The sequence below is a fragment of the Micrasema longulum genome, unplaced genomic scaffold (assembly GCF_059751315.1).
Source record: "Micrasema longulum isolate JH-2025_06_02 unplaced genomic scaffold, ASM5975131v1 h1tg002766l, whole genome shotgun sequence".
Classification (NCBI taxonomy): Eukaryota; Metazoa; Arthropoda; class Insecta; order Trichoptera; family Brachycentridae; genus Micrasema; species Micrasema longulum.
Genome location: NW_028279892.1, coordinates 1,185 through 67,237, shown reverse-complemented (window position 1 = coordinate 67,237; position 66,053 = coordinate 1,185). Strand labels below are relative to the sequence as shown.

At 32.4% G+C, this 66,053-nt stretch overlaps 4 protein-coding genes and 1 long non-coding RNA gene across 27 annotated transcripts; 2 read left to right on the top strand and 3 right to left on the bottom strand.

Moving 5' to 3' along the window:
• Positions 1-7,610: 7,610 nt before the first annotated feature.
• Positions 7,611-11,862, top strand: LOC148271617 (glutathione-specific gamma-glutamylcyclotransferase 1-like; the record flags this gene model as incomplete). The annotated part of the gene is made up of 1 exon (XM_088241171.1): positions 7,611-11,862. A coding segment is annotated over one exon (480 nt), but the record flags the coding sequence as incomplete, so codon positions are not given.
• Positions 11,863-16,158: 4,296 nt separating this feature from the next.
• LOC148271616 (serine-arginine protein 55-like) lies at positions 16,159-29,474 on the top strand. 23 transcript variants are annotated; one of them, XR_015825058.1, is made up of 12 exons: positions 16,159-16,319; positions 16,560-16,686; positions 16,961-17,031; positions 19,547-19,633; positions 19,719-19,829; positions 21,700-21,769; positions 22,112-22,609; positions 23,737-23,810; positions 25,227-25,445; positions 26,404-26,508; positions 27,666-27,737; positions 28,644-29,474. XR_015825058.1 is itself a non-coding variant. In XM_088241152.1 (11 exons), exons 2-11 carry the CDS (start codon positions 16,561-16,563, stop codon positions 28,756-28,758), a joined length of 1,035 nt encoding a protein of 344 aa, XP_088097278.1. In that variant the 5' UTR covers positions 16,159-16,319; position 16,560; the 3' UTR covers positions 28,759-29,474. The 23 variants fall into 23 exon arrangements, 21 of the variants coding, with proteins under 21 accessions (XP_088097278.1, XP_088097277.1, XP_088097276.1 ...); XR_015825057.1 differs by having other exon boundaries at positions 21,673-21,769; XM_088241152.1 differs by lacking the exon at positions 22,112-22,609 and having other exon boundaries at positions 25,242-25,445.
• Positions 29,475-33,965: 4,491 nt separating this feature from the next.
• LOC148271615 (G patch domain-containing protein 11-like) lies at positions 33,966-44,875 on the bottom strand. Its single transcript, XM_088241148.1, has 5 exons — positions 44,692-44,875; positions 44,271-44,509; positions 39,210-39,457; positions 38,917-39,015; positions 33,966-35,057 (listed from the first exon to the last, which is right to left on the bottom strand). The coding sequence occupies exons 1-5, from the start codon at positions 44,739-44,741 to the stop codon at positions 34,923-34,925; spliced, it is 771 nt and encodes a 256-aa protein (XP_088097274.1). The 5' UTR covers positions 44,742-44,875; the 3' UTR covers positions 33,966-34,922.
• Positions 44,876-45,659: 784 nt separating this feature from the next.
• On the bottom strand, positions 45,660-47,478 carry LOC148271614 (uncharacterized). The gene is made up of 3 exons (XR_015825056.1): positions 47,320-47,478; positions 46,877-47,064; positions 45,660-45,797 (listed from the first exon to the last, which is right to left on the bottom strand). It is a non-coding gene; the product is annotated as an uncharacterized LOC148271614 (long non-coding RNA).
• Positions 47,479-48,473: 995 nt separating this feature from the next.
• LOC148271613 (uncharacterized) lies at positions 48,474-51,574 on the bottom strand. The gene is made up of 2 exons (XM_088241146.1): positions 50,818-51,574; positions 48,474-48,560 (listed from the first exon to the last, which is right to left on the bottom strand). Exons 1-2 carry the CDS (start codon positions 51,487-51,489, stop codon positions 48,474-48,476), a joined length of 759 nt encoding a protein of 252 aa, XP_088097272.1. The 5' UTR covers positions 51,490-51,574.
• Positions 51,575-66,053: the final 14,479 nt, after the last annotated feature.

Sequence of the window (66,053 nt, the reverse complement as noted above, 5' to 3'; positions counted from 1 at the left end):
TGTATCTAATCTAATGAAGTTCAGATGATCAGTCAAATATATTATTTCTAGAGCCAGTCTAGGAACTATTTGTAGTAAAAAACCAACAATCAAATAAGTATACAGGGTGTTCTTTAAACCCTGTCACATCCGAAACCATGATGATCAGTATGAGCAAGAAGATATATTGGCACATAAAATATTTTTTTAAAACAAATAAAATTAAAAAAAAAAAAAAAAAAAAGCAAATGGTTGCTTTCTTCTGCAGGGGTGAAACGAGAAGAGGGAAGAGGGGAGTCTGATACTGCGCCGCGCTCCCTTACTTATCCCCTGCAGAAGTAAGCAACCATTTGTTTTTTTTAAATTTTTTCTTTGTTCTAAATATTTTTTTGAATATTCTAATATGTCTTCTTGTCCATACCGATCATCGTGGTTTCGGATGTGACAGGGTTTAAAGAACACCCTGTAATTATGTCCACCTTGCTGGGAATTGAATCCAGGAGCTCAGGCGCGGTGGGCAAACGCACTTACCAGTACACCACGCAGACTAGTCTCCACTTTCTTTTTGATTTCTTTTGTTAGGATTTTTCCTGGCAGCCACCGTGTCGAGAAACTTGTCCCAGGGTAAAACCTACCTAAAATATTTAGATACAAATGAACTAGTTTTGTTGTCATGATATTGGGTTTCATTGTCTTCGTGTCCTAAAGAGTCACATTGTTCATATATAGTAGACAAAGAATTAGTTTTTACAAAGCGAAATATCATACTTTTTTTTGGTATGTCGGTAAATCTATTACCAATTAGATTGAAGATGGCTCGTGCAATTATTATTATTATTATTATTATTATGGCTAAGTTATATAGCGCCATTTTCGTAATAAAACACCTCAAGGGCGCTTTACATGGTGATTCTATTGTTAAATTAATTTAATTGAAGGTTTTAAATTTGTAATTTAATTAAAACAATTTATTTTGTTGTCACGTGCTACGGATTTATTCAAATGATTTAGAGAACAAGTGGGTTTTAAGTTTTTTCCGAAACATCACTTCACTTTCACAGCCTCGCACCTCTGCTGGGAGAGCATTCCATGCCATAGGGCCTGCGACCGCAAATGCGCGTTCACTAAATTTAGTGCGCTGTTTGCGTAGAGGTATAATAACTTTTCCTCTCGCCGTAGACGTAGCTGATCTAAGCGTGAGACGCCTGTCAGCTAGTTCATCTGGAATGCATAGTTCCCTTAGATATTCCGGAGCAGAGTTGTGCAGTGACTTATACATAAGCCAACGGAGTTTGTATTCGACCTTTGTGGAAAACGTAGCCAGTGTAGTTCCTAGCTCGTAGTTCGTAGCTAATGGTAGCCGAAACGTCGGAACGAATCCAACTTACACGGGATTGCCCCTAAAAATAGACATATTGATAGAAATTATAGTTTGTTTATAGTAAACTTTTTTTCTTTTTCTTAGCGAACATGCTCTTAAAAATATTTAATTGTGATATTCTAGTAGTTTCCCCCACGCTATTGCGCAACACTAACTTATTTTTATTTTTTTAAACTATAGCCAAAAAACTAATCCATGTTATTAGCGGTTGTGATTTGCAATCCACACTATACGTGCGTTGATACTTTATAAAAATTCAACTTTTCCCTCCAACCAATTATTTCAGGAAGCTGAACTCTTGAAGCTACGAGAAATCAATGTCAAGCCTGCAAAGTTAAAAATATGTTTTTATGCGCCAACATTCATTTCCTAAAAAAATTATTAGATCTAGTCAAATATTAAATATTAACATATTACAACAGAGATGAAGAACATTTAAGAGAAGGTAATATAGAAGTCTAGACATCTACAGGGCTTATGACCTGTCAATGGCTGGTTTAAGTGGCCACTTTACACACTGTGTAACATTTACCATTCTGCCCATATCTGAACATCTATATTCCTTCAACTCTTTCATCTGTTGATGTTTTTGAAGTTAAAGAGCTGAAACCTTTATTTATACCTTCTTTTAAATGTTATTTATCTCTGTTGTAATATGTTAATATAAACAGCTCCCCAGGGAGTTGAATCCAGTCCTTGTCCACAAAAATTTGGACAAACTCAAAATATTGTTAAATATTAAATAGTCTACTTGAAATCTCTCATTGTAAATCCAGACTCGGGCAAAGACACTCATTTTTCATAGCCCCAAAACTTTTCAATGCATTTCATAAGGACAATATGATGGATATTAATTATTTGAATTTGTTTCCATTTAAATTTGTGTTGAAATTATAGATAAAAAAAGCAGATTTAAATACCTTCTTTTTTTATTGAAATTATCTTTTAAAAAAATTGTGTTCTTTTTTAATTACTTTTTTTTATTTTTATATCTATCGTTTTTTCCTAGTAGCGCCCTTATTGAAATTTGAAATAAAATGTAAACCCACACAAAGTCTATGCCTTTTTTGTGTTTATGTAATTGTGTATTTGTAACTTACCTTTTGTAAAATGCAAAGAAAGAATTATTATTTAAAAAAATGAAAAAATGTGTGTTTTCGTACTTAATAAAAAAAGTTATCTTACGTGTATAATATTTCGTTTTATATGACTATTGTTCCATTTGCATATTATACCGTTTCATTTTAATCGAAGGGATAAGGCTTTCCCATCTTTAGAAATGTCTAGCACCGTATAGAATTACAAAACCAGTTATGAAGTGGAGTATAATGTACAAAAGGTAACGTGTTATGTGTGCATAGTTGCACGTAGTATTAATTGTAAAATATTAATGGAAAATTCAAAAATTTGCAAAATAACTATGTTTACTTAGGAATTCAATATTTTTATAACTTTTTGTCCTCAAGTATAATTAATTAAAATTTCTAAAAAACATATAACCGGTGTCTAAAAAAAGTGGTTGCTCGGATTGCAAAGGTAATTATTCCTATTTTGAATAGAGAAATCTCTCAATCTGTCTTCATTGGAAAAACATTGAACTGAGATGGACCTTATATGCATTTTCAAAATACGATGTAAGTGATATTCCATCTCTGTTGCAATCAATTTAATTTCACGTTCTCAACCATGTCACCAGAAGTCAAAATCTGCTACTTATCAAATCTTCTAAGAGCAACTTTTGTTTTTATGACCCAATGTCCAAAATGTGTAGGTTAGTCATTTTTTATATCTTTTTTCAAAGGAATAGCCCGCTAAGCCTCTGTTTCAGAAGCTTGTCAGCAGGTAGGAAAGAAAGGACATGGAAGGAAGTGAAAAATACACCACAACACCAAGACCAATTGAGAAAAAAATCTTTCTTAGATTTCTTTCTTGCAACTGGCGACAATCGAACCCGCGACGCCAGTTTCACAGTTAGCCCTCTAACCAACCGCGCCACGGCGCCTGTCGATACACAACTTGGAATCTTTTGGGATATATCTTCCGGCTTTTCGTAGATGTCTTCGTCACTATGGATGAAGATGTATTGGCATGGGTTAGCTCGAAGTCTTTTATATTGATCGTGTTTATGAATATATTGTATACCATTGTTTTATGGATGTTTATCATTGCTACATTGTTTTTGATCAGTTTCTTGTACATTTATTTTTTTATGTAACTGTTGTTAAATATATAATAAATTAAGCTTAGTGATTTTTTTATTTATTTATTGATTGACTACCAAAATAAACCAAAAAAGTTTTAAAATATGTTTATGTATCATATTGATTTATTTATTAACACCCAAAGGACTTTTACATATACATAAGTTATAACTATTTACAAATATAAAAATACAATTAAAAATGAAAAAAATATATGCATAAAAAACAAATGAAAATACGTGAAACTAAAATACTATTCAATTTTTTTTTAAATAATCGTCTTTTGAAATTTAATAGAGTTTTAGCAAATATATTATCTATTATGTATTATCAGCGGTGTGATTTTTTAAAGTTTTGTTATTTTGAAATTATTCCACACGTGACGTCACAAGTTCTCGTCGGAGAGTTCTGCTGATTGGTGAGTTGGCTTCCCGGAAACCGGAAATCTATCAAAACACTATTTATTCATTCATTCAAAATTACACTAGTTTAAATATTAATGAACTTATTAAGGCTTTTTAGGCTATGCCCGTGTCAAGCCATAAAAAATAACAATAAAAATATACAGCAAAATTAATAAGATTGAATCATCTATCATTAGTTTATTTGGAAGAACTCGTGACGTAGATCAAAATACTTCATTTTTATTAATTTGTTCATACATTTTAGAGAAACTTGGCCAATTGAATGCTCTAATTTTTACCGCGTGTGAGAAAATATATTTTATATCCAGTTTGCCATAGTACTGAATTTCCGCATTCTGTAAACAATAAAATAAATAAATAAGTACTTATTTTAAAAATATATTGTATCGTTATATGCCCATTTCGGGCGCTACCCCCATTTTCTTTAAAAATAAGATAATAGATACATGATTATTTTTTAGTATTCATCTTACAATGTAACAAATTGTACATTATCATATCCATGCATGTTTTTTTAATTATTCATCATCATCATCGTTCCCTTTCCGCACTTAATGGTGCATAGGACACTGCATTGGTACACCAATCGCAAAGTATCTTGATCATTTTTATTACGTGAAGGTGAGATGATCAGTCTTACGCTTCAGGTACCAGTCCAGGGACTATGAAATATTCTAGTCTGAAAACACCCTTTTAAATAAATATTTCATATCAACCATGTCGGGAATCGAACCCGAGACCTCTTGCATGGCAGGCTAATGCGCTGACCATTACACCACGAGGCCTTTCTAAATTCATACTATGTTATGACTAAATATTCTATTTCATTATTTAACTTTATGCAATATCAACAATATTTTTAGTTTGTCCAAATTTTGTAGACAAGGACTGAATTCGACTCCCTGGGGAGCTGTTTACATTAACATTACAACAGAGATGAAGAACATTTAAGATAAGGTAATATAGAAGTCTAGGCATCTACAAGGCGTATGACCTGTCAATGGCTGGTTTAAGTGGCCACATTACACACTGTGTAACATTCACCATTCTGCCTATATTTACACAAACATCAACAGATGAAAGAATTTAAGAAATATAGATGTTCAAATATGGGCAGAATGGTGAATGTTACACAGTGTGTAAAGTGGCCACTTAAACCAGCCATCGACAGGTCATAAGCCTTGTAGATGCCTAGACTTCTATATTACCTTCTCTTAAATGTTCTTCATCTCTGTTGTAATATGTTTATGCAATATAATTATTTCCGCTCATCACAGGTTTATACCTAAAGTGCTGAAATGCTCACAACTTAATAAAAACGCTTTTTTTGTATTTTGAGGTAAACAAATACGTTAGTAAAAATAAAATGTGAATCTTTTAATTCTCAATATTTAAATTTAATATTCAAGCAAATCTCTATGACAACAAAGTGTATAAATGATTTAATTTATGCTCTGTGAATTGTTCCAACTAGACACAGCACAAAGGTCCATGATCAATGTTATTGGTTTTTTTAAAGATATAAAAATAAAATTGCACAAGGTTGTTAACCCTTCCAGGTCTAAAGGGGTATCTAGGGTCCCTCTGGTTTGGTAGCAATTTTTTAAAAATTATTTGAGGGCATTGGAAGCAAAGATAGCAACCTCCAAAAAATATATTTGTTGGTTATGATGTCATTCTGTAGTTTATCAACTTTATTTTTATAAAAATCATGAGTTGAGTTGCAAATGTAGTTTAAAATCATACTTTTGATGGTTTGAAAATAAAGTTAAGCAAACATAGCAATATCCATCAGCCATTTGACAGGCTTGAGATTTAAATTTTCAAAATGGCCGCGTCATACAAATATTAAGAAAGTTTTTTGAATTTGTGTTTCTATTTAAGCTAATTTATTAGTATCTTTAAGTTAAAGTTCAGTGAAAACAACATTTCCAACATGAAAATTCTCTTTGGCATTAGTGTAGCAGTTTTGTTATTTTTCTCGAAAACACCAAAATGGGAGTTCGCTATCTTTGCTTCCAATGCTCTCATTTTATTTCTTATACACCATATTGATTTCATTCTTTGCATGTTATGCTTGCATGCATTTGCAATTTAATGTAAAGAATGTATCGAAATAATTAAAATATTTTTCTGCCGAATTCCTTCAATAATAATTCACATTTGTTTTTGCTCTTCCTCCGTGTGAACAGCAAGCATTACAATGCATTCGCTCTATAGTTTTATAATCTATGATAAGTTGGTCAGTTCGCACGTGTGCTTCTTGCTATTTGGTCGCTTATTTTTAGCAATAACCACAAAATCCGGATTTCGTGCGTTAGATTTTACATGCATTCCCCCTCCCAACTCTCTGCTGTACATCCCTGCTAACGAAATGCGTGAATTTAGATCAGTGTTATTCAACATGTAGCAGCGAGAGGGCCTTTCGCAACAGTATTTTATGAAAAAATGTATGAATTTCGCAGAAAACTTAAAATACTATTTCATAAACACTACCATAACAATACCAAATAATGGTCAAGACATATGTGATAAACAATTTATAAATTAAATATATTTGCAATGTTATTATTAGAACACACATAACAATATGTATGATATGTGTGCCCTACTTTAAGATTTAAATAAATAAAAAAAATTTAAAAAAAATAACAATATTTTTTTAAGTCATATTAGCATTTTTCACTGAGGTATTCCTGGTACCCCCCCTCAAACGGGATAGGTTTATAGTAAAAGTGTAAATATGTCATCAAATAAATGTTGTAATATCCAGCAATCGTATGAATACATTCAGCCTTAAAAAAGTCTTCATTTAAGTCGCTACATGTTTAAGTTAGTCTATAATTGTGTTTTTTTTGTGTAATTATAAATCAGACTTAAATTCCATGCTAAGATTTCTATTCATGCAAATCTTATTTTGTTTCTGCTTAAGTATTTGAATCAAAAAATCTGATTTTTATTTATTTATTATGGAAATCATACAGTCTTAACAAAATCAAGGTATAAGAAAACTATTTTTGAAAGTAAGACCAATTACAGATTTCCCAATAATTTATTATGAATATAGAAGGAGGGGAACAAAAATCTAAAAAAAATAAATATTACAACAATTTTATAAAAAGTGCCTGCATAAAAGGGAGAAGACATGGTATAGTTCCAACTCTACCTTCCTCCCCTCTCTCTCTGCTTCCGTGAACATTTATATTTATCACTAAAAAATTCTTAACCAACAATAATTCATAAGATACACTGCTAGTAGATGTATGTAAAAGTTAAAAGTTAAGCGGGAGATTTTTGGTTAAAATTTAACAAAAAACTGTTTTTCTCTATTCTATTTAATTTATTCGTTTAACCGTTTTTGTTGTCAGCATTATTTTATGGGCCGGGTGGTCTAAGGCCATGTAGGGGCCCTTGGACACTCAGAGGTTGAGGCTTTTAGGATGGAGCCCTTTTAGAATTCAGAGGCCCCTATCAGGCCGGGGGCACTGGACTCGTGCACCACGAGCCTTTATGGAAAACGTTTCCCTATTTACGGATTATTTAACGATTTCTCTTTTTCGTAAGGATGAAAAAGATTTCCATTCTTACGATATATAATTATAACTGTTTTGTCTTTATTTTCAGGGTGTGACGTGGGGAAGAGCCTTCGAAGTAATCGGAGATGCAGCACTTCCTTATCTTCAGAACCGAGAATGCCGACTGGGCGGGTACAATGTGAGGAAAGCGTACTTCTACCCTACTGGAACCCACCCCCCTATATCCACTGTAGTCTACATAGCGTTACCGGGGAACGCCCAATGGCTCGGAGATGCTACCGTCGAAATTATAGCTCATCAGGTCATAACCACTAGTGGTCCAGCCGGCCATAATGCAGAGTACGTCCTAAGATTAGCGAGATTCATGAGAGAACATATCCCGGGAGCATGGGATGACCATCTCTTCGCATTGGAAAGAGTCATTAGGAGACGCGCAGCTTCATTGAAGATGTGCCTCGTTCGACTAGGAGCAGATCCGGAACCCGAACCTGAAGCTGTCGTTACTCCTCCTAACTTCCAATTCACCACTAGACTTCCTGAAAAGAAATTACGCTGCTTAAACATGTAAAGAGTTAAATGCACCCTTCTTATAATGCTGAATACATTAATACAATTGCTGGACTCAGTATGTGAAGCCAGAAAATTTTGCACTGCTTTATTCAAATTGTTTAAGTTGTCATTTTTACTTTGCTGTAGTGAGTACACGTGTTTTAATATCAAAAACAGGTCTCTCATATTTTAAAAAACATAGCACTAGATGTCCAAACCTTAGAATTTTATCAAAACAGATAAAATCTGCAGAGAGAGGTGTTTTTTGTGAGAGGAATATGGATTTTTATATTATGAAATCGTCCGCCATTTCTGGAAACTATTTACAAAGACTAGTGTCTTTCTTCAGTATTGCATATTTACAATGGAAGCTTCTGAAGTTTCTATGTGGAACTGAATTTTCACTTAATATTGAAGTTTAGCCATAATAAATAATTATGATGTTTGTAAAATGAACACTGAATTCAGCCATTGACAGATTATTTGTACCATGAACGTCTAGATTTACATGCCTCTCTTTTAATATATATTTCTTTATTGTGTTTACTTTGTGGGCACTCAATAAGTTTACCAACATGCATGGAAGAAATTTATTGTGAAAAAGTAACTTGAGAATTTAGGTAACTTGTTTTTACGGATTTGCCCCTTGAAAGGCAAATATTACATCTACCACTGTTTATTTACTTGACGCTGAACTAGAATAAAAAGTTCTGTATTGATTCAATAGTGTTTTTCCACTTAAATCTACTCTAAATGAAAGACGTTTGATGCTTAGATCAAATAAATCTACATTCATAAAGAATGTCATTTTTTCAATGACGCAACCACCTCCACTTTCACAAAGCGCGCCCATTAAATTATTCATAATAACTTAAAAACTCATTTGTTTTTTAAACCATCGATGTAAATTAATAGCTACCATTTTTTGACAGTATACTGTCAAAAAATGGTGTATACATAGTTCTACTTAAATTCAATTCAATCCAAGCTCATGCAACATAATATGTAAGCCTTTATGTTACGAAAAAGGCTCATTATAAGTTATCCATTAAAAAATTCAAGTAAGGCTGAATCCAGTCAATGTATTAATGTAAATCAGGGACAAGTTTAACCCATGGCTACTCTGTGATGATCAAGATTGATATAAACATAGGCTTAGTTTGTTGAAATGTAAAGCGCTAAAATGGAAAAAAAAACTTGTGTGATATAAAAATAAATCATTAAAACATTAATAACATATTTTTTTACTATTTAACGCTTAATACGCTGCTAAAATGCATTTGCTGATAACTTATGTGATATTTTATTGCGTATTTAAATTTCAATTCATAGATATAATAAATTTTGAGTAAGAGTATGTATCATACCTACAACACTATTAGTTTGAAATGTGAAGTAAATACTTTTGTAAAGTATATTTCTTGCATTTAAATATTTAACATCATATACTTAATAGCTATTCATTAATATTCAACAATTGATTTTCCTTTTTTTCATTAGCTGTGTCGTGCTTCAAATAATGTGTAACCTTTTTTACAATAATATTAAATTTACTGTATAATTAAAACATGTTTACTAACGTACCCTCTTTGTTCGGATGCTGTTCAAAATGTTTTATATTTATTTATTGTATATTTATTTTTATATATATTTATTTATATTAAATATTCAACCAACCGAAATATGTAATGAGCATTCAATTAAAGTTAATATGATTCAGTAATATTTTTTTATTTTTAGTGGGATAATTATTATGTGAATCAAATATTTTAAGTGTCTAAACAGGGCAATATGTATTAGTAACAAAAACAAAATATTTTAATAGTGCATAGATCGCAAATTTCAATTTAATTGTTTATTTTAGTTTCTCAATTATCTCACTTCATTTTGTATATTTTTAAGAAACCTAGATCTATAGTGTAAATGCAACTATGTATGCACGTAAAAATGTCCTTCGATTGCTGTGTATCTAGATAATTTTTGTTACACGGAATACTTATTTTCTATAAAAAGAATTAGAAAGAGAAAAGAAGGCTGTGGGTCTGCCAAGTGTGCCCCCTGAGGGTCATGCCCCTGGCAGCCACTCGCCCGGCCAGCCACTAGCTACAATGCTACTTATCACATACATCTATCCCACTCTAACGCTATCAAAATCGTATTTTGCTCTCGTTTCCCCTTCATGTGAATGAACACTGTAACTCTTTTGCTAACCACTCTAGAACTGTATTGCAGTATTTGTTTTAACCATCTTTAAAACAAATATTTCAATCCCACTGCCAGAAATCAAACCTAGGACTTTAAGCATGGTAGGCATACCTTTAAAATTGAAAATTTCTCCAACTACTTCTAAAAATATAAACAATATTGAAAAGTGGACCCGCGGTATATTTTGTCGGTATGCTGATAAAACCTTGGAAATGCATTATTGACTATACTGAGGAAAACCAATTTGAATGTTTGACTAAACTAAAGTCTTTTCAACATATTTCAGGCAAGATGAAACTACCTCTTAGTTCCTTTAAATTGTTTCAATGGATAAGATTTTGAAAAAAAATATCTGGTAAATGATGGTGATGGCGGTCAAAGTAAGATAGTTATTGTAGAGATAGAATTTAATATAAAGAAATACATCTTGTAGCTAGGAAGGTCTTAATCTGAGTGCCGTTCGAGTGATCACATTCTGCCTCCTGCCGATGGCAACGTTCCACGTGGCTCCGTCCACTCTCATGTCATGACTGGCGCAGTAGCGACATCTCTTTAGCAGCGAGTGTCATTACTTCACTACAGGAATCGATGGTCACCAAAAAACATTAAAAAATAAAAAACTTTATTGGGTTTTTATACATAATAACTTTGAAACTAAACCTCGGAGGATTTAAAGGATTTTATCAGTTGACAAAGCTTAAAAAATTACATATGACTGCGTTTTTAACTTGTTTTCTCAAGTTTTGTTTTATAAGTATATCGACGATTTGCTAAGAAGCTCACATGACGGGAGTTCCAAGTTTAATTCAGGGAGAGATTATAATAATTAAATGTGACATTTTAATAGATATGTCCCACGCAATACCGTGTAAAAAAAGTATACTAAAATAAACAATAATAGTGGATCCGTTTCCTTAAATAAAAATCTGTTTAAATTATCAAAAATATATGTTTCAGTATTTTTCATTGTAGGTATCTGATTTTTTTTTTTCAATTCTTTTAAAAAATAATCTTTAAGATCATTTACTATCGCTATCAGACAATAGATATAGGTACCTGTTAATGCACAGTTGGTAAAACATAGCTGTCATCACTCGAGTCATCTAGAGCCTTTTGTATACCTCTCAATGCCTCATAAGTAGTAAGTATATACAAGGGGTTTAGAAAAGCCCAAAAATGAATACATAGTATTACTGTCGACTGCTGCACCATGTTATTTTGGAACCATGTGAAAAAAAACTAAAACGGGAGTCCCGTGTATTGTAATCAACAACTTTAATTGAGTCTCCCAGCCTATTTATACAATAAAGATTTACGTAAATCCTGCATAGATCTTTGATATGGACATTTTAAGATGCATAATTTGTAAGAATAATATAATAATCCCACACAATACATAATATTATAAAGAATTCAATTGTAATAAAAAAACATTATAATAATACAGAATATTGTATTTTAATTCTACCCAATAACTAGGTAGTAAAAAAATTTATATTATCTTCATTTCAAATTAGTTTTTGTTATTATTTAAATCAAAATATCTTTTATGTAAAATTAGTTTGTGAAGAAGTGTGTCCAATGGAATAAACCTAATGTATGTTTGTTCATGTATAGTAAAATTGTATGTTACATATTATAAAAATATTCTTATTGTGATGACAAATATTATTCAAATATGAATGTGTGAAACTGTTCACTGTGAGCTTAATTCTATTTTTATCATCTATATTATGTTAATATATATTTTTATCGTAATCTCTTGTATTAGTTTATTGTAAATTTCAATTTAAGTAAGTTGAATGCCAAACTTTGATAATAACATATGGTAATATTATTATTTTTGTTATGCTTGTAAAAAAGTATTTTTAATGAGAAAATAAAGACAGTTTGCTTCAAAACTATTTAAGTATGTATGTACTGAATGTTGATTTAAAAGCTTGAAACACTGTAAAATGAAACGTGTGTCTTTAAATGTCATATAAGTTTATGTTCCTTTAATTATGTTCACTCAGCTATATTATGAAAATCCTTCTCCCCTCCTCCACTCTATTTCCTCATCCCTTGCTCTTTTTTTCTCTTGACTAATATATTATATTATTTTTTCTCTTTACTGTGTAACATGTGCTCTCATTATATTTGTTAATAACTTTAACTGGTTGTATGTACTATTTTTACATTTTATATTCTTATATAACTGTTGTTTTTCCTAAATAAATCATAGCTTTTGACAAATTTTATACGAGAATTAAAATATTTTAGTTAAATTGTTAGCAATGATTAGAATTATTGTAAAAACATGAATAAAATTCATCATTGCATATTGTGGTTATCTCAATGTAAGCATTGCAGCTTTTAGGGTTTTTGGTATATAAGCCGCTAATGTGAATTTTCACCCAAAAACAAAAAAAATGCTGTTTGTAATTATTATTTAGGGATCCTTTAAATGAAATTTTAATCAATGAGGCTTCGAGTAACAATTAGTCTTATTTTTATAAATGTATAGGTTGAATTAGATCCATATAAACTTGCAATTACATACAAGAGCACTTAGTACTAAAATAATGTGCCAACCACAAGATAAGCAATCGGATTTGTTGTAGAGAATAAGGGAGAGTAAAAAACTCACATATACATATTCTCAGGGAAATGCTAATATCGGAAATCTGCCAGAACAGTAATTAAATATTGAGACTAGATATTAAACTATTCAATTTGTAGCATGGTTTAGTTTTTAATTCAATACATTTTTAATGCGAGTTCTAAACTAACTTTTAGATCTCAAATTTATATTTTTGAAGATTTGTGATTTTCCCACTGGCTTAATGATGATATATATGTGACGTAGATAATAATATAGTGATAAGAAGAAGGCAGTGAAAGAGATACAGATGTAAACGTTTATGGTGTATGGATTCCACATGATATGTGACTTCATGAAACACCGCCTTCCAAGAAGACCGTCTGAAAGATGGAAGTTTAGTAGTGAGTCGATTTTATAAAAATCTTTAGATTTAATTAAGACATATACACATTTGAAGGCACATATTATGTGTATGCAATGAAAGCATCCTGATTCATCTTAATATTTTGAATGCATGCATGATTCTTATCAAATGTTAGATACGTCAGCCCAGGTTATACATTATAGTCCAATTTAGATTATGGAGGTATTTTGTATTGTGGTCCAATTGTAGTGAATTTGCACACAGCCACCAATCACTGCAAAATGTATTAAACCTCAATTAGTACGGACGAAAAGATTTGTGTGAACAAAAATTTGCCCAGAAGACTAAGGAGAGTACCCGCGTGTCCGTTTTGAAATTATTTGACGCAACAAAGAAATAATACTAGTTTTGACACCCGCTAGAGTATATTTTCATTCATGTATATTTTTTTGTATCACAACAGGCCAGGAAGCCCAATTAAGTGGTGAATTACAGCACAAAACACACATGCTTGAGAAAAATCACATTTCATTTTGTGTACCCACTGGGAATCGAACCCGGAGCTTTCCATGCTTGAGTCAATTACATACTCATCTGCTTTGTTAAGTTTAATCACTTGATTATATAGTAATATCTTTTTGTTACTTATTGATGCCAATGAGGAACTTCAGCCCAACGGGAAATTGGATACAAAAAATGTTTTCCTACACGCGGTAAAAATTAGAGTTTTAAATTGTACAGGAAAGTTCTTGAAAACGTAGGAAAAAATATTTCAATAGAAACAAACTACTTTGAATGATGTCACTTGTTCTAATAACCAATAGTAAGAGAGTTGTGGAAGATTTCCAGTTTACTTATCGTCGACAGACCAATCGGCAGAACTGACCGAGAAGAAGCGGAAGAGAACTTGAGACCTCACTTGCTGAGAAATTTCAGAATTACAAAACCTTAAAAAATCACAGCACTAATAATATGATACACAACATTTAAAAAAAAAAAATTGGCTTAGTTTAATAGTCAATTAACAAATAAAAACATAGTAAAAAACGACTGATCTTCCTCATTCTGTTTTTTTCAATCTAATCTAGAATATTGTCAAAACAAATTAACTACATAAATATACACATATTGTATAAAATGTTTATAAAAAACTTATGCGGCAGTTACTCCTCTTTAGTTTACAAAAACTCACTCGTCAAGAGGTTAATAATACCTAAACATATTTTGCAGACGATCAGACACATCAGACCATAAGATGCACCCCAAAATTTATCTATATTTTTTTTCTTTAAATGTTTTGGACGATAAGATGCATTGGACTATAAGACGCACCCCAATTTTTGGTTGAATTTTCAAAGTAAAAAAGTGCATCTTATGATCCGAAAAATACCGAAATAGTTTGATAACAGTATCTATTTTTTTAGGTATTTTTTTGTTTTTTTACCTTTAAGCGCTTTTTATTATTATTTTGTAAAAAAATATTTTTGAGCGAAGCATAAAAACTTACAATTGAAATATTTGTTAGTTTTTGTATGTAGTAAATAATAAGAATTGCTGCCAATGACCATTTATTTGAATTTTGATCTCTACGCACAAAAGTATTGTTTTTTAGTTTCTTTTCTAATATTATTTCATTACAAGTATTAAAAGGAATAAATCTATTTATGAAGAATTGTCTTGCATTTATTTTCTTTTATAAAACCCTCTCAAAATAAAACTCTAGAAAACGATGATTTATTGATGGAAATCCATAAAATCAAAAGAAATAAAAAAAATTAGAAGGAAATTCATAGACATTTTAATAAATTTAAACATATTCATCAAACAGAAACTTTGGTTGGCTGGATCTTCCAAAAAGGATATACCTCTTTAAGAAGGCATCAGGTTTTCTAGTTCTGGATATTTATTGATAGGCTTACCGTAATTATGAATCCCTAAACTAGGACAAAAAAAAAATCGCCGTCGGAGGGGGAAAAGAGTCAATCAAATACATTTATTTAAACCCCGAAAGTAGCTTTATTATGAAAACATATAGAAGAGGCAAAGATTTTTAACAGCTTACTCAATGTGTTTTGATTTACAGTAGAACTCCGTTTATTCGATTTCCAGTCATACGGATGACCAAATTTTCCAATCATTATCAAAAAATAAAGTAGATCTTATAATAATAAATAAAAAAGGCGCTGGCGGCCGAAAATGAGACTGAACAAAAAAAAAAGACGTTGTCAAAGCAATTAACTTTGCTAAATATGTTTACGTAAGTTTGTAATGTGATTCCAATTCACTGTATTATTTCAAAAGCAATATAAAAGTAATCTTTGAGTAATTTTATTAAGAATTCCATTATAAATTTGGCAATTTATTCAAAATAAAACACGTTTATTGGATTTCAAATCTACTTTATTTTTTTTAACGTCCTAACAAGACAAAATGCGTCACAATACACCCTCTTGTATTTATTTTAAAATAAAGGAGAATTAAAATCCTTTAAACGTATTTTATTTTGGATACATTACCGAATTGGATATAATATTGTTGGGTTTGCATAATTTTTACTATGTATAAATAGTAGGTAAGTACTATCTCGTAAGTATTATAAAATAACTTGTGTTTGTTGGTAGCACCGAATCATAAGCATTCAAGCTAGCTGCTTTTCATTTCTAAGATTTTGCGGCTGCGTTTGCTCCAAATAGTGCTGCATCCACAAAAACAAATCCGATTTTATATATTAAGACGTAAGTATCATTTTAAAATAAATATTGTAAATCCATTTTACCATGATACTAAAATAAAACAAAATAGTCAACCAGTAAATACCCCAAAATACAAATTATTATTAAATGTATTTAAAAATATGTGGCAGCGCCTTTATAAGTTTAGTCAAAACAGCAACATTGAAAATGCTACAAATTTGTTTCATTTCCTTTTCCTGTCACTGTTGTGGTTTCTCTGATACTCCGCAGTTCTGTTTCTTGTCGGCGTCCTATAATAGTTGTAATCATAATGTGCCGTTGTTTCTTTTTGTGAATAATAACTTGTATTTTTAAATAGGTCTTAGTTACTGTTTTCAACAAGTAAACAAGTAGCGTTAATAAGTAAGTAATTGTTGTGTATTACGGTATATTTGATTTAGGTCTGGTCGCCATTTTTGCCGCATGGTATTTTAAACGTTATTCGATTAGTCCGCGTGTTTGCGCGTTGGTCGTTTTTTCTTTCTAGTTAACCGTGCCCAGTACATGATAATGAAATTGTTATTGTTCAGAGACAGTTACACATTGGTGTGAATACTTATTTTTACCGGCATTTTTTATAATTCCATATTGTTTTTTTTTTAGAATGGTGGGTTCGCGTGTATACGTTGGCGGCCTACCCTTCGGAGTGAGGGAGAGGGACCTAGAAAAGTTCTTTAAAGGTTTCGGAAGAACCCGTGACATATTAATCAAGAATGGTTACGGTTTTGTGGTGAGCATACTAATATTTTCCTGTCATCCATGTCTTATTGATTTATCCTTTTATGGAGTTTTCGCCCACGATAATTTCAAAAATGTTTAATGATACTTTAATTTATATGCATGTTTTCTTTAAAAGCATTTATGTTTATATATTTTAATGATGTTTTTCATCTTTCGGGTCTGAACACCTTGATGCCATTTTATTTTTCTGAATGTAAAAATATCAGAACAATCCACTATTTTTAGGATACATTTATTTCTGATGCTTGTTTTCTGTTGTGCAGGAATTTGAAGATTATCGAGACGCCGATGATGCTGTTTACGAGTTAAATGGCAAAGAATTATTAGGAGAACGGTAAGTTATTAAAACGTAATCCAGACAACTGGCCATTTTTAATTCAATTTGTTTTACATTTTGTTAACACAAATCAACGTGGCATTTGTTTAGCTTCTTTTATTGTCCGGCCAGTGTTGAGCTAAGATAACAACCACAATGGTCTTATCAGAACTGCCATTAAAATTATCACAGCTTGAGTTATCTGTGAAACCATTTTGATAAGATTTTTTGCTGACTGAAACTAAAACATTTAAATGTACTAATGACAGTTAATTTCGAATTCTTAGGAGTATTGTTCTGCAAGTGTAGGCATTTGCAGGGCCTATTATCTGTCATTCACCGGTTTAAGTGGCCGCTTTGTCACTGTTTATCATTCACCATTCTGCCTATGTTTGGACTTCCATATTTCTTCAATTCTTTCAACGGTTGATTTTTGTGTTATCCGAATACAGTTCTGTTTGTGAAATATAACCAGAACCCTGGACGAGTCTTTTCGACATAGTGACTGCTCTCAAGTAAAAAGTCTGAAGAGGGAAATGGAGTAGAGATAAGTCCGCCTTATTGTGCAGTGGTTAACCTGTTTCTACCATTCTTGAGGTCCCGGGTTTGATTCCTGGCAAAGTGGATATAATATATTGGTTTTAAATGTTGTTTGAATTGCAATATTTCATTGTTCCTAGACGGCCACAATAAGTATGAGACTGATCTCCTTACCTTCATGGAACAGGTGATCGAAATACGCTGCATTTGGTTTACCAATGCAGCGTCCTATGGACCACTGAATTTGGAAAGGGCAATGATCAATGTTAAATGTGTTTTCCCATCTTTCCAACCTTAACTTCCTAAAGAGTTCATTTTAATTTTACTAAAATTTGAACAAACTCTTAAGTATTTTTCATTCTCCATCCTAAATTGGCACATAAAAATAAAGTATAACTTTTGTATTGAATTTGAATTACCTAAAGATTTCAAAAATTATATTATTCACAATTTAATCATAACAATTCTGTGGCTTGGATCTAAAAGGGCCTATGTCAGACTTGTTTTTTTTATTGCCAACATTTTGTGTATCATTGTATATATTTTTTTGTTTAACATGTACACTGGAATCTCCTTTTTTACACTGGAGATACATTTTGCAGAGTACCGTGTAAAAAGTATTAAAAAAATAACAATGCCGGATAGGTTTCCTTGTATAAAAATCTAATCGGGATTTAGTCGAATGAAATTGTTAAATATTTGTTGTACTTAAATTGTATTCATAAATATGACGACAAAATAAATAAATATAAAAAAAACGATGTGGGGCATTCCAATTTCAGATAGTTAAATTAGTATTTACTCATTTTAAAATTAATGTTCAATGATTTAAAAAATCTTTTTTTTACTGTCATTTTGAAACCGTGTTTAAAAAAATGTGTACAAAGAGGTTCCGGTGTATGTAACTTATTCTCACTGTGGCTGATTTGATTTATTTTTTGTTCTTATGGTCAACTCCCATTTATGAGTGAAGTTAAAATCTACTGTTTTTATGCAGACATTTTCTATGTTTTATATTACTTTTGTCTCTCACCCGCAAGCTTCCCCGCCCCCCAATAAATAAAATGTCCAAAGGGAGTTGACTTTACCAATATTGAATATGTGTCGCAGAGTACAGGGAATGGTATATTTGCATCAATTATATCTACACTCATTATAGACTTTAGCCATTTATCACAACTTTTCCTCTGGATTGAAATATTTTCAATGTTAAAAAAAAAAGCATATGTATTTTTAAATTTATGTGTATATTTATTATTACATCTGATCATTCAAAGTAATCTTAACTTTTTGTCAACGGGTTTGTAATAAAATTAATGATGTTTAGAAACCTTCTAATGTGAAAATATTACAGATCTTAAGAAAATGCGTGTACATCTTGACATCACTCGATGAAAAAATAAAGTAATATACATTGGACTCCCGTTGCAGGCGGGGACATGTTCCACCCAACACTTTGTCAAAAGAGTTTACCAAAAGAATAATGGTGGATAGGTTTCCTTGTATAAAAATCAATTTAGGATATCAAAAATTAAATTACTGTTGTTTAAAAAATACTTTTAACAGTAAAACATAAACCTTCGCTTGTGGGTTTCTTTAAACAATAAACAAAAAGTTCACTATCTGACAATGAATAGATATATCCATGTATGTATATACCTATTTGATACTTTCATCCCTTGAGATATCTGCATGCATACCTTCATGCGAGGGGTGTAATAAAATTATAAAAAAAAAAATTACCACTATCAATGTTTATAATAAAATGTTATTTTGAAACTGTAAACCGGGAGTCCAGTGTATACATTTATTTTTTAGCAAAATATGACACTACGTTTTTGTCTTGTAAATAGTTGTGGTATTTTTATGCGGAAGTAACTTGGATGGTGTAGAAAAAGTGATGCGAGTCTAGCATTCTCGCTCTGCGTGGGTGGGAAGGAGATAGTGTGTGGATAGTCTGGCGGCCAGTGGGTCATGCGCTGTGTGTTGGCAGGGTGGTGGTGGAGCCGGCGCGTGGCATCGAGCGGCGCCGCGACCACCGCGAGGAGCATCGCGGCCGCCCGTCGCGCTACGGAGAAAAGTGAGTTTCGTGCGGGGGCGGGGAGGGCAGGGCAGGCGGGGGGGAGGCAGGGTAGCCGGTAGTGAGAGCTGTCCTGTTGTTGCAGGGTGTCGGTGGAGAGGGCGCGCGGGACCCCGCGCGGCTCGGACGTGTGGCGCGACAGTGGCCGCTACGGGCCGCCTCCGCCTCCCGCCCGCCGCGCCCGCTCCCGTGACAAGTACGCACCCCCTAACTACACTACCCTCGCGTTCTGTCCCACATGCATTTTGCATCCATCACCCTCACTTTCCTACACATTTTTTCCTTCATTTTCTCATTTAGCTAACAACACTCACAACAATAAGTCATTTTTGTTTTTTTTACTGGACGACAAATAAACTGATTATTTTATTGAAAGCCCATCTATTTATAGCGTTTAAATGTTTTCAAATGAAATCTTATCCATAAAGAGTCCCCAAATAAATCTGAAGTCTTAATTCCTCTTCAACTCAATAAAATTACCAGTTTTTTCATCATCCTGTAAAAAGAACAAATATGACTAAGCAGTGTTGTTCGTTCAGTGTGACTGTTATAAGTGACTTAAGATTTGTTCTTTTTCTCACACACATTGACCGTCTCTAGCTTACAATCATATCCAATTTTCAAAAGCTAAAATGCTCAATATCAATAGTGCCTTGATTTTATTTCTCACCTTTTATTTCTCCATTTTTAAAATGATTTTTTTAAAACAATAGGTACTGCCAACAACAAACGTATCCACAGTATCTGCATATCCTCATATCCTGCAAGCCAAGCCCATTCCACAATAGTCCCCTAGAGTAAACAGCTAGAGCTGCTAGTCACTCATTACAATGATTTAGTATATAATGAAACTGGGGTTTTCACTACATAATCAAAGTATCCCATCTTACAAATATAATAAATTTGTTTCAATAAAATTACCAACGTGTAATGTTAGAATCTCTAATGTATCTTCTTGCTGTCAAAAATGCTTCAAATTTTTTTTTACTTATCTAATGTTCTTATGTTAATATTTTAATTAACGCCTTTAAATCAATGAAAGTTTTTTATTCTAATGTTAACTAAAGCCATTTTTACACAGTAATAAGTTTTAACTATCAAATAACTTTTTTATTTATACCAGCTTTACTCTTTCCACAGATAAACTTTTTAATTGCAATGAAATCAGATTAATTACAACTTGAAAATAACTTTTATTTTGATTGTAACTTTAATTTAATGTTATTGTAACATTGTCGCCAATTCCCCATGTATGTTTTAATTTTGTCTATTGGCAGCCCACAAAATGCTTGTATGGCTGGCCATGTTTATTTGTCTTAGCCTAATTTCTACCATATTTTCCACTGAGCAAGGAGAATACCAAACTTATTCCAATATTCATGTTTGTTCAAGTGCCTACTATTTTTAACTGTCGCGCATAATTTATCTTTTTATTTTATTGGAATATTTGGCAGAATTAAATCATTAATATAATCAATATGATTAAATCATTCCATCCCTGACAACATTTTGCAACTAAAAAGTTTATTTAATATTTTCGTAAAACAGTAGACGATCTAAAATTCAGTAATATTTGTTGAAAAAAAAATCATTCTCAATACACGTTTATATAATGTATTTCTACATCTTAGTGATCATCATAATGGATGATAAACTCTTTCCTGATTTTATTAGAAATATGCATAAAATATATCCTTTTATTGTTCAACAACTGATTCCTCTAAAACTGTTCTAGTGACAAAGTAAATGTCACTTATTTCCATCTAAATTGATTTTTATCTGCTCTTTTCATGTTTTTGTTTAAAATATAACATTTTGCTGAAAAATTTGCAACTAGGCAGTGTCAATATATCAATAACATCAGGAAAGAGCGAAAAACTCACGCCTACTGTATTTCATTTTGTATACTCATTGGAGTGGAATGGTACAAGATGTGATATCGGGTGTACTTTTTCCATTCCATCGAGTAGATATATTTTTGTATTAATGCAAATTGTACGAGACAACTAATTAATATAGTGTGTGTTACTGTGACTCAGTGTGACACCTTACAACTCTGACCGCAGGTACGGGCCTCCGACCCGGACTGAGTTCCGTCTTATAGTGGAAAATCTCTCCAGTCGTATTAGTTGGCAGGTATGTACGATGATTCTCCCCCGCAACTATAATGTTGTCCATATGCCAGTATGTACTTATATAATGCCGCCTAGAGGAGTGGACGCTGGAAGCCCCTATCGGACCCTGTCTATGGAAACTGATGTTTTAATAAACCATTCGAACAGATGCCACACAATAAATTTCAAATTGTCATACGGTTATATCGTATTATAACTTCGATTTTTATTTTTAAGAACGAACATTATTGCTTGTAAATCAACAATAGATTTTCTCTTTTGTTTTGCTAAAAAAAACTTTAAAAAAAAAATTGCAAACCACCAATCAAATGCATATTATCTTTTGAGTTTAAATCATTTTTAGGTGTGGAGCAATGATTGCAAAACTAAGACTATCGGTTTCCTGACGTCTCTGTGGGTGACATGTCCTCGAACCTTATCGCAATACTAGAGGGAACTCTCCCCCGGGCTGAGGATATTCCGGAATAGAGATGAGCCGAGATGAGCTCGCGATGACCATCCTTCGGTGCCTGGAGATTACCAATATCTATCACAAATCACACTGCCGATACACGGATCAGACGTTGACGTAGATGGTTCCTCCGCCTGCCCACGGATCGGCCGCCCTGCGCTACAAATCCCTTACTTAGATTGAAATGATTATCATGCATGCTTGATGAAAAAATGTATTGTAATTATTTAAGTAACCTAACTTGCGACGAGTACTTGTGTTGATAGAGCCGAAACAATAGAACCATATTGCGCGTGATCACTGGCTGGCGGGTCTGGTATAGCGAGGGGATGGGGGACCTCCTCGCTCTGGTGCGGGAACACAACCCGGGACGGTCACCACCCAACACTAGTAATCATTTTGTTTATTGTGTCACTATTTCAATTCTCTTAAAATAAAAGATTTGCATTCACTACATACGTAGGCCGGTGCCCAAATGTCGATGCCGCCGCTGGCAGTCTAACTCCGTCACCTCCTATTACGAGTTTAATAGCGGGGATATTGCATATCTGTGTACTTTAGTTTTTGACCTTTAATTGTTTTATCAGTCTTAACTAAAAAGTTGGATAATTTTAATGTCATATGAAAGTAATATTTTTTAATGTCGATCGAAATATACAGATTTACAATAATTATTCAGAAGCGATAGTGAGAAGATCCTCGAGAGGCTCGGAATAGCCGAGACCAGAACGACCGGAAGTGGCTCGGATCAGCCGAGGACAAGAGGCTTGGGAAAGCCGAAGTGCTGAAGGAAGGACTTGACAGGAGTTGACATTTGGCAGCAGATCTCTCCGACGATTCGATCCAATACCGTGGACCATTCTAAATATATTCGATGGAATAGGAAGGCAGTGATAGAATCAGTACAGATATTTAACTACGAGTGAATATCGGACAAGGAAGGAAATTACAAAACAATTTGGAAACCAAAGGCAGTAATGGAACTTGCGTGCTCTTCGGTAGAGGAAAAACCAATCATAAAAGATATTTCTGAATCTTGATATGGGGTTGGAACTGAAACTGTTGGGACTGGACCAGGATGCTATTGCTAGTGACAATAATTTCTTCTGGACCTTGCCATTTTACTCTGTAGTAGAGAGTTGATCCCGCTGCGGTATCTTCCTTTGGGCACATTAGACTGAAAAGTGTAAATACGATGTACAGATTAACATAGTGTCACATCTGATTTTATCTGCTTGTTAGTTGGAGTGCTTGTGGAATTCATAAATCGTGTTCCCAATTTCAAACAGTAAAATCATTTTGTTCTTTTTTAAGAATTGTTATTCCTCTTTGTACTTTCATAAATGATCTAAAATTGATCTGGTTTTTAAAAATTCTATGTTTATATACCAAAATTGGAACATAGTATAATTTTTGTGGGCAGTCTACTCTCATTCGAAGGATCGGTGGATTCCAAAAGCACATTTAGTAGAACAGCTGGTATGCCCGAACTAGTAGTAATGGAGCTCTGTTTCCAGGACCTGAAAGACTTCATGCGTCAAGCTGGTGAGGTCACCTACGCTGATGCTCACAAGCAGAGGAAGAACGAAGGGTATGTGAAGCCAAATGTTGCACTTGTATTTTTCCCCCAATTCCAATTGTATTAAATGCCATGGTATTCAAATTAATCTATCTTTGAAGTCTGGCAAACTTTAATGATTACTGTCACACTGAGTATGCATTTGCTGAGAACATACAGATAATTGATTGAAATTTATCTAGGGATAATCCGCTAATTATTTTTTTTAATTAACTTGGAGTAATCTGTTTTTTTAAGAATATTTTTTTCTCCAAGGAAGAAAATAAACCTCAACAATATGACATTCGTGTAAGCCACAAGATTTAGAAGAATCTGTCATAAGTCTAAAAATTTTTTAATGAGGAAGTTGAGCCCTATTGGAAATTGGATATTTGTATTCTTACCCGCAGTAAAAATAAGAGCATTAAATGATACTGCAAAGTTTTTTGAAAATGTATGAAAAAAAAAATCATGAAAACGAACTACTTTGCATGACGTCACTAGTTCTTCCGAATAAACCAACGATAAGAGAGTTGTGGGAGATTTCCGGTAAGTCAACTGATGAATCAGCAGAACTCATCGAGAAGAAGGGGAAGAGAACTTGAGAAGTCACGTGCGAAGTAATTGAAAAAAATGTAAACTTTAAATATCACAGCACTGATCATACGATACCATACAACTTTTTTTTTTTAAAATGTAACTAACAAATAAGAAAATTTAAAAAAAAAACACTGAACATCCTCATTGTCACAAAATTATATTTTAACTGTAACCCATCTCAGTATTCTTTGACACTAAACTCAATGATGTTTAAATTCAAGTGGTGTAAAATGTGTCAATGCCGAAATATTTTTTTTTAAACATGTGTATTAATTCATAAAATGTTAAAATATGTTTTTAAATACTAAAAATAAGTTCAATTTTGAATAAGACTACGTCCAGTCCATTCAAATCATTGATGAACTTTGCTTATGTGTGCATTTTCAAATAAAATATTCTAGTGTGCCTACTATTATTGGTTTATTTGGTTCACCGACAGGCACTGACACATTAACATAGGCTTACTAAACATTCAAACAGAATAGATCATCATGATAACAGAGTAAGATATTGTACATGTTGAATCTTTTCTTGTTGATGTCATGAGCGAAAACATCAAATTTGAATTTTTAAAAATAAATATTTGCATACTTCTGATTTATCAAAAATTTCAATTTGGGATCATTTTCTTTTAGTTTTAAATAGCCATGCTAGAAAATGTGAAACACGTGATAGAGACTGGGGTTCCGACCTGATCCGGAGTCCACGCACTACCCACGAGACCACAATCCGTCCCAATATATTAGTTACTTCTCGCAGCAAACGGACAAAATATGTCATTTCCATGTTAAGTTAAGAATCTTGAGTGCTCGGTTGGGTGGCGTGGTGGGCAATATGAGTACAGTGCAGGGGTACGTGTTCCAGTGTTGTGGAGTTTGCATCCCACGCTGACATGCGCAACGCTCTGGAGAAGCTGGACAACACGGAGCTCAACGGGCGGCGCATTCGGCTCACTGAGGACCGGCGTGGGGGTGGGGGGGGCCGTGGCAGGCGCTCACGTTCGCGCTCCTCCAGCTCGCGATCACGCTCGCGCTCCCGCAGGCGTACCCGTTCCCGCTCGCGCTCCAGGTACCATTTACATTCTTTATTCATTTGATTTATAAACACCCCACTGGGCAAAACCCGTATTGAGGCATTCATTTAATTGTTCATTTTATGTGCCTAGTTATAATGGAGAAATATCACACACTACAAATACTGTAAAAAATAAAAATATGGCATGGATTTAGATAAATTAATTGGATTTTCAAAATTAATATGGATATTGTGGAGAAATGTTTTCATTTATAACTTGAAAAAATAAAATATTAAAAAATTATATTGGAACAAAGTTGAAAATGAACATGAATCGTGAGATATTATGGGCGTGGTCAATGCAATAACCGTTTTTGCGGGAATTGAGATTTACAAATTAAAAAATGTTTTTTATGCTACTAATAAGTAGCAAAATTTTTGTTTTACTGGACCGTATGTCATAGACCTTACTTAAAAAATGTTTTAAAGAAAGTCAATATTTCCCTTTTGAGTTATCATTTCAAATAATACAGAAATTTTATTAAAAAGCAGAATCTTGAACATGTTTCATTCTTTTTATACGCTTAGGGTTGATCATGAAATATTGCATAGAAAAACAACCTCAAATATGTATTTTGTGTGATGTGGTAACCGCTTCACTAAAAACTCTACGCCTAAGAATTTTAATTACAAGATCCATGTTTATGATTGGAATTTCAGATGCAAAATTCAGTTAATATGCAATGTGATTAAAGCACGTGCTCAATTATTATAAAAATCTAGATACTGAATCATAGATTGGTGAATATTATACAGTTAAAATAATGTAAATTTTGATATTTATAAACTTTAACAAAAAAATAATGTCCCGCTTCTCAATGATGACATTAATTTCATCTTTCGGGGCTGAATACCCTGCTGACAAAAACATACTGATGACCTTACTGGAAGGGTACCCACTCCCGGTCCTCTGGCCACCCGCACTAATAGTGTCCCCGTAATTCGTACGCAGGTCTCGCAGTCGCCGTTCCAGCCGTTCTCGCTCCCGATCCAACTCCAAGAGTCGTGCGAAGAAGGAAAGCAAGTCCCCGGTTGCCAAATCTAGGTCTCGTTCAAAGTGAGTTCTATGATTTTACATCTTATTTCATAAGTTTAGTCTCTTAGTCATCAAGCATTGCATTTCTTTTTGGCTCTTCTTAGTGTTTTTCCTTTAAATTCAGTAGATACTATTATGTTATATATTCACAATACATGCTTTTTAGTATACATGTGACAAATAGCCATGACTTGATGTTTAAAGTTGTTTGGTATACAAGGCTGTTAGATTTAAATGATAAGGTAGAAAACTGCTTTCTTACGTAGTTTCATTTATTTATTTATGTATCTGAACGCTTATTAGTCTCACTGAAGATTAATATTTACTGTATGCGCTGAGATATGGGAACCAACTTTCCAGTAAATACAACATTTTTATAGTGCAAAATAATATATACAGTCGAACTTGGTTATTATGAGGAAGATGGGACTGATTTAATGTGAGAGGTTTTTATTATACAATCGCTATTGCACATTGTCACTAAGTAAATACATACGTGTACATATAATTCATACAGAAAATTAAAAAGAAATGTTAAGGAAAATTATAATAAATGCTTACAAACATACCTATCATCACATGAAGACATTACATTTAAAAACGTCCTTTCTAAATTGTTTTGCGAACTTTTCCGCTTGGATTTTATTACTTAGATTCTTATTTTGAGAATGATGTTTTTAGCAATTGAAGATTTTTTGCGTAATTTTTGACAATATTTTTGTTCAGTATGTCCGAGAAGTAGCTCGTTATCACAGTGAATAATTGTATGGAGAAAACCATGTTACATCCGAGATCTCACTATTTACATGATCGTTATAACTGAGTTCGACTGTAGATATACATTTACGCTTTGACATGACCGCAGTCTGGTTGGAATACTTATATCAAAATAGAATAACTAATAAAAACACATTGGTTAGTACCCATTTAAGCAAATATGGCACTAATCAATAAAAAATTTAAAGTCGGCTCTCAATTTTGGACAGCATCCTAATCATTCCAGCTCCGATACACAAAATGATGACCTTTTTCTATTCATCTTTCGGGTCTGAACACCTTGATGACAATTAGTACTCTGAAAGTGTATTGTAAAGCGGAACCCAGTGTTCTGACTCCCCCAATTTCGGCGCATACCCGAGCCCGGTGCATGTAGCATGATGTCTGTATTCTGTCTCTAGGCAACGCTCCGCCTCCCCCGGCTCCAGGTCCCGCTCCAAGTCTGCCAACAGCCGCGCTTCTCGCCACTCCAGGTAATTTGTGTAGCGGTGTTATTTATTGTTTGACGCTTTGCTTTTCGTGTAGCCAATATTGTTATCAAATTCGTTTTTAATGTATCTTTTTTGGGATCTAAATTTTCACATCTCGCCATACTTAACATAAGGATTATGACTTTTGCACAATGATGACTTTTTTTATTTTCATCTTTCGGGTCTGAATACCTTGATGACAATAATATTCTGACTGTGCGTTTATAATTTGAAATATATTAACAGTGTTAAGCATGTTTTCGGTCAAGCAGAGGGTAATCTGAAATACCTTAGCAATATAGAAATGAAAACGTAACCTGAGATATATCCATGGGTGTTATACGATCTCTCTTCAGGTGAATTCTGAACAACATGTACCATAAAGGACTTTGAAATAAAAACGGTTTGAGATAAGGCTAGGTCTGTCACATTTTGTAATATGGCCAAAGTTTTCTCTTAAAATCAATTTTTTATCTGAATGACAAAATTTTGTATCGTGTGTATTTGTATTATTGTATTTTCTAGTAGTTTTTATAACTTTTTAAATAATTGCACCAACAATGAGGAACTTCAGCCCTATGGAAAATTTTATACAAAAAATGTTTTCTTACGTGCTGTAAAAATAGAGAATTAAAAATTTAATTGTACGGCAAAGCTTCTTGAAAATGTATGAAAACAATAAAAAATATTTGAATAAAAGCAGACTAATTTGAAGGATGTCACTAATCAATGAATGAATCAACCAATGATAAGAGAGCTGCGAAAGATTTCCAGTTTATCCAATCGGCAGAACTAACCGAGAAGAAGCGGCAGAAAAGTGATACGTCACACGCGGAGTAATTTCGTTAAGTTAGAGTTGGTTAAAATATTGTAAATGGAATAAATTAGCAAGTGTGGTTTTATTTACAGGGAGAGGTCTCGATCTGTTAGCAAGGACAAGAAGAAGTCCGAGTCCCGATCTCCTTCACCCAATGAGAAGAGAGAGACGAATGGATCAGATCACAATGAGAGTATCGAGGATTGAGTTATTCAATGAACTCGTCCCATTGTTTAACTTTCACAAAACCCATTAGAATTTATAAATTTTGTTTTATTAAACTAAACATTGCACCTGTAATCAATCAATACACATAATATGACTGCGTAATGTAAAGTTGCTAATTTGACCTCACTTTATTTCACCCTACAATAAATGGTTAACAAACATTGTGTCGGTATACGATTTAATAAACTGTTTACAAATCTCTTTAATTTAGGTCCCCTGAAAAATGTACACTCATATGTAAAATTTGAAGTAATATAATCCAGAAAAAACAATATTTAATAAATGTGGGACAGATTGTGTTACTAACACTGGTGTGTTTCTAGATTTAGTGTATGTTTAAGTAGAACCATAACATAAGTTTTGAGTAAAATTTGTTGTAAAGAATAGCAGCGTTAACCATTGATACATTCCTTAATACATAAAGAGAATGATACCTTTTTGGGAAATATATTTCACCGTGACAATTATTGCCTAAACATTTTACTCATTGTAATATAAGTCATTTGTAGAATTAGTTTTTATTTTCTTTTAAGCAATTTAATTTAGCTTTGGAATTTAGTGTCAAATAAATTTGACATTTTTATAATTGTACCTCATCAATTATTATGTATTCAGAAAACTGTAACTTGATTATGTTTCACTACTTGCGATGTAAGAAGTCATTTTATTTTTAATAAAAACTACGTATAATAAGATTTCTGTTTTGTTTTATTGCGTTATCCTCACCCACTAAAATTAAAATTATTTTCTGTAACAGCAGAGATGCACGGTGGTCCTGGCCGTAGATCCACAGCCTTCCTATATTCATTTCCAAATTATGTGTCACTGCAGGTAATTAGTGACTAATAGCCAAATTTACTAAAAGTATACAAACAACCTAGGATTTCTAAAGGATTCATTTGTATTTCAGCATCGAAAAGGAGTTCATCCAAGGAAATGCTAATTACTGTTATCGATGCGCTTATTAGTCACCGTGTTAATATAGAAATATTTCTTAGAATTAGGCATTAATGTGTATTTTATTGTAATGGAAATTTAAGTTGAAGGTATGTTTGATTATTTTTATATACTTTGAAGCGTAAGTGAATAGTAGTTTTTGAATAGTGTCCTTGCTACATAATGCACAAATTTTATTTAAATTAAGTTTTATTTTTGTTTCCATAAACTTTTAACTATTTTGCCCCGCTCTGCCCCCCAACCTTATTCACTACATAATGTTCACAAGAACAATTAATTAATGATATATACATTTTTATCTGCACAACTCTGCTCCAGGGTTTAGTATGAGCCATGTACTCCGTACATTGTACACGAATAAAAAATTTAGGGAAAATTACATACCTGACTTTTTAGTAACTTTTTTTTTTAGGATCTCTAACAAGTGTTTATTTACGCGAATGAATTTGTTTGACGTTTGGCTAGCTAAAAATGGAAGTAATGTGAAAAAAAAACGCCATACTTTACATGTGTTTGCCAAACAAATACCCGATGTCGAAAATATCGACACAAATAACTTTAAAAATAGTATTGATTACATAACCAAAAAAAAAATTAAGCATTCGATGCAATGTGCCGTTCAAAACCAAAAATGATCGGTAAAAATTCTGATTGGTCGAATGTGACAAGAATGCGACCTTTTGGGATCCACGGAACGTACAGAGAAGTCCAGGAGCCGCTACAAGATATGCCGATTTTAAATGATCGACACAGGAAGAATTTCGCGGACTGTAGCTAACGATCAAAACAGAAGGTTAGCAATTTTATCAAAAGTAGATGATTCTGCCGTAAATACTTTATTAAAGTACTCCGATCTATCTAATACATCTTTTTACAAGTCAGTACTGACGAAGTAGTATCTCTCATTGTAGAAGCAAAGTTTATTTATTATTAAAACAATTTGTGCATTTCAAAAAAGCTGCTTATACTCTTCCATCTTACCAAAATGTATTAAATGCAAAAAAGCGGTGCCATCCATCGGAGAAAATAATCACAGAATCGTCTGCCGTAATAAAACTGCAATCTTTGTTAGATCACACCACAAACCGTATACTTGAATCTCAAAAGGAAGTTTTAGAAAGAATTAAGTGCTCTGACTTGTTATATAATTACAGCCTTAATAAGGATCTGATAGACAGGTGTTGCTATTTGCTGCAATGTTTGTCATCAGGATATAATATAAATAAAGTTAAGTATAGGGATTACACGTTACAAACTGCTCAACAACTAGTTCAGGAATATCTATGGCACTACTTGCCATCTTTTGTCCATTAAATACCTATTCATAGGTCTGAGGTGATTGAGCATATGTTTATTGTCTATTAGAGAGTTATCTGAGGAAGCAGCGGAATCATGCAACAAAAAGCGCGATAACACACGAAAAATGTCACGAACTTTATTTAATACTGATCTCTTCTTACTTCAGATCCCTTAATTTCAAGCCTTAGGAATTTGCCTCGCAAGAAGAAAAATCTATATTGTCAAAAGACGTATAACAATTGTTGTTTATTTTTTTTTGTAAAGTGCAACTAATAGTTTTTAATATTTTTTTTTTAATAAACCGTTACTTTTTTGTACGTTTAGTTTTATATTTCACTATGTATTTTTGTGTCGAAATGTAATTTTTGTGTACCTACTAAATAAACCGATATAAAAAAATTATAAAGTTTTGATATGTATATACTATACTAAGCATCATTGTTTTACATTTTTTTCCTATTTTATTAAACCAATAAACTATATATTTCAATAAAAATGAGTTGGTTTTTCCTGAAATTAGTCATTCTTATAAAAAAGTATTTTTTTAAATACAGTAGCATATGATTTGAATGTCTATTACAACAGCAAAAGGCTATGACCGCCCCTCTATGGACGCGGGACCACTGTGAGATGGTGAATTTCGAAATATGGTAACATTATTTTGTGATTCCTTAACCCAATCCCAGCAGGAACTATCTTTAGACAGTCTGAAAAATCGTGCCCCGTACGCGGCAACTGTCTTTAGACATTTTCGACTTTACAGGCTGATACTTTGATAAATACACGATAGATGGCCAAAAAGTTTGTATCGAAATATTCCCAGAACATTTGTTGATGAGCGACATGTCTGAATAACTCCTGGGATTATATTTGTTAATATTATAAAAGATTTTAATCAGAGCGGGCGAAAAAATGACCCAGCAGTTTTAAAATTCCCGCTCGGCAATGACCTCGCGCCGTATCTCGAGTGTCCTATTTCGTTATCTTTATAGAACTGTGCATTGATAGTGTTATTGAATATCTTGTGTTACTGTTGTACTGAAAACATGTGAGAATTATATTTGTAAAAATAATGACTTTAAATAAAAACTACTATATTAATTACATTAAAAACCTCATTTTGTATAGTTTGTGTTTTGTTTTTCTAAAAATATACATTACTAAAAAAAAAATAATCATAATATCTCAATATGTCAAACCGATGAAAATGATGAGTAGATTTGTGAAGGACAGATTTTAAAGTAAGCTAGAATAGTCTTTCATTTTGAAAAAGATATTCGAAATATTGTTATTTCTATATATGCCACGGAAAACTCCGATATTAACCGATGATAAATTCACTTTTATTATTTTATATGTAGAATCCTAAAATCATAAGTATAATTATTTTTATTTTAGAAAAAAAAAACAACATAAATATGAGTTTCGCTCCTCGCGCATCTTGAAATTTGAACCAATGCGATGTTAAAAAAATAAATAAATCAATATTAGAACATAATATTAAATGAATTTTAAATAAATAAAGGAATTTTGAACAAACCATATTTTTGTTTGTTGAGTTATGTTATAAGCAAATGCGTTCAATATGTATAATTTTAGAACGTAAACACTAATAATTACTGTGCTTAAGTGTCTCGGCGCTGTGTTCCATCAACACGTTTATAAATATGAGTGAGTACCTATAGTATAATGCTAGCGCTCTGTTCACAAATCGGTTAGAACGCTTTTATTTGAATGATTATTGATGTAATTTCTTTGTGTACACATGAAAACTTATTTGATTATTGAAGTTCAAGTATTTGGGAAGATAACTAATCAATAAATTATACGGATAAATGCCTTTGTCTCTTATAACTAGACGATTTAAAAATCTCATCCGTGATATTTAGCGCTTGAAAATATGCCGCCTCGTACGGGTGTCGACAAACGTAATCTATGCTTAGCGGTGAAAGAGTTAATAAAAAAAGTACAAGAAAAATCAACAAATAATGAATATCTTGAGATATGCTCAAACAATCGTCACTCGCTGCAAACTGACGCCGCGCCGGCTGCACTTACTACCCTTACCGGGACTCAGCTCTACTAGGGTATTGTACTGTTAACATTTTTATCTTTCTGTTATAGTTAAAAATTATATTTTGTCATTGCCCCTTGGAAATACACTAATAATAAACATCACAGACTTGAATAGAGATGTCTGGGAATATCCGGCAATCATACAAAGTCCAAAATTTTTGTAGATGATGCAAAGCTGTATGCTAATCCACTTAATCAACTCAACTACAGCAAGACCTGATCAGTATTCATGACCGGCCCATGAAATGGCTTCTCACACTCCTCTCAACTAGTGAGAATTTGGTCATTATAACTATTAATTGTCATATCAGAGGATTTTTTTCAATTCAATCGCCATCGCTTTTTGTCACTAAGTAAAAAAATAAATATACATATAGTTCATACAGATACTATACATATACATACTATCCATACAGAACTATCAAGGAAAATTATAATAAATGCTTACAAATGTTTGTAAATGTTTCCATCTTGGAAAAGACTGAGCCATGTGAGGGATGGAGACTATACTAACTAGAAGACGCTCCGTATTCATTTTCTAATTCACTAGTTTTATATAGATTCCTTGGTATTTAATATGATAACTTAATTGCATCAAATTTATTTAAAAAAAAAGATTTTCTGAATCTCAAATGCAGATAAACATTGTTTTTCCACAATGTTGACACTGTGAACACATTCCACCAATAATTGTAATTTTTTCACGAAATGTCTTTCTCTTGTTAGTAGACATGTTTATAATTCAAGGGTTAGTTTTTAGCTGATCTGACATCATCCACTCATAATGTTTATTTTACATTGACCATAGAACATAAACTTAAAAACATTGTAAAATAAAAAAAAAACCCAAAACAAATCCTTGACATCCGTCATTTATTAACTACTTGCTGAGCCAGTACTTACTGAGTTTGGGTTTTTTACACGTAATTTCAACCATATGTTTGATATTTTTTCAATGTTGTTGGCGAAAACACTAATTAGGTTCTTACAAAGTGTCTTCTTATAAACATAATCCACTCCCGTGCCCAGCGGCATCGGTTTTAAGTAAGCCGCCCTTTTTTACTTAGGTTCTTATTATGAAAAGTATGTTTTTAAACAATTGAAGAGTTTTTGCGCAACTGTTGACAATATTTAGGTTCAGTTTGTTATAAAAGTGAATAATTGTATGAAGAAAACCATAAACTAAAATGTCAACTAATGTTTCTTTATAACATCCGAGATCTCGCTATTTCTGTGAGCGTTACAATGCCAAGTTCGACTATATATTTAAAAAAATGTTATTCGCATATAAAGGGTACGGGATATAAAGGATGGACGTCAATTTTTATGTGTGTTAAACTAATAATGGCATCAGACAGCAGTTCACATGATCGACATTTTTTTTAAATAAAATTTGACATTAAGGCTGTACTTTCTAAGATACATGAACAAGAAAAAATATGCATTAAGGATGGATGGCAGTTCTTTACTGGAAAATAAAGTGATAATTCAATATAAATAAAAAACATTTTAGGTGATATAAAAAAGTATAGACTATTTATAAATAAGCAGGTTCTTTTACAAGTTTATTTAAATGTACAAGAGGTAAGAGGTTTGAAAACTGAAAAAAATTATACATCAAAACTTAAATTTTTGACATTCATCCTTTATATCCTGTAGCCTTCATATGAATACAGAGAGAATTTAAGAATGTTTTCATCATACATAATGTTTATTTTTATTATAATAGGACAGAAAAGTTCAAGTCAAATTAGAGTTGTTTCCAAAAGCAGTACTCTTCTCAATTCAGTTCTGTGAATATATTAAATTCCTTAATGCAAGTCTCTGGTGGGACCCGGGCAGTCGTTTTCCATATCCTCAGGGTCTGTAAAGTGCGTTCCGCACCAAATGCAGTACAGGTGACATCCTCGTAGGTAGCTGGTCAGCAGTTTTAGCTGATCAGAAGGCTGTAAAAAAAGAATATTACAGAAAATTAACTTATGCATTTACTCTTAATTCAGGGTCATTCCAAATACCCACGCAAATGCATTCCTACTAACATTGTTAGTGTATTTTTTTAGATCCAACATTTTTAGTTTTTTTTTTGCACAACAGGCCAGGAGGTCCAATTGAACGTAGTTATGCAGAAAGCAGCCAGTCCACAATTTCGAAAAAATGAGATATTGATGTTATCGGGTGCAGTAAGGTCGATTCTATGTTCTGCTAAAAACAGCCAGACCGCTTTCATATAAAAAACTGTATAAATCACCTCCGGAAAATGGTGTCGATCACAAAAACGGCATTTCTTCTTATGAAAAATCTTATGGTACTTTAAAAATCTTTTGAACTGGTCAAATACACAATAAGATTCTTGTTTGTAATATATAAAAAAAACTTATGTATTCATTGTTTATCGTTTGTTAAAGTCAAAAACATTCAAACTATTGTGTAGATTTTATAATTCACTCTTTTCACAAAATGGCTATTATCTCAGTTTCACTTTTCTATGTCTAGCTGCTTTCTGTATAACTACGTTCAATTACAGAACAGCCAGGATTGAGAAAAATCACATTTTTAATTTTCGAGTTCTCACCCGGAATCGAACACGGAACCTTCCGTGTATGAGTCAAGCGTCTTAACCACTACACCACGTGGTGTGCCAGTTTTGGTTGTGATGTGAATTTGGCAACGAAGAATATATTAGTTTTTTTATTCCACATGTGCCAGATTTGTCATTCATTATCATTGTCTAATCTAGTATGAGCTGATTGATGAGAGTTTACTTTTCTTGAACTCTTAAATGAGTGTGTCAAAAAATCCCTCTGTAAACGGGGCTGCGGCAATGTCGTGTTACATTGCACAAAATGTTTTATTTTATTAAAAAAAAAAATTGCTTATGACTTACCTAAGTATTTAAATTTTGGGTGCCATTTTCGATGAGTTGTAAATAACTATTAGAAAATGGGAATCAAGAAGATAAGATATTTTGAAATACAGGTATTTAAAACAAAAAAATTAACACATTTATCCTACTGTTTAGTAATCTATTTTCCACAACTAGTAAAAATAATCGAATAATTTTTAAGCCTTTTAAAGCAAAATTAAACTTAATTATTTTTTAAAATAAGAGATATCTATAGTAGGTTTCGTCAAGACTGTCAATTCTTTACAAATAAGGAAATATCACTTTTAAAAAAAAATGATTTAAAGTAATAAAGGTCAATGAAATACTGTTAAGTAAAAAAAAATATTTTAATTTGTAATTTTGAATTCCCGCAAAAACGGTCATTTCATTGGCAACGCCCCTAATATGTCATGATTCATGTTAATTTGTTTTTTGACATAGAAATTTGTGAAGAACAATATCACGAATCTTGACGTCGCAACAACCAAGGTCAAACACATCGCATTTTTCTATTTTACATTTATGTCTGAAAACATTTCTCCACAATATCCATATTGATTCTGAAAATACAATTAATTGTTCTAAATCATTCTTTAAGGCTTAAAAGGAACATCGATTATTTGTAGTTCTTAGAACTAGGAAACTCTAGACTTGGTGTCTATAGTCAAAACACAAGAGTTTATTATACAAATTCAATTTTATATGCATTAACAGCCATCAACATCACACTGCGTTGGTGCATCAATTGCGTACGTACGTATAATCTTAATGACGTACGGCGTTTGCTTTCGAAATGACTCGAAGTATTTTTTCTTTTCTTTTAAATTTACATTTAATTACTATTCATTTTATGTTGGAGAATGTTTTTTAACTTACTGTGATGCTACTTGTGAAAACCTGTAATTGGCTTATTTGTTTTGTTATATAAATATGAGATAATTATAGCTGTTGGTTATCCGAATAAATAAAAAAAAAAAAAAAAAAATTGCAGCTTAACTTGATATTTGTATTGTTACATAAGGGTAAGATGATCGGTCTTACGCTTCAGATGCTAGTCCAGGAACTAGGAAATAATATTTCAGTGTTAAATCAACATTTTAAATAAATATTTCACTACACTTTGTCAGAAATCGAACCAGAGACCTCTTGCATGGTAAGCAATGTTCTGATCATTAGACCACGAAGGGCACAAATAAACAGAACTTTATTATAGTTATGGTTTTGAATGCCAAAAATATATTTGCTGTTCCAGACGCGTAATAGAGAATAATACATATACAAATATATAATCAAATAACTAAGTAGAATCCCCGGTATATGTACAAAACTGAGTGCTAGGCTCTCAATAAAGATAAAGTATTCACTTTCGAGCCTGGCCTCAGTATTACCAGGGAAAAATATAGCTAAAAATATTGTTAAATATAAATAAAAATAAAAATTATGATCATGTTGTGAGCGCCGCGGCTGCCGACGAAATAGCCCGTACGGGCGCTAGGCGCCCGTATGTAGCGAGTGGCGGGGGAGAGCTACCCCCACCACTCCCAGGCAGCCGGAGCGGGTGGGATGGCTGACTCACGGGGCCCGACGCGCACCGCTTTATAAGTGTAACCTACCGAATTAAATCAGTTGAGTTCCTAACTCTGAACAGTTCAGACGTGTTTTATTCCGTTCTCCGCCCTGTTCGCCCTCCTGCACTTCGCTCCGCTCTGCCAGCTGACTGCTTTCGCCTCTCTACACCACTTGGACCGGGTGGAAAGTCCTTTTCAGGGCTATTGAGGTTGACTTGCGGTCGGCGCAGTGTCTGAGAGGGCGGCTTCTCACTTACGCCGGGAAGCTTGACTGCGGTAAACGAACCAGCACACACACACGTGATAACGCGTACGTTACATTTGCATTCAATAAGATAAATAAGTATGGTCAACTTAAGTTTATATAATGATAATAATAATATATTTATTTGGCATTTGAATAAAATCATATTGAACATTACATTACATTTTTTTGCACCACAACAGGCCAGGAGCTCAATCACAGATAACTATCGACATGCTAAAAAACGTGCTAAGTATTTGAGCGATCACCACGAACAATCATGAACACGCTGAAGTTAAAGCGGTCGCGTTGCAAAACGCCATAGATAAGTTCCGTATCCGTAGTCCGTGGTCAAACGTCAAATCAAAAAAGTCAACACGCGTGTAATCTCGTGCCGGTTTGTTATTTCGTTTTCAAGTTACAAACAATTACTATGGCGACTGCTTTTCTTAACATTTGGCTTGCCGACCGCCGGCTAAATGCAATACGGCACTCGAGAAAAATTGAAAGAAGGCGTGTGCGAGATTCAACCAATCCTCTTGAACTGACCGAAGTTGAATTTCGTTTTGCAACGCGACCGCTTTAACTTCAGCGTGTTCATGATTGTTCGTGGTGATCGCTCAAATACTTAGCACGTTTTTTAGCATGTCGATAGTTATCTGTGATTGAGCTCCAGGAGGCCTAATTACAGTGGTGAATTACATCACAGAGCACCCAGGCTTGAGAAAAATCACATTTTAATTTTTTGTGTTCTCACCGGGAATCGAACCCGGAACCTTCCGTGCGTGAGTCAAGCGTCTTGACCACTACACCACGGAGGCCGCTAAATAATAATATACAATGTATAAATTAGAAAATACTAATAGTGCAGTACAATATACTAAGTATATTTTCCAATGTAAGTTTTTGTTGCATCTATGTAGGTAAACCTGTACCAAGATAGATGCAAGTTGTATGTGTATGGTGCGGTATCAGTAGGGTATCGCACCTGTGTGCAACTCAGCAAGAAGCGACATCACTTGCTCAAATATTTTTATATTCGTGCAAACGACAGCGGACCACCCTGCTATCACTGCTCAGTACGAGGAAATATTATTTTTAAGATTTACCTCAAATAGAATCTCTTCAAGTTCATCCTTGACTTCTAAATCCGAATCCTCTTTTACCACTTCTGGCCAAAACCATGGTTCGTCAGGTTCTGTTATGTCCTAAAAAAATAGAATAGCAATCTAGAGTGTGAAAAATGGAATAAAGACAAGTACATAAATAGGGAAACAAACAAATCAACCCGTGATCAAGAATTTCGAGTTAATTTACCTTGTTAAAAGCTTCAAATGCGAAAACATATTGGCTGAAGGGTTTATCCCACGTAAAAATTATTTTACATTCACAAAATACTTACTTTATCCATATCCAGAGTTTTGCATATCTTTTGGCTTTTGTTGAGATCATATTTAGTTTCTTTTTCATGCGCTTTGTCCGCAAGTCTTTTTCTGTAATCCTCCACATTACACTCCTTTTCTCTTTGTTGTAAAATTGATATCCTTTTCTTCGCTTTCCACTCAGAAATTTCCTTTAAAACGGTTTCCCTCCCTAGACCAAATCGATCAGTTTTCACGGTAATGCTTATTGGTTCAGCTATTCCTGTTTCTGAAAAAAGATATTTGAATAACCGTGAACAAACCTCCCACGACTCGCAGAGTATTTTTATTATGTGAGTACCCTTGAAAATATTTTATTCGATTATAATGTGGTTCCACAATTATTGGTAGGTGTAATATTATTGACGCTTTTTAAATACATATGTAGGTACTATGATTGTGAAATTTTCACATGCTACCAGAATGCGCCATTGAAAAGACGTTCCATAAAGATAGGAGGCAACATTTAAACTCGATCTTGCAGATCCTTTGATGTGAACCGACTGAGAAAATGGTCAAACTTTTGTATTCAAAGTTTTAACTTTTTGCTTTACTTATTTTTATGCCTTTTTTCCTAATTTTTTTTACTGAAGTGTTTTTGATATTTTTAATGAGGAAGTTCAACTGTATTGAAGAATAAAGTTCTGTATGTAAAATAGAAACAGAAGCCTGGATATTTTGGACTCAATGGTGTACAAATTTACATAAAATATTGTAATGGAGAAGTTCAGTTGCTTTTTCAAAGTTTTGTAATTGTATAATTACTCCGCGCGTGATGTCACTAGTTCTTTTTGTTGAGTTTTCCTGATTGATGGATTGGCTTCCCGGAAACCGGAAATCTATCACAACATTATCATTGGTTGGTTAGAAGAACTTCTGACATGATTTAAGGTAATTGAGTAAAGAAGAGAACACTTTCCATTCATCGACATAGCACATCATTTTTCAGCTATTCCTTTTCCGTCCAAGCTGCTAGACTTTGGAATGAGCTACCTCTTCATTTAAAAAATGTACCTTCTCTATATTATGCATATTTTTTATCCCTTTTTTTTCCTCTTTGGTAACTGTTTCTCTCTCCTTCCAAACTGATTATCTGATCCAACATTCCTCATCATTTAATATGTATAACACATAATGTACTTTTTTATTTTTTATTAATGTTAGTGGGACCTTATCTCCCAATTAAAAAACAGCTGTTTTTTGATTAATTAGGTTTTTCTAATTTTAACATATGTATGTATCTTTTGATATATAATTAAGATAAGTAATTTTAAAGAAACCCTCAACATTCAATACGGAAAGTCTATATAAAATATTTAAGGTTCATACAGTAGACACTCTTTATAAAATAAATTCTATTATACAAATATATAAAAAATAAAAAATAAAAGAATTTGAAATGAATAAGTCACTCAGATACCAACATAATATTAAAATTCCTAAATTCCATACAAGTCATGGTAAAATTAGCTTTGTCTTCAAAGGTGTACAAAATTATAAAAATCTTCCTAATGAACTAAAAACTATTAAAAATAATATATCAATAAATAAATTTGAAGTTAATCTAAAGATATTTTTTGAACTCGTGTAAAAACAACATTAAATTTTAATTAGTATGAATGTATTATTGTTTTATGTTTTTTCTTTATATATCCTATGTTTTTATTTATCTTTTTCATGTACTCATTTTAAAATTATATAAACTCTTATAAATAAACAACTAAAAAAGTGTAAGTCACTCTCCTAACACAAAAGTTAGTCTCTTTTTTTGGAGAGTTACAGTGATAACATTTACTAGATGTGTAAAAGTAGATATGTTTAGAATTTTACAAAAACATGTACTTTTTATGAAATTTATGAATAAAAAAAAAATAAAAAAAAAGATATATTAATGGTTTTTTAGTACAAAATTTTGATCAGTCTGTTTTTTGGTTGGCTGGAAGATATTGCTTTTAACAATAAGTCCGCCAAAGTACTTATTCTGTGTACTTGAAGTTTTAAATAAATAAATAAAATAATATTCTAATTTTTACCTCGTGTAAGAAAATTTATTTATGTTCAATTTCCCATAGCATTCCCTCATTCATATGGATGTTTTGTACATTAAAACCCGAAAAATAGGCTTATGGATTATACTGTTCAGACAAATGTAATACAAGCAGTGAGTTACACCGCAAGACAAAAAAAATTACGAGTTTACCTGCTACCGCGCCCCTTGACTTTACTGAACCCTTTTTCTAAGAAATCCTTTATCGATACCTCTTTCTTTTGTTTAATAAATTAAGGACACTATGTGTCACCTTTCTACAATATTTACATTTTAAAATGTCTCAACAGTCTTGTTTTACCCGCGTTTGAGTGAACATAACACAACAATCATGGAAAGTGCAAAGCAAATGTCGATTGCGATAAAATCCAAAATAATCACATTGTCGCAAGAAAACATATCTAATTGTGAAATATCTCGTCGAGTTGGGTATTCAGAAGGTGCAGTGAGGTTTTTATTTAAAAAAATCCAAGAAACTGGATCCATAGAACGGAAAAAAGGAAGCGGACGGGGGCGCGTGACATCTGCCCGAGATGATCGCTTAATAAAAAAAATTGTTATGCGCGATCGATTTTTAACGGCACCTGAAATACACGCAGAGGTGCAGTCTACCAGCACATCAACATTTTCAGTAAAAACAGTGTCCAGGCGGCTGTTGGAGCATGGTTTCCAAGCACGGAGTCCCGCAAAGAAACCATTACTCACGGACAAAATGAAGAAGGCTAGACTGGATTGGGCGAAAGAGCACCAGAATTGGACCTTGGAGGATTGGCAAAATGTTGTTTTCTGTGATGAATCAAAATTCAACCTTTTTGGTCCAGACGGCAGAAAGATAGTTCGACGAAAACGTGGGGAAAGATATCATCCGTCGTGCGTCACTCGAACCGTTAAACATTCACCCTACGTGATGATTTGGGGGTGCATGACAGCATACGGTTTAGGACCTCTAAATTTTGTACAGGGTACGATGAATGCCATTCAGTACAAAAAAGTGTTAAAAAAACATATTATTCCAACAATCGAGGACATTACGCAGTATACCGCGGACCCAATTTTTCAGGACGATTCTGCGCCGTGCCATAGAGCCCGCACTGTGAGTACAAATATATATATTTTTTAATGCATTTTGTGACCACATGATAAATAATTTATTGTTTTTTTATAGATCAATGAATTCAAGGAGAAAATTGGCTTAAAATCGTTGACGTGGCCCGGGAATAGCCCTGATTTGAACCCGATAGAAAATTTATGGGCGATTATGAAAAAAAAAGTCGGGAAAAAAAAATCAAAAAACATTGAGGAATTAAAAAAAAACTTAATTCAAGTTTGGGAAGAAGAAATAACATCAGAAATTTTAGATTCGCTTTACGCTTCTCTAAATAATAGAATTTTACATGTTATAAAAAATAAAGGTGAATTCACTAAGTACTAAATATTTTTAAATGTTATAATTATGTTTAAATGTAAAATACTTTAATTTAAAATAAAGCGATAAGAACCTACTTCTTAAATATGAATTAAAAAATAACATGTCTTTTATTATTCCATCACAAACACTCGACCATAAATGAACCGTTATGGGTCTCTAAGGTTCGGGTAATCTGATACCTGATATATAATGGCAATTTCTAAGTACAATTCATGAGTAAGATTTTTTATTTTAACCTTGAAATAACGAGTAGTCATCACATATGTCAAACAATATAAAAAAAACTAATTAAATATCAAGAATAATTCATTATATGTCAATTTTAGTTTTTTTTGAGAACTCGTAAATTTATTTGTCTTGCGGTGTAACTACGCCTTTAAAATGTAAATTGGTTCACTTTACCTGCGATGGGCTCATTGGTAGATGTGAAATAGTATGAATATCTCTAAGGGATAGTCATGGCTTTATCAGTTTAAACGTAAATGGAACCTTATGTGAGTATATGGGATGAGCGAAACATGCATATCAGATAATGGCTGCCTAGCTTTTATAGTAATTATCATTATAATTATCATCATCATTATTCCCTTTCCGCACCTAATGGTGCATAGGGGGCTGCATTGGTACACCAATCGCAGCGTATCTTGATCATTTTGTTACATGAAGGTAAGATGATCAGTCTTTCGCTTCAGGTACCAGTCCAGGGACTATGAAATATTCTAGTGTGAAAACACCCTTTTAAATAAATATTTCATATCAACCATGTCGGGAATCGAACCCGAGACCTCTCGCAAAGTAGATAAATGCGCTGTCCACTACACCACGAGGCCGACTATAATTATAGTTAAATAATTTAAATATCACCATTTTTGTAAAAATCACCACAAGGACGCTGTACAATAAATAAATATCCCAGCACGTCTTGCAGCTGCAGAGTGTATGGACGATTGGGATTCTAGTTCCCTATTTCAAATTATGATCTATTTCAATTACAACAGATAGAAGCTAGATTATAGCACGTCTTGCAGCTACAGAGCGCATGGACGGTAAGTAATCTAGCCCCCATTTACATTATGTTTTGATTTGACATTGAAGTTTAGTGTTTGACTGATATTAAAGCAAGTAAAAAAAACTAATTTTTAAAAATAGGAGTTAGATTATAACAAGTCTTGCAGTAAATAAGCGCATGGATTGTTGAAATTCAAGACCCCTTTTACAAAATTAAAGTATTTTATGGTTGATAACATTTAAATATTAAAGGAAGAATACCAATCGTCTTGCAGCTACAAAGCGCGCGGACGAGTGGAATTCTAGCAACTCAAAATTATATCAATAAATTTACAAAAAATAAACATTGAGCAGAGTAGATAATTTGTCAGGTGTTCATGCTGAAAATGAATAGTGAAAATGTAAAAAATAAAGCACTGTTTCAACATCATGGTTAACAAAATAAAGAAAGATAGCCTTATACAAAGATTAGACGATGATACATATTCAGAAGAAAACTTACTGGGAACCTTTTTATTCTAGTTTTAGAACAAGCGGTGATTAGAAATAAAGACTTACTCTCTTTACCGATGCCCTTTCCTGGTTGATACCCCATTTTCTGAAGAAGAGCATAACCTTTATTGTCACTTCCTATCGATTCCTGCAAACCCTCTTCCCTTCTATTAGCTTCCAAAATCCGCGTGGGTAATATCTGTTTCCTCTTTGATCTCTTTTCCTCAGTTTTCTTGTGTATTAAATGCTGTCGCTTGAGAGAGTTGCTCTTGACTAAACCGGGCGCGATGTCTGTTGGCGGGGCGCTAAAAATGATCACAGCTTTACAACACAATGGCGAGAATACGGCTAAAATGTCATATTCCGATACAAAATAAAGTAAACAGATACGTACTTCCATCACAGCAAGATATTTTCTAATGTCCCTGTGGACGTTCATATAAACTCTATTCAAGTAATTTTACAAAATAACATAAACAATAGGTACCATTTGGCGAGAAACGTTTCCGACATATAATCTTCTTCCTCAGATGACATTTTGACGATAAATATGATTTAAACTTTCTACAAATGAATTATAATTGAACTCTTACTATTAGCATTTTACTCAATATTTTTTTACCGCAGCTTCTTTCGGCATTATTTTGACTTTGACATTTGGTTTAGGTCTGTTCCTTAATTTACCAAAAAAATAAATACAATTTGTCAAATAATATTATTGTGGGGTAGGTTGTGCTACATTCACAAAACATATGTATTCTTTTTTTACATTTATTTATAAAATGAGAAAGGAAAAGCTACATATTTGTAGAAAGTATCAATTCGAAAGATAAAAAAAGTATATTTATTGTTCGATTATATTACGTTCGCCTAGTGTACTTTCTCCATTTAAGACGGGATATTCATAATTTGAAATTATCTTCTCTCTTAACGCGTCTCTAAAAAAATAAACGTGTGTATTAGATTTGAGTTTGATTTTTCACAACCTCAATAAGAAATATTAATAATGTCAATAAATCTCTGTTTTTAGATCGTTGACTGGAATGTAAAGAACAAGACTGATTATTAATTAAATTGTCCAAATATGATAGATTATCAAGAAAAGCAATAACCATTAGATATTAATGAAGTAAGGATTATGACTGGTAATGTACCTGTAAAATTGTTCTTTCACCCTTTCTTTTGACCGCTGTTCTAGATATTTTTTAATATTATGTTCAAAACCTGTATTATTTCTGACTTTTCTGGCATTTGTTAGAATTATCTGTTTGTCGAAGGTTTTAATAATATCTTCATACATGCTGCAAAAAATAAATAATCATTTGCTTACTAGTCTACAACAAATACGGATATTAATGAGAGTGCAGAAAATATATTAGGTACACAGTTTCAACTTTTTTTTTAAAATAAAAAAATTACTCTAATGCTATCAATTCCACCATCCTATCAGAAAGTCTGTCGTCAAGTTCCACAGTAAGAGGAATTGACTGCTTTGACTCCTTTTTCTTTTTAACCAAACAAGTATATTTCTCAACAGCCATCTTCATATTATCGACAATATTCCAATCTTGGGGTATGAGTTTTCTTATTATTCTGTAATAAAAATTTTAAAATTGTAAAACCGTAAAAATTGAAACCGGGAGACTAAAAATTGAAAACAAAACTTTTGAAATTTAATTCATGATTTTAAAAATATGATTTGATTTTCAGTGAAATCTTATTAGCTGGTATAAATATTTGAAAACAGTTTTTATTTGCAAACCTAGTCATATATTTTTATGCAATAGAAGAATAAAAAAAAGAAGGAAATTGTCTTACAAAACAAACAAAATGTGAGTACCTACCGTTGCAATTTTCATATATACAATAAAAAACAACCGATGCCAAGCATAAGTAAATAATAAAGAAGATAAGACTACCAATGAGGGAAAAGTTGAATTTCTTCTTCTTAGTTTTTTTGGCATTTTCACCTGACAACTGGAGTGTTCTAGCCAGTGTCGAGTTTTTTACTTAATTAAGTTCTCACCCAAATAATTAAAAGAAAAAATCCAATGCCTATAAAAAACGTCTATGGCCAGTTCGCTGACCACTTCAGTGGCTATATCCACAAAACAGTGAAATGTATATATATATTTTTTTATATGGAATTTGTAACTATATGTAGGCGAGTATAAATATTTTTATGTTGGATTATTGAAATAAAAAATGCATTATTAAATGTAACTAAAAAGTTGTACACAACCTTTTACCGACTTTTTTTATTTCTACCGGATTCGAGACTTACCCGTCTCTTTGTTAGGATACCATATTTGGTATAAGCTATTTTGCTAGTTTTTAACTAACATGTTAATGCCACTATACATCTTCACCATAGTTGTCAGACAAAAATATAAAATTAACTTGCAGATTTGAAACCATATGCTTTTAGTAGCTAACACTAACATGCACTGATTATAATTTATGAAGATGTTTGATGTTGTGGGAGAAATTATTGAAAAAAAGACGGAGAGGAGGAATATTTTTGTGCAACTACGGTGAAGTGACTTCAAAGATTAATAAAACAAAAATATAAATATCGATAATAATTATGTGATTTGAATGTTAATACTTGTTTTTGACATCTTATGAACTAAATTTAATAAAGCATAAATATATATTTTTTAAACGGGTACCTTATTATCATGGTCTTAGGAACAATTGGTTTAACATTTATCTGACTATCTCGTTTATCATAATACATCGTCGTCCTTGGAAAAGGTCGCATCCAAGAATAAAATCCTTTATTTTCGTATTCTTTCAGATCAGCACGCTTAAGGTTTTTTGGTTTTGCATTTATTACCAGGGGCTCTGTATACCAACTCTGCAAACAAAACGGACCTAAACTATTTATTCAGCCTCAAAAGAAAACGGCAGATGTTTTAATTAGGAAGTTCAGTGCTACGGGTAATTGGATATAAAAATGTTTTCTTTCACGTGGTAAAAAATAAAGTATTTTATAATCTTAGCAACCTAAATACTTCGATGTACTGAAGTGAAAAGATACGGATAACGAATAGGAAAATGATGATGATGACAATTTTTTAAAGTAAATGGCGTTTGAAAAGGAATACACTACATTTGTCATAGAGTGATTGACTGGAAACATCGATGTATCATAGTAGATTTGATCTTCAAAAATATCTTGGTCTGAATTGAAACAGGACCATTTTTTGTTTGCAAACCAATTTTTGTACAGACTCGTTGTTTCTCTGTGGAGATATTCTTCTCCAGATAAATCTCTAAAAAAAATAAAGGTTATAAGTTAGTAAGTGTCTATTTTGTAGACATTAATAAAGTAGTCGTAACATTCTATTTATAGGCAGGTTGTGGTGAATGTACATAGGTACCTTTTTAAAGCGAAAAATCGTCTATTTTTTCTGTGAAGAGACTTGCCACAATAACCATCATTATTTGGCCCACAACATCCTTCAGACTGCTTGTTGATAGATAGAAAGCAATCTCCGGAATAATTCAACGTAAATATTTTACCAAAACAGTCTTCGTGTACGAAAAAGGCATTATTGATTTCTTCGGAGTACGCGAGATTTAATTTTGTTATTGATTGTGACATGCAGTCAAAACATTTTGTGTCGTATAATGTCAATTCTTCATTTTTGATAACTATGGTCGACTGGTTCTCGAAGTCTATTTTGTACGACCCGTTTTCTTGTATGTTGATTACAATTTTTTGCGGAAGGTTGATTGTTACTAAACGTGTAGAAGAGTTCACGACTACAGAAGCATAATCAGGGTGCTCCAGCACGTATACAATGCTGACGACCTGAGCCCCATCCAGAAATTCTGACATCACTTCAGATACATCTGATGCCGACTCGTCAATGGTTGGTATGGAACGTTCATTAAGGATTGTACTCCCACTAGGCGACCACACTGGAGCACTTGGAGGTACAAAGTTGTTTAGATCAAATCTCGATCCGAAGAACGAGGTTTCTAAAATAAAATACGAAGTGATTTTTGAACCATCGCTAAATGTAGTAGCGCTAACTCCATCTTTATTGAGTAAATTAATAGTACCATCCATTCGACGAGTATATACTTCCCCCAATAGAAAGTCTGTCGCAGTTCTTACTAACAATCTATCTTCAAAAACTACATCTCCATTCCTAATTTGGCAATAGGTTCCATCAGGAAGAGTTGCGTCATAATTAAGAAAGCTAAGTAAATTTTTTTTTACGCGTGTCGTTTCCATAAGGTGAGCGGTTTCTGAATTTAGGTTTTCGCTAGATAAATCGTCTTCTTGCAGGAACAATTCGATTGAGTCTTGAGCTTTTTCCTTTGGATTAGAAGTATATCCGTCTGCGGATTGTGAAATCAAATAAATTGAGCTGTCAGGACAAAGAATTTGAATATCTCCATTACCTTTATAAATGATTATTTCTCCATTCTGTGTAAAACATCTATAGAGCTCATTTGAATTGCTTCTCAGTTGTTGTTGTTTTATGTAAATAGGCAAGTTATTATCTGATCTCCAAACTGGTTCAACAAGCAAACCATTAGGCCAGGATAGATTCAAAAAGTGGTAAGGCTGATATGTAATATCTTCGAAACTATTTGAAACGTTTGGCAATGATTTTGATTTTGAAAAAGTCAGGTTCATCCCATTTTTTAAAGAAAACCGTATCTTCTCAACATCATCAATCCTTTTGATAATGGGATTGTATGTGTTGTGAACAAAAATATCGTAATTCGATGTTGTGATACAAGAACTGATATAAAAATTGTCATCGAAATTATTATATATGCTTACGTAAATTCCAGTTCCGTCCTTAGAAATAAACGATTTTGTTTTTCCTGAAGTCAGAATACATTCATCACCTAAGTCATATCCAGAAAATGTGTAGTCTTTCTCCTTGGGAACGTTGGTATCGCTATGAGTTTTTGGAGATTCGCCTACCTTATTTGGAGATTTTTCGTTGGTTGAATTGATTTGTTTGGTCTCATTTTTAGTACCACTTGTCGGATAAGATTTTTGAGTGGATGATTCTGTATTTTGGTATGAATATTTCAATGAATTGTTCAATATTAAATCATTTTCATAGTCAAGGTGGTCCTCAAGAAAATAGTGCGCAAGTTTTTCATCGCTGCTCATTTTCAGAGGTCCCAAGAATAATAAATCATGCAACTGCTCCTGAGCGACAATCCAATCGTATTCTTCATCAAAAACGTAGTCGAAGAAATCTCGTAAACAAATGGGACTGGAAATGTACCTTCTCCAATCATATTCATTCATATTGTCGATAATCCTGTTAAAAAAAACTACGATTATCTTATCTGTAACTGAACAATATTTGATATTGCAAGTATTAAATTCGAAATAAGCTTTATTCAGAGCTTGTAACATAGTGCAGGAAGAAAATTCTTCAAAGGATATGTAATCGTTTATATTATAGTTTGTTTCTTTTAATTCAATTTCGAACATTTGTCTCTGATCTTTTAAAATATCAATAACGTCATCTGGTTGGATTGATTTTGAAAAATTTATATTCGAGGCAAAATTTTGAGCACAGCGCATAGAAAAATTAATCTGATTGACTTTGGGATTTTCTCCATAAGTAAATGATGAAGTATTTAAAAATGACCTTGATGGTATTGGACTAATTACAGATCGTTGGCATTTTTTGCTTTGATGCATGTGTTTGTGGTAGAGTTGATAGTCATAGTAAAACTTTTCTTCGCCGAGTTTCTTGCAGCACATTAAGTTTAGCAGCCTGGCAGCATTATTTTGTGAAATACTATGTTCTTTCATGCATTCGTGAAACAGTTTTAATTTAAGCAACGCTTCATTACTTTGTTTTGGGATTATATCCCAGGATTTCGGGATAGGCAATAAAGATAAGGCATGTTTCGTAATATGTTCTATATCAACACAATCTGAACTAATACAGGTTTTTATGAGTTCTACAAAATTTCCCCATGGGACTAATTTGACACATTGTTCATTGTTTACTTGAGAACTGTCATTGGAACAAATTCTGTCAGTAAACTTTTTATGTTCAAATATGGCGTTAATTTTTTTCTGCGCTTTTAAAACTGTAGAATCTTCATCAGTTTGTGATACATGAACACTACTTTTTGACTGAATCAAATTAAGATTGTTAAGATTAGACTCTGTTTGATCGATTTGGGATACCATTGCGTGAACAACAACCGTTATGGTTGTACACTCCAACGGAACGGAATCTAGAATGTTGTTATAAACTGTCATATCCATTTTCTGTATTTTTTCATTTGAAACTTCCTCAACATGAATAATTTTCATGCTCGATAAATAATTCTTGTGTTGCCGAGTGAGATCTTGAATATCGTACAATAAGTATGAAATCTCATCATACACAATAGCTTGTTCCGTTTTACCCACAAGAATAGATTCTTTGTATGGCGGTAAAAACGAAATGAAAGCTACTCCTTTGTAAATAACAGTTAATTCTTGATTTGCCTTTGAGAACTGTAAATCTTCCCAAAATATTGCAATTTCTGGAGAAAATTTTGACACCTTACTATGTGAAGAAGTACTGTTTGAAAGGCTTATTTTATCTTGTTCTGTTTCAGTTACTGTGAGTGGTTCAAAACCAGTGTCTACTTTGACAACCGCTACCAAAGGAATGTTGATTTTTAGAATTTCTTGTATTAGGTTGCATTTTCGAAATCCAATCAAAGCTATGTAAAGCTCCGGACCGTCTTTAGGAAAGTCTTCTATATAAATCTTGTCTTTCCATTCCTCGCCAAGTTTCCTCAAGTCTGTATGGAACTTCTTATCATCTTTGGATAGGCACGCACCTTTTGTTTGCAGATTCATCATCATCAGGGACTCGCATTTCAAACCTTCATCCAACTGCTGTTTCGCTTTCTTAATGTCAATATCGTTTCTTTTGTGTGTTAGAACTTGGTGTTTGATCAAAAGTGCCCATGTTTCTTCAGGTATGGGGTTACCTTGTTTCATGAAGTTAAATGCTTCTTCAAATACCTGATCTTGCGGGCTAATGTCTTTTCCAGCTCCTATTTGTTTCACCATGTTGATAGTTTCTTCGTATGTGATGGATTTAACGACCATCCGCTTTTCATCCTTTGAAGCTTCATTGAACTTTTCGAAATAAGCAGTATCTCTTGTGTCAGACTCTACAAGCATAGTAACTTGACATTTCCAATCTTGAGTTACAATAACCGCACTCTTCAAATCTCTTTTCCACGCCTTTTCCTCTGTTTTTGCAGACTTTGAATAAGCCATGTACCTTCAGGAATTGCACAGTACAATTATTGGAAAATAGCTTTCTATTGAAGTAAACATTTATTTATAAAAAAAAGACTTAATGGTGACAGTTATTTTATGTTCTTTTATTAATTTCAAAAACTTTGTGATGATCAAAGTTCATTTAGTAAGTAGGTAGGTTCCCCTTTAATCTTCTTCAAAGAATATAAAAAAATATAAAATATGTGAGGCCTCGTGGTGTAGGGGTCAGCGTATTTGCCTACTAAACAAGAGGTCTCGGGTTCGATTTCTGATAGGGTTAATATGAGATATTTATTTAATAGGGTGTTTCCACACTAAAATACTTCATAGTCCTGGGCTGGTACCTGAAGCGTAAAGCTGATCATCTTAACTTTATGTAAAAAAAAAAGTATGATGGTGATGAGTATTAATATATTAGTTTAAATTGCTGTATCATCATAATCATCATTATTCCCTTTCCGCACCTAATGGTGCAAAAATTGATCAAGATACGCTGTGATTGGCATTGCATTGGTACACCAATCACAGCGTATCTTGATCAATTTTTGCAACATTAAGGTAAGGTGATCAGTCTTACGCTTCAGGTACTATTCCAGGGACTGATATATTCTAGTGTGAAAACACCTATTAAAATAAATATTTCATATCACCCATGTCGGGATTGTCGGGAATCGAACCCGAGACCTCTCGCATGGTAGGCAAACGCACCGACCATTATACCACGAGGCCGACTGTCGACGAATAGCTGCCTTATCTGGTGATATACATATTAGACACGTTACTCAAAATATTGAGAATGTTTTTTGGTGTTTTTACTGCTACCCGAAGCCTAAAACTTATTACTCTGGAATTAAATACAGTGCTCTATGCACCATTAAGTGCGGGTAAAGGAATGCTGAGTAGTAGGTAGCGGTAAGCAGTATCAGATTTTTTATTTCCCAATGCAGATTTTTGGCGGATAATTATGTAAAAGGCACCCCCACCCCAATATTATATCTGTTATAACATGGCGGGACATCATCCCCTATTGTTATGCATCTGCATCCGTAATAACGATAATTTACCACCAGTATCTGCTATTTCATCTTCGCAAACGAGAGGAAAAGAACAGTAACTTAAGAAACAGCAAAAATGTTTAATTTGCTAAACCGAGCATTCCAAAAAAATCTAATTATAGTCCTTAAAATAAAGCTTGATTAGAATGACAGTTTCAGCAAAAGTGACGACATAACTTTGTAGTAACGTCTAAAGAGTGATTTACATTGAGACGCAAAAAATCATTCGTATCTGGCATGTTAATTTATTTTTTTTATACAATGCTTGACATATAAATCAATATAATTACATAAAATCAGCTTTAAAACAAAAAAAAAAAACTAAAATAAACCTAATTATTAACGACGTTCTTACAAGGTTAGATCATTTTGCAAAAATGTTAGAGATGGGACAAATTGATCAATGTAAATCGATCGAATAAAAAAAATATTCATTTGTTATTGTTCATGAAAAAAAGTATATGAAGTTTTATTTTTTAGTAAATAATTGTCTTAAACACACTATTATAGGCTTGTTTTTGCGTTTTTATATCAATTTTCGGAAATAGAATTTTATGTTTACATAAAAAAACTGATAAAATCGATTTGATCGGTAGATGATCAGTGATCAGTAATTTCCCATCACTAGTGACATTAGTTTGGCAGCTGTCATTTTAATCAAGCTATATTTTAAGGACTATAGTTGGTTAAATTTCTTGGTGGATGTTCGTCATTATTTAAAATTTATAGTTTTAATGAATGCGAGATTGACACTTTGACTTTATTTGATAGATAAATAACTAGTAGCATCATATGGGTTTCAAGAAGTTTAAACTACGTGTAAAGGTTGTGACATTTCGGAAGATTTACATTTTTTAGTCCTGACTCTAATTTTTGTGTTTTATAAGGAAACGTGTTTGTCATTGTTGAATGGACTGTATAAGTCCGTAAATAAATAAGTAAGATATTTTGTAAAATTCTAGTGTGTATTTTTAGGAAACGATTATTTTAATATTGACTGTTCTAAATTATACGTTTAATAAAACATTATTACAAGATTTACAAATAACAACACATATGGAGAACATCTTAGAGAAAATAATATGGAAGACTAGGCATTTACAGATTATTACGACCTGTCATTGGCTGGTTTAAGCAGCCGCTTTACACGCTTTGTAACATTTACCATTTTGCATGGTTAACATTGTTTTGACATGTTTAAGCATCCATATTTCTTTATCTGAAGGGGCGGGTGCGGGCGGTGAGAATCTATGAAGTAAAATATCCAGTGAAATTCAAAGCGCGTGTTTTTACTTATTCTGTATCCAGGTTATAATACAGACCTACATGTTAAACACAGACTAGAACACAGATCTGTATGTAAAATAGAACCAGAAGCCTGGATGAGTGTTTTCAACTCGATGACTGCTCGACATTCTATGGGTGTCTTCTCCATGTTAACTTTTTATCTCATGGCCACGATTACAATGGGAAGTTAACTGAGTTATATTTTTAATATTTTCTGCAATAACTTTGTGTATCATTTTAAATTAAATTTTGAGAAATAAAACTTATACTTTGTTTTTTGATACACTCACCTGAACGTGAAAAAAATATGTCTGAGAAGGTACCAGAAATACCCGAGCTAAAATGCTATAAATACGACTTAAAAATAAATAAAATGTCATTTTAATTGTCATGGTAGTGTCTATAAAGCAGTTTCATAATATTCCGAGTTTTCTGCGAAATCCATACATTAAAAAAAAAAAAATGTTGCCGGAGGATGCTATATGACATCGCACTGCTCTCGATGTGACATGTTGAACAAAACTGATCACAATTCTCGCTACGCGTTAGCAAGGCGGTACAGTGGGAGGAGGAATGCATGTAAAATGTCAAGCACTAAATCAGAAATTTTTGTGGTTATTTCTGGAAAAAAGCGACCAAAAAGCACATGTGCAAACTGACCATCATATCGGATATTATTAAATTGTAATGCGATGGGGGAAAGCAAATATAAATGTCAATTATTATTGAAAAAATTCGGTAGATAAAATATTTTAATAATTGCGACACATTCTAATCATTATGGGGTCGGATTATGAAAAAAAAACCATTTGAATCAGATTAATACAAAACTTGTTGAAAAAACATGCTATCTGAGAGGGACCCTTGATATTCCCCTTAGGTCCAGAAGGGTTAAGTTAAATATCCGGCAATATTTCTGTGACTTGGATCTAAAAGGGCCGAGCCAGTGTCAAATAAAATTTTTATCTCGCCAACATTTTGTATACGGTCGACGTCCATTAAAAAACTGATATTTTCAATATTTTATACACACAAACATAAAGATGTAGTGTTTTTTGTAAAAAAATAATATTCGTTTTAAACACGTCAAACAGTTCACTTTGACACAAAATGGCTGAAAAATTACTCTGCTGTAATACTGCCGCAGATTTTATTCCTATACTCCTTAAAATGTAACATGATTAGAATGACAGCTGTCAGAAAAGGTGACGACATAACTTTGTAGTAACGTCAAAGGAGTTATTTATATTGACAAACAAAAAATAATTTGTATCTGGCGTGTTATTTTTTTTATACAATACTTGAAACATAAATCAACATTAATATATAAATTCAGTATTAAAACTAAAATAAACCTAATTATTAACGACGTTCTTACAAGGTTACATCATTTTGCAAAAACGTTACGAGATGGAACAAATTGATCAATGTAAATTGATCGAATAAAAAAATAATTCATTTGATGTTGTTCATGAAAAAAGTATAAATGTCGCATTTTTTGTTGAATTATTGTGTTAAACACACTATAACAAGCTTGTTTTTACGGTTTTATATCAATTTTCGGAAAGAGTTTCATGATTGCATGGAATAACTGATAAAATTAACTTGATCAGTGATCAGTAATTTCCAATCACTAATAAAATTAGTTTGACAGCTGTCATTATAATCAAGCTATATTTTAAGCACTATAATAAAGTTGTCATTTTTAAATTACTGTTCTCCACGTCTCACGTACAGTCTCTTATTCCCAAATACTCTTCCTCTCTAGTCTCTAGTACTGGTGGAGTGTTTGCGCAGAAGGAAAAAGGAATAATTTCTCGAAGAATCTTTTATGTTCTGACCGAGTACCAGAAATCATTCTTTCAAAGTGTAATGATAAGAGATTTACGTACAGTCTATCTAAATGTTTTTTAAAATTACAATTTCAACAATATTTTGAGTTTGTCTAAATTTTTGTTGACAAGGACTGGATTCAACTCCCTGGGGAACTGTTTATATTAACATATTACAACAGAAATGAGGAACATTTTAGAGAAGGTAATGTAGAAGTCTAGGCATCTAGAGGGCTTATGACCTGTCAATGGCTGGTTTAAGTGGCCACTTTACACACTGTGTAATATTCACCATTCTGCACATATTTTAACAATCTCACCCGCATAAATAAAGGTTTCAGCTTTTTAACTTCACAAACATCAACAGATGAACGAATTGAAGAAATATAGATGTTAAAATATGGGCAGAATGGTGAATGTTACACAGTGTGTAAAGTGGCCACTTAAACCAGCCATTGACAGGTCATTAGCCCTGTAGATGCCTAGACTTCTATATTACCTTCTCTTAAATGTTCTTCATCTCTGTTATAATATGTTAATTTCAATAAAAATAAAAAACAAAAAAAACATCGTCATCATCTAAAGATTAGATTAGATTTTTACAAAAATGGTGCTATTTAAATTATCCAACTATAATAATAATGGTCCACATAAAAGTGTAAAAAACAAAAATTACGAAGAGTAATTTTTTGTTTTGTACACCATTTTGTAAAAAGAACCTTAATTATAGTGTTATGGTATTTGTTACAATCAATATAGTGTAATGTTTCCGCAAACCAAGTTTTGTGAAATTGCCATTGAAAATAAACGTAAAAATAGCAATTTTCAATGAAAACTGATAAAAGTGCCATCTATGAATAATTAGTTTCATATTTTCGTTTAGAATCACCTTAACTTAACTTTCTTGGTACAAATGCCCCTAACAACACAACGCTGATTACTTTTATTTATAAATTAATTCTTAGAGGTTAGTTTAAATTATTTTAAAGTTAAAAATGCGTATTTGCTGACTGTACGAAAAACTTCGGACGAGATAAATATTTTCCCGGAAATACATTTTCTTACCCATCGTTTGAGAGCATCTTTTGAGGAGGAAGCACAAGAATCAGAAGCAAAGTACAGTTACCACTTCTAACTGCGCTTTTCATATATTATACAAATATCAGTGGCGGTACATTCCCAGAATTGATAAAAACAAAACGAAAAAACACATATTTTCAAATTATCATTGATATCTTTGATGACGTGTGAGGCGTTAGTGAAAAAAAGTTTATCCCAATTTATTGTTTTCATATCCTTTTATTTTGATAATATTTTTGGGTTTCTTTATTTCATCATCATAAAAATTTCTTTATTCTATATTAATACTCCTATGGGCACCAGGAATATTTGATACTTTTAACACCGGGTGCCAGGTCTACCAACGCAGCAACGCAACGCAACACCAACAGATACAAAGCTAAATTCAGACGCTCTCCGCCCAGCATTGATTCCGGTTGTCTTCGACACAACATTGTTATCGAGTATTTTCAACATTTAACGTAAACTAACTATAATTATCACTTTAGGTTCAGCCAGTATTGTTTGGTGTTAATTTTATTGTATTTTATTAGTTACTATCAATTAAGTTAATAATAAAACTCCACATTAATATCTAGGTGAAATCATTTATTCAATAAACACAATCTTGTTATAAAACTTCGGTAAGTCGAAATTCCATATAATTATTCTTTTACACGAAAACCGTTTCACTACACTTCAATTGCGGTGTATCTCGATCATTTTTGTTACGTGGAAAGTAAGGACTAACAATGAAATATTGCGGTGTAGAATCATCAATAAAATCAATATTATACGCCCACCTTGCCGGCAATCAAACCCGGGACCTCAAACAACTACCCTTCAAGGCGAATATATACCTACTTTATTTATATCTTAAGGATTTTTTATCTGACAGTAGCCTTCGATTCGAAAACACTTGTCTAAAGTTATATTTCATTTTCATAACTGTATCCGCCTGGGCAACGAAAAAATGACAAATTTTCACGGGTTTTCCTTTTTATAATTAGGAAAAAATGTTTTCTTTCACGCGTGAAATTCAAAGCATTTAATTATACGGCGACGTTTTTATAAAAATCAACTACTTTGAACTACGTCACAAGTTCTTGCTAATCAACTAATCAACTACAGCGTTGAATAGATTTCAGGTTTCCGGGATGCCAACTCACCAGTCTGGGCAACTTAAGATAACAAATAAATAAAAAATTGGCTTAGTTTAATAGTCTATTGATAAATAATAAAAATATAAAAAATCACTAAGCTTCAACATTCTAGTAACTCGTATGCTGTAGAGTGTAGACAGTAGTAAAATATTACCCGCATTATATTCTTGTTTTTTATAAGACTATGAATTAATTACAGGTATGAATATGTTGCAACAGAGACCGAAACTATTTTTTATTAGGTAATGTGAAAGTCCTGGCATTTACAAGGCTTATAACCATTCATTGGCCGCTTTAGGTGACCACTTTACACACTGTATACTATTCACCATTCTACCTATGTTTAAACACCTTCATTTCCTTAACTCGTCCTTCTGTTGACTTTTGTTTAGGCATTGAAAGTTGTAAATGTAAATATTTGTTAGTGCTTTTCCTTCCTTAATTCAATTTGGTTAGTAGAAGAAATAATATTAACTTTTCGCAATAAAAAAAAAGCTCGCTTGTGAGTAAATTCAAAGAAACACATTAAGTCTGTAAAACGGATTCGGGTGTGTGGTGGATGCTTTTAATGTTGACTTTTGTGAAGTGAAAGAGCTGAACCCGAGACCTATAAATGGGTCGATTTCTATATTCCTTTCTCAAAAATATTTTCCCTCTCTGTTTCCCAGTCTGTCTACAAACATTTAGACATACTCAAAACATTGTTGAATCATAGATATTTTATTATTTTTCTTAAAAGGTAAATAAAATTCTTAATCAAAATAGCTAAATAATTGTATTTTTATTTAAAATAAATATTTTTTTTTTTTTTATTTGGGACCATTTGCATCATATAAAGTTAAGTTTAAAAAAAAAAGTTAATTAAATTTCGCTTAATGGGCCAAATGAGTTTTTCTTTTTCAACTTTTTTAAGCAATTCATTTCGTTCATTTTAAGGAAAGCGCATCAATTATTAAGCTAAACTTAATTTATATAAACTATTTTATTGCGATTGGTTCATGGCCAAATATTTTAACGCCATATTGAGCTAATACGTAGGTAACTAACTATTGTGCTCAAAAATAAGAATCATTTAAATTAAAAGGCCGACTTAAGTAAACGAGGGATAGTTGTAGGTAGTTATTAAATGCATAATTATTTACATGCGTTTTCAATGACATCGACGTATCTTACTTGCAAACGGACAACCTGTATGTACGCCACTGCTTCGCATTCCCCTAAAACGAAAGTAGAAAGACAATTCTCTTGGCAGAGATTTTCCGAAAAATCAGAGGGCTGAATAAAATGGATCATACACAATCTGTTCACAATGGGAACAATATATCTTTAAAAATAATCTAAACCAACTTCGTTTTCCAAAGAAAGAAATTACTTATTTAAAATATTTTCTTTTGTGTTTTGTAGGGCACCCAGTATACTCCCTGCACTCAGGCAAGTAATTTCGTAATGGATGCATTAGAAGATATTTTCTGGGCATTTTTATTTCAAATGAAGTCAATCATATTTTTGAGCATTTCAACTTTTTCTCTTTGGGGAATTTATTATGTAAGTTGTATTTCAAATACTCGAAGAATTTTGGTGTTCATAACCATGTTGGTGTTCATAACCACATGGTTACGTCAGTTTAATATTATAAAACAGAAAATACATGTTTGTTAGTTTGTCCGTCACAAAGATTCCTCCGAAAAGTAAGTTCTAGTGACGTAAAATTTTCTAGGTCAACCGTGCTATTTTCAGATCAAACTTTTCCCAACTTTCATCGTCATAAAATAAAACTCATTTACGGCTTGTTGTAGCGACGTAAAATTTAGAAACAACGTTTAGAATTTCATTTCTAGATCTCTATTGCTGTTTCAAGTCAAATCTTTCTTGGTCTCCTTCAATATTCCATACATCAACTTTTTATATCAGCACGTATTTTTATTTATATTTATACTAGTTACCTAAGTGGTAGTTTTAATTACTTATACATGTAAAAAAATATTATCATTAACAAATTACAACAGGGATGGAGAATACCTTAAATAAGAAAATATGGAAGTCATTGGCTGGTTTAAGTGGCCACTTTACACACTGTGTAACATTCACCACTTTGCCTATGTTTGAACATCCATATTTCTTCAATTCTTCCATTTGTTGATTTTAGTGAAGTTAAAGAGCTGAAACTATTATTGTTGTGAAAAGATTCATCTGACTGAATTATTACACATACTAGGCAACGCCTGAAAACGATTTTTCAATTTTTAAACTTCTTCTTGGACCAGTTGGTTTCAGTCAATGCATGGGGTGAAATCCAGTCTTCTGTCTACAAACATTTGGACTAGCTCAAATATTGTAATAAAAATATTACCGTTTAGTGTTATTCAAAATTGTTTTAATTTCGTTATTATTATGTATTGCTTTCTTAGTTTTTTTTACAGATTCTAAATATTTCTATGACCAAAATTTTTCTTTTTTTATCAATATTTTTATAACTGGTAATATAATTATGAAACTGTGTATCTTTTTTTTATTTCTTAATTTATAAATAACCGTTTAGTATTAATTTGTTTTAATTACTATTTCTTACTTATAATTTCACTTACATGTGTGTATTTTATAGTATATGCAACTAATGTGTAAAAGGCACTAAGTGACGTTTATTTCAATAAAATAAATATAAAATATAAAATTCTCTAACGGTAAGTCGTAGCGACGTAAAATTTGGATTCAGTTTTACATCAATTATGTTATTTATAAACAATTTTTTTCTCGGCCTTTAAGATAAAGTAAGACTGATTGTTTTACCCTTATGATGAGGATAAAATATGTTTTGTTTTGTATCTAATGCCACCGATATGTTTTTCCGTACCGATTTAGGTTATTTGAGCGACAAAATATATATGCAAATAAAAGGATGATTAAAACTTAATTTCATTCATTTGTGGGTGTCACTCGTATTTTATTTATATAATACAGTGAACTTCTACCAAGAGTTTTCGTAACAAATTTGAATCTTATGTTCTTAATATGAGATGCTTTTATTTAAATGATATCGTGTGAATTTGCGTCGTTTGGCACAAACCGGAAATGAATGGTACGGATGCATCGGTCGGATTGGGGTTGGCGTCGCGACGGTCACATTCGCGTCGCAGATTATTATTATAATATGCCCGAGCATTTTTCACGGTTAGTTGAATTTCAACGTCATTTATTCCAAATATGCATCGAGCGATTTAGTACTAACCTATGTGTTAAAGTGTAATATCAATTTAGAGTGTGAAAGAAAAGTTACTTAAAGAGTTAGTTAAATTACTTTAAAGTTTAAGATGGTTTCAGATTTTTTGTTTACTCGTTGATTTATTGCTTACATTTGTTTATTTATTAATGTACATGTACAGCTTGGCTCATTTTAGTTTAAGTGTTGAATACTTCGCGGCGTTTATTGGCAAACATATAACAAATATATATATTTTTAAAAAACGTAGCTAGTGTTGCAGATTCACAGATCAGAGGTCCAAGATTCAAACCCAACTCTACCCTAATTTGATTCTCATTTTCGAATAGTGAGTTATTTACAACTCGTTGAAAATGCCCAAAAAATTAAAATATTTATGGTAATTATTAGAGCGCAAACATATTTTTATTATTAAAAAAAAAACTAATAGAATTTAACAATGTAAAATTGCCAGCAAATATTCCTACCGACTTCAAAAGATACAAAAATAACTGCTCTGAAGCTATTAATAGTCTTAAAGATTGTTTTTACGCACGATGATTTTCTATTTAAATTTAAACGGTCAAAAACAAAGTTCAAAATTTGACCGAATCATGACGTATTAGGGGCGTGGCCAGTACAATGAATCGTTTTCGTGGGAATTTTAAATTATAAATAAAAATAAAAAAATACTACAGGGACGAAAAACTTTTTTTTACTCGACGGTATTTAATAGACCTTTAGCAATTTAAAATAAAAAAAAGTAATATTTCCCTATTATTTACTTATATTCAGTTTCCCCATTTCAGAGAGCGTTTTCCTATAAACATGTTTTCACGATTGTCCGGCATAGTGTCCATTACGAAGATAGGGCACACTCAATTTTTATAGGCCGATTATGACATCTTTATGTTTGGTATCACTTTTTTCTTGGATTAGACGGAGGAAGTAAATCGCGTGGAAAAATGGAAGAGAAATAAATACGCAGCGGATATAAGACCGTTTTATTGTGGAAGTGAGTACGAATAGCACTTAATCTGGTTTTATAGGTATTCAGGGAATGGTACAGATCTCCTTAACCTGCATTTACGCTGTTTTATTTGTAGTGACCGACCAAAGTTTCGGTTTCTTTTTTAGTTTTGGTTTGGGTTTCGGCCCAAAAAAGCCAAAAATTCGGCTAAGTAGAAACCTCTGGTCGGTATGTGTCAGATTACGTTCGGCATTTAGGTAGAAAATTAGTCAATTAGAGATATTGGATTTTAGTACATTCAATAATTCGTTATTCTTTTGTCAATAATGTCTAACATAAAAAATAAAAACTTAACTGATTTGGTGATTTGTTGACTAAAGTTAGTAGTTCCAAGATCTTTCATATTTAATTGTTTGTAATTATTTTATGGTTAATAAGTTAAAGTACATATGGCGTATATTGAAGAACTGTTACATTATAAGTTACACATATATTATAAAACAACGAACCAAAAAATGCTAAAATAAACGAATTTACTCATTAAATTTATACTTGATATTTCATTGCGCCCATTTTCATGAACTCATAAGGTTTAACAATAAAAACGCCAAATTTGGGGCTTTTTGAAGTAACTTTTAACTTAAAAAATGTTTTGAGTACGTCCAAATGTTTGCAGACAGTCTGGATTTCCTCCCTAGGGAGTTATTCAGATCCAAATTTGTTGCAAGAGAGAGTGAAAACATTTTTGAAAGGGGTATATTGAAGTCTAGGCATTGACAGGGCTCATAACATGTAAATTTGAAAAAAAAAATTCTATCTCATAGCAACGAAGCAACCGATTGACGTTGTTTTTTTTTGCATAAGGATAGCCGGAGAGGTGGTAAGTGTAACAAGCTGTATTTCATCCCGAAGAAACATCACTCCCCCGGAGAAATTCTTAGTGGATTTCAAAAATTTATAATTAAACATAATAACGATGCTTCGTCATTATAGACTAATGGATCGTCATTTTTTGCACAGCGCTTGTAAGAGGACCAACAATTGATTCAGGCTAGTTGAAAGATTTCCGTTTATGAGAAAACGATTTTCATATGCAAATTTCTGTAGCACCGAACTTCCTCATTCTATCTATACTGTGTAATTCTGTAATTGATATTTATGTGTGTGGAATTGTATCTACGAATTTACACTAGTTGTATGTTTTTTTAAAGTATGTATCTTTGTTGAATTATCCAATAAAATAATACAGGAAGAAAAACGTTGAAAATCTATTTTGATTTGGTTGCATTTTTTCTAAAGGTTGGAATGTGAATTATGTTTGTCTACGCATAAATAGTTGCATAACGCTATTCTACATGGTCTAAAATATATATTCAGGATTTCAGCACGCTTTCAGCAAGCTTCCGGATAAACATAAGTTGCATTCGTTTTTTTTTCCTTATTTGAAAATGAACGCCAAGAGTAAAACAAAATGATATTGTTTCGAAGTGTAACCTGTACATTGTAATAAAACAAAAAATATTTCATAGAATAGAATCCTCTCTTACAGTACACCACCAACACAATGTTTCAATAATTTGTCCCACTCTGTTTCATTAAAATATTACGTATTGTATTTCATTCAACTTATTTTTAAATGTACCTACACTTCAGGTTATATTAAGTTTTAGATAAATTATCCTTGCACTGTATAATGTATACCACTCTGAAGATGCCCATTAGACGGTAAAAGCGCTGATTAAAAAATAAAATAGGTGGAAGTGTATCAAGTATTTGTAATTAGTAACTTATATGTAAATATAAGTTATTGCATCATTAAAATGATAAAGGTTAATCGCCATTAGAAACATTTTTTTGTTCTACAAGATATTTGCGTTTGCTTTTACGTTTCGTGTATTATTTTATTCGATGGCAAGCCTTCAAAATGGAATGCCAAGTAGACGAAAGTGAGCGTTTTCGACACCCCCTTCTGTTCGCGTTCAATCGAGGGAATAAAGCTGCCAAAACTGCTCGTGCAGTGTACGGTGAAGATGCTATAAATGATTGACTAATTTTGTACAGGATGTTTTTGAAATTCAAAAACGATGTGTTAAGAAAATGGTAGGTAGGCCATTTTTAATTAGATTAAATTTATTAACAGTAACAAGTATTTATATAATGGAACTTTGTCTTATTATTAAATCAAGACCTGAATATTTTAGTTCACAGGAAAAAAATGCTTTCATAACACCAGGAATAAAAGTAAATTAAAAATTCTATATGCATGGCAGAAAAAAATTCAAGTAAACTTCCTAAAAAATAAGGAAATAAAGTGTACAAAAAAAATTGTACGAGTGCTTAAGTGTTTCTAATAAATAAATGTTTCTACACTATAAATTTGGAAGATGTAATTGAATAAATTTAAATGTATTAAAAGTAATTAATATAAGTAATAGACAGCTGTTGTATTCTTAACTTTTTTTAATGAAAAACATTTAAGTTTGTAAGTGAAAATTCTTGATGGAAGTTCATTGTAATTTATTATATAAATAAAATACTTTTTTTTTTTTAACATTTGGAACTGTATTTTTTTTGTTTTTAGTCAGGCTCTAAGAAATTGCTAGTGACAATAAGTCCGCTATTTAACTATGCATACCTTTGTTTTATTTTTGTATTTATCACATTGCATATTATTGTTATTAAATATTCATTATTATTACTATTATTATTTTTTTTATTTTTACTATCACTAATTTGTTGTAATTTCTTTTGTGTCCTCTTGTTCTCTTTATTTGGAAAAAATTGACACATCTTATGTTAACACCTAATACCTTATCCAATAGGCGATTAATTTAGTAGGCGTTAGTAAATACAAAAAAATATTAACAATATTTTATGCCCTAAGTTGGGTATATTTCTATTGATTTATTATGTGATTATTTACTACCAAAAGTATGCACGTAAATGTGAAGCGCATTGAAAGATAAACGGATGCATTATTATTAATGTTATAATATTTACACCGAAGATTTTCATAACGATTTTGCACTATGGAATAATATTCTACATTTAAAATATGCGCCATAGAATATACACTTTATGGAATAGGCTGCCGCCAAATGTCTTCGCGTCTATTAAGCTTCATCCACAAAATAATCCATAACAATTAAGTACCTACCACTACATAAAAAAATGATAAAACCATATTACTATGAAACTTTCTCCCTCACAATGATTTGATCTTTTCGAGGTTTCGAGGTATTTTATCTCACCCTATTGTTGAATTCTTGTATGACATTCGGCAGTACACGCTCCCTACAATAATCCAAAATGTTCTAGTGACGAGATTGACGCGCCAATCGCGCTCATAAATTTGAGGAAACGTCACCCATTCTCAGTGGGTATTGATGACGTCACAATAAACTTACCGCCAATGGGGTCGTCTGGAAACGGAAATGGATCGTTTTCAAAGGCAACTCGTGGAAGTTTTTATTTAAAATTTAGGCAATGTTACTCGATTTTCGTTTTAACTAAGATTAAAACACACTTTCGACGGACACTAACATTTTAATCCCAAAAACAAAAAACAAACAAGCTATAAAAAAAATAAAAATATTTAAGACATTTAAAAAATACAAAAACCCTAAAACGCGATTTTTTATCAGGTAGGTACTTTATTTCCGCTGTGCTTAATTAATGTATAAGTTGATCAAACTAATAAAATACTATAAAAATGAATGTGAAATAGAAACTTAAACCCCGGACCATCGAGTCGATAGGTACTCTCCTGAAAAATGAAATCAACCGGAAATTAGTCTGCCTCGTGTTTAGAGCGATTGCCTATCACACTTAAGGTCACGGGTTTGATTTCTGATGGGGTGGACATGGTATATTTATTTAAAAATGTGAAATATTTCATAGCTTCTGGACTGGATCTGAAGATCAAAACATCATCTCACCTTCATGTATAGGGATACAAATGCAGTGCTCTATGCTCCATTACGCTAGGCAAATTACGAT

What these genes read in the sequence shown, in the direction of transcription:
- LOC148271616 (XM_088241149.1), top strand. Translation starts at nt 16,561, where the DNA reads ATGGTGGGTTCGCGTGTATACGTTGGCGGCCTACCCTTCGGAGTGAGG. An exon ending in CCGTCGCGCTACGGAGAAAA is followed by an intron (nt 19,634 to 19,718) that starts GTGAGTTTCGTG and finishes CTGTTGTTGCAG; the next exon opens with GGTGTCGGTGGAGAGGGCGC. An exon ending in CGTTCCCGCTCGCGCTCCAG is followed by an intron (nt 25,446 to 26,403) that starts GTACCATTTACA and finishes ATTCGTACGCAG; the next exon opens with GTCTCGCAGTCGCCGTTCCA.
- LOC148271615 (XM_088241148.1), bottom strand. Translation starts at nt 44,741, where the DNA reads ATGTCATCTGAGGAAGAAGATTATATGTCGGAAACGTTTCTCGCCAAA. An exon ending in GAAACGTTTCTCGCCAAATG is followed by an intron (nt 44,510 to 44,691) that starts GTACCTATTGTT and finishes GATCATTTTTAG; the next exon opens with CGCCCCGCCAACAGACATCG. An exon ending in AAAGGGCATCGGTAAAGAGA is followed by an intron (nt 39,458 to 44,270) that starts GTAAGTCTTTAT and finishes ATCTTTTTTCAG; the next exon opens with AAACAGGAATAGCTGAACCA.
- LOC148271613 (XM_088241146.1), bottom strand. Translation starts at nt 51,489, where the DNA reads ATGGCTTATTCAAAGTCTGCAAAAACAGAGGAAAAGGCGTGGAAAAGA. An exon ending in CTGGTTTTGAACCACTCACA is followed by an intron (nt 48,561 to 50,817) that starts GTAACTGAAACA and finishes CACAATCCGCAG; the next exon opens with ACGGATATACTTCTAATCCA.